At 34.0% G+C, this 64,605-nt stretch overlaps 6 protein-coding genes across 7 annotated transcripts; 5 read left to right on the plus strand and 1 right to left on the minus strand.

Annotated features, from left to right (window-relative positions):
- Positions 1-9,287: 9,287 nt before the first annotated feature.
- On the plus strand, positions 9,288-13,453 carry LOC104897391 (hypothetical protein). Its single transcript, XM_010684257.4, has 3 exons — positions 9,288-9,552; positions 10,271-10,389; positions 13,119-13,453. Exons 1-3 carry the CDS (start codon positions 9,362-9,364, stop codon positions 13,136-13,138), a joined length of 330 nt encoding a protein of 109 aa, XP_010682559.1. The 5' UTR covers positions 9,288-9,361; the 3' UTR covers positions 13,139-13,453.
- Positions 13,454-14,893: 1,440 nt separating this feature from the next.
- On the plus strand, positions 14,894-18,219 carry LOC104897392 (hypothetical protein). Its single transcript, XM_010684258.4, has 4 exons — positions 14,894-15,999; positions 16,706-16,918; positions 17,015-17,106; positions 17,192-18,219. Exons 1-4 carry the CDS (start codon positions 15,220-15,222, stop codon positions 17,883-17,885), a joined length of 1,779 nt encoding a protein of 592 aa, XP_010682560.2. The 5' UTR covers positions 14,894-15,219; the 3' UTR covers positions 17,886-18,219.
- Positions 18,220-31,244: 13,025 nt separating this feature from the next.
- On the minus strand, positions 31,245-32,908 carry LOC130591888 (uncharacterized). Its single transcript, XM_057395841.1, has 4 exons — positions 32,741-32,908; positions 32,398-32,654; positions 31,506-31,623; positions 31,245-31,406 (listed from the first exon to the last, which is right to left on the minus strand). The coding sequence occupies exons 1-4, from the start codon at positions 32,906-32,908 to the stop codon at positions 31,245-31,247; spliced, it is 705 nt and encodes a 234-aa protein (XP_057251824.1).
- Positions 32,909-42,402: 9,494 nt separating this feature from the next.
- On the plus strand, positions 42,403-48,230 carry LOC104897393 (uncharacterized). 2 transcript variants are annotated; one of them, XM_010684259.4, is made up of 2 exons: positions 42,403-44,285; positions 47,881-48,230. In XM_010684259.4, exons 1-2 carry the CDS (start codon positions 42,487-42,489, stop codon positions 47,885-47,887), a joined length of 1,806 nt encoding a protein of 601 aa, XP_010682561.2. In that variant the 5' UTR covers positions 42,403-42,486; the 3' UTR covers positions 47,888-48,230. The 2 variants fall into 2 exon arrangements, with proteins under 2 accessions (XP_010682561.2, XP_010682562.2); XM_010684260.3 differs by lacking the exon at positions 47,881-48,230 and having other exon boundaries at positions 42,403-44,289.
- Positions 48,231-50,554: 2,324 nt separating this feature from the next.
- LOC104897394 (hypothetical protein) lies at positions 50,555-56,079 on the plus strand. The gene is made up of 9 exons (XM_010684261.4): positions 50,555-50,870; positions 51,512-51,585; positions 52,472-52,574; positions 53,152-53,249; positions 53,418-53,548; positions 53,634-53,742; positions 54,913-55,104; positions 55,181-55,317; positions 55,703-56,079. Exons 1-9 carry the CDS (start codon positions 50,639-50,641, stop codon positions 55,986-55,988), a joined length of 1,362 nt encoding a protein of 453 aa, XP_010682563.2. The 5' UTR covers positions 50,555-50,638; the 3' UTR covers positions 55,989-56,079.
- Positions 56,080-59,695: 3,616 nt separating this feature from the next.
- Positions 59,696-60,655, plus strand: LOC125498480 (uncharacterized). The gene has a single exon (XM_048646696.1). The coding sequence runs from the start codon at positions 59,696-59,698 to the stop codon at positions 60,653-60,655; it is 960 nt and encodes a 319-aa protein (XP_048502653.1).
- Positions 60,656-64,605: the final 3,950 nt, after the last annotated feature.

The following is a 64,605-nucleotide window of genomic DNA, read 5'->3' on the forward strand; positions in this document are numbered from 1 at the left end:
ATGAATTCATTAAGTGATCGGTATAAGAAGACTTCTAAGGCCAAGCTTATTCCCGCAAAAGTTCTAATATACTTTCCAATCACACCGAGGTTGCAAAGGTTATTTGCAACTAAGAACATTTCGAAGGAAATGACATGGCACGCCGACAATCATCGAGTGTGGGGTGCCTTAGAACATCCGAGTGACAGTGAAGCTTGGAAGCACTTAGATAGCACATCAAAGGTTGTTTGCAACTTATGTTGTTTATTATTAATAATATTTATGTAATAATATTTGCAAGTAGATGTCTTCTCGTGGTGGATCTTGAGGTGGTTCTAGAGGTCTAGGACGTGGTGGCGGTCGGCGCTCCAGCGATGATGCACATCTGTCTCATACCCCCGATCGCTTGAAGGATGTGCACCTAGAGGAGGAGGAAGAAGTGCACACAAATGTTGTAGAGAATGAGGAGGCGGTGCAGCAGAAGCCGGAGTTGCACTCGGGCGGTCTTTGGTAAGTATTGACTATAATGTGTATTACTTTTGTCTTAGTTTAATAATGTGTTGGGCTATTTTTTTATATGTAATTGGGAATTACAAGGTTTGATAACCCAAAAGTGACTCGCAACATCACTACTGCGTTCAAGAGTTACTTCCGTGGACCATGGCAGAACATGAGTCAGGTAGATGAAGCAACACAAGAGCAGTGGTTCCTACTATTCAAGGTGATGTTATATTTGTTCAGTTTCATGGGAATTTTACATTTTGAATGTAATTATATTCACATTGTTAACATTATTTATTGGTTTAATTTGTTGTCGTTTGATTTGTTTAGGCCAACTACACATGGAGATCGGAGCTAGATGACTTGGTTAGAAAAGAATAACAAAAAAAACCAAGGTTAGGTTGAGGGATCTTCACAACCAGATCACAGCGAGGATCCAAGGCAGGTGTCCATTGTGGTTGGGCCAGGATATTCACATGCAGCTGATGAACAACTTGCAAGATGCAAAGTTCAAAGCAAAGTCCTAGCAGGCTAAGAAGAACAGGCATGGTGGTGACTTGGCAAGCTCTATACCGGGTTCACATTGTCAGGGCTCCAATTCCACCACCCAGCGGGCCAAGAGATTGATAAGTTTTGTATGTACGTACTTATTATATTAACCATTTAGAGTATTTACCCAAATAACGATCTCTACATTATTTGTCAAAGGCCGCCAAGAACAGCGAAGTGTTGCCGTCAGCTGCTGATTTGTACCTCGACACTCACTAGAGAGATGTGCCTGGAAAAGGGAAGGTACCGGTAAACGAGAAAGTGCAACAGATCAAGGTAAGTTACAAGAACCCTAAATGCTTATAATTGACATTTTTGGCCCCTAAGTGACTTGTGTTCCATGTGTTTTGCTTGATTGCACCTAAAATGATTCTTGCAAGTCTTGAAAAACTGAAATGCACAATAGATGACATGTTTAAAGCTTAGAAATAAGAATTAGGTTGAATGGTCATAGATTAGGAACGAAAGAACAAAATAAGCTAGTTTTGGCCCCCCTTTGACTTGTGTTCCGTGTGTTTTGCTTGTTTGCACCTAGAATGATTCTTGCAAGTCTTAGAAAGCTCAAATGCACCATAAATGAAATGTTGAAAGCTTAGAAACAAGATTTATGTTGAATGGTAAAAGATTAGGAACGAAAGAACCAAAACAAGCCATTTTTGCCCCCCCAAGTGACTTGTGTTCCATGTGTTTAGCTTGATTGCTCTTAGAATGATTCATGCAAGTATTAAAAAGCACAAATGAACCACAAATGACAAGTTTAAAGCTTAGGAATAAGAATTAGGTTGAATGGTAAAAAAATATGGAAACGAAATAACCAAAACAAGCCATTTTTGGCCCCCTTTGTCATGTGGGTCATGTGTTTTGCTTGTTTGCGCCTAGAATGATTCATGCAAGTCTTAAAAAGCTCAAATGCACCATAAATAACATGTTTAAAGCTTAGACACAAGAAGTAGGTTGAATGGTAAAACATCGAGAAGGAAAGAACCAATATAAGCCATTTTTATCCCCCAAGTGACTTGTGTTCCATGTGTTTTGCTTGATTGCTCTTGAAATGATTCATGCAAGTCATAAAAAGCATAAATGTACCAGAAATGACATGTTTAAAACTTAGGAATAAGAATTATGTTGAATGGTCCTAGGTTGGGAAAGAAAGAACCAAATCAAGCCTAAATCATACCCTTTTTGACTTGTGTTTGAAGTCGTTTGCTTGTATGCCCCTAAAATGAATTCATCCAAGTCTTAGAAACCTCATATGCACCAAAAATGTCATGTTTAAAATTTAGAAACAATATTTAGGTTGAATGGTAAGATATTGGGAACGAATGAACCAAAACAAGCTAAGACATGCCCCCAATGACTTGTGGTTTGATCCATCATGCTTTTTCACTTGCGTTTAATGTCGTGCTGATACGATATACAATATATTATACTAGCTGAATTTTTGCAGGCCGCATATGACAAAAATGTTTCAGAATGTCAAAAAAGCGGAACTCGGAAAGACCCGAACCAAATATTCTTTCAGACTGTTGGTGGAAGGAAAAAGGGAAGTGTTTTTGGTCTTGGTACGAGTGCAGATGAACTTTACTTTGAGAGGTCATCGAGGTGTGGACACTCCTCTTCTTCGACTTGCACTCCATCCATGATTTCTCAGTTATCTACACGCCTCGAAGAATCTGAGCGGAAAAGAGAAGTGATGGAAAGAGAGCGACTCAAGGCAGAGAGAGCGCGATTGCAAAAGGAAGAGGAAAGAGAAGCAGAATTCGCGGAGATGAAGAGGGCACTGGAGCGCTACGTTCGAATGTTTAGTCAGTGTCGCGGCTTCTTTCCTTTCACTCAGGACCCTGGCGACGACTCAGGCAGCGGCGGCGGAAACAGATGCACATTTGCTATTTAGATTTGGCTAAGACTTGTATTTTGTACCTATTGTCAATGTACTAGAATGTGGAAGATGCATATTTATATATTATGTCGGATATTAATCAATATTAATTATAATAGTATTTGATATTTCTATAAACTACAAGCAGGTTATTATATAAACTACAATGAACATGGAGCTTGGATTATATGTACGCACTATGTTTATTATATTAAATATTGTACATGTTCCAAAATAAAATCAATAGAAAATACCGACGGATTTGTCCGTCAGTAACAGTCTGCGACGGTGATGTTCGTCGGTAAAAGCAGGCGGTTATGCTGGAAAAAAGTCAATTTGCCGACGGATAAAACCGTCGGTAATAATTTCCGACGGGCCTATCCGTCGGTATCTAGCGTGGGGTTTGCCCGAGGGTAATTTACGACGAAAGAAATCCGTCGTTGATTGGTGATGGTCCAGGTTTTCCGACGGTAATTTGTGATAGACCATTTTTCCGTCGGTAACTGAAAAAAACCAACGGTACTAGTTACAGACATTTAATTCGTTGGTAAATTTTGATTTACCGACGACTATTTTTCCGAAGATCATTTACCGACGACTAATATTCCGACGGTCATTTACTGACGGCTGGCCATCGGTAACCCGCGTTTTTAGCGACGAATTTTGACCGTCGAAAAAGGGTGCTTTTCTTGTTGTATCATGGGTTCAAATCTCATATCATCTACCCTTCCTTTTCTATGTGAAATATTTAGCGACGGGTATGATAGAGGATTGTGCAGCATCCGCACTTCAAGCTCAATGGACCCTCGCGTGAGGGGGCGTGATAGAGTATACAACTATTTCTATGACTCCAACCATCAGCTTAAACTTTTGGTTGAGTTGGTCATTTGAAAAAAATATTAGGCATTGAGTGCCACATGCACCTCCCATCGAAAATATTATCCATTATTGACCCTATGATTATATTAAAGATTTACGATTATATTTAAATAAACAATTATATGGTCAATATTTTCAAAGATAAAAGTAATTATTTTATTATTATTGGTTAATCTCATTGTATATTTTCAAAAAAAATCTTTTCTATAATTTCGTAATATATATATATATATATATATATATATATATATATATATATATATATATATATATAAGTAAAAATATTGATGATCAAAGTTGTATATCAGCAAATATACCCTATTAATATATTGCATTTATTAGAAAAAAAAAGTAAGGATAGGAGTTAGCTCAAGTGGGTAGAGCGCTCCCCCTTAACCCTTGAGATTAGGGGTTCGATCCTTACCCCCAGCATAATGCTGAGGTAACCCCTTGGGCTGACTTAATTTCCTTCTAAAAAAAATAGAAAAAAAAAGTATAATAAAGTAACAATATATTATTATATGTTATGGCCATTGGCCGGCAATGTAAAATGTACCATATCTTAGAATTATGAGGCTCCAATATTCCAGGACATTGGTCTTTGTGTGATGATCACACACTTTGAACATACCATTATTAGTTGGTCATGAATATCTTCTATCCTCATCTCATTTACCACTGGCCTTAATTCTAGCTTGTACCACGTATCAGTAGAAATGAATGACATTTTAATAGTACTACAAGAAACTCGTAGGGCAGAAGATTCATGAATTGTCTATCTCATGTAAAGAGTACGATCAATGTTTCCAATGTTATTATGAGAACTTTCAAGTTTCATCTTCAGTAAGAAGAAATTGGCAAGAAGACAAGAAGTTGTCATGTTCTCTTGTACCTAATTAATTAATATCAGCTCAGCGTACGTTCATTTGATATGAAAAGGATTGATGATGTTTGCTATGTCATTTGTCATTTTCATACAAAATTGCTAATCATGTTAATGCAAAGAAACTTCTCCAGGTCCTTTTTTAAACACTTAAATGGCTAAATATTAATGGGTTGAATATCTATGGTCGTCCTATGTACTGTAGTAAATTACTCCCTCCGTCTTTTTTTATTTGCCACAAGCACTTTTTCACAAAGACCAAGGAGGAAGTGGGGACCATTGACATAAATGGAATTAACAAAAAAGCAAATAGGTAAATTATTGTGGGACCTATGTATTATATATGAAAACATTTACAAAATCAAGAAGGGAGTGATGGAAATTTGTAAATAAAGTGTGGGACCTATGTACTATATATGGAAATATTTGCAAATGTAGCAAATAAATTGAAACACCCCTAAATGGCAAAATGTAGCAAATAAAAAAAGACGGAGGGAGTAGTTTGCATGCATTGTTGACAATTTTTGCATGTTATTTGTTGGGTGGACAACATTGGGAACGAGCAAAGTATATCTAGGAGGTGCCAATTTTACTATAGGTGATATTTTATGAGAATGATATTCCCATATCGAGTATGGACCAATACCATGACATTTAAGTAATTTTTATGACAAAAGTAATATTAAAAAATTATAAATTTTTTGTTTTTACATATTTTTTTTGGGGGCTTGTTAGTTGAAATCTTATATCATATCCTAAAAATATCTTATTATATCAGTCATCTATTAAATCATATCTGGACTACATCTAATCATATCAAGTAAATGGTATGGGAAAAGTTTCCCCATACCGGATATGGGAGTATACTTTCTCGATATTTTATAAGATAAAAGGTTATCTCTTGTCTCAAAGTGACCTTTTAATCTATAAAACTATCGACCTATTTAATTGAATAGGTGATCCCTTTAAGTCAAAAGTGAAATCTTCTTATAATGAAATTAAGTGTAGATAGTCTTACATATGACTAACTACAAAACAACAATCTATCTATTTTTTAATCTATAAAACTATCGACCTATTTAATTGAATAGGTGATTTCTTTAGTGCGAAAATGAAATATTCTTATAATGAAAGTTAGTATAGATAGTCTTACATATGACTAACTACAAAACAACAATGTATCTATCTCATATTGCCAGAAATCTCGATCGATCAATATTTACAAATACTATTGCACATACAACAAACTGTGAGATTCAGGACCAAGATGTGTGTAAACTTTTAACCGCTAATATATACTTCATGTAGTAACACATATTATTATGTTTATTTAAGAATTATCAGTAATACTCCACTCCATCACAAAAAAGAAAAAAAAATTATTGGTGACACCCCACCATTACAAAGATTATTACAGACTGCTCCAATAACGACCATTGTTAATTTAGTAAAGGTAAAAATGTCAAAAACTACCTTATAAAGACACTTTTTTAAAAAAAAAAAATTTAACTTATATCAAGTTTATTTTACAAAACTTCCTTACAAGCGGAAAAACTTTAAAAAACACTACCAAATTTTGAATTTCTTAACCATGATTAACTATTCCCTCCGAATCCCTCCAATTTTTGATTTTGGGGTAAATTGCGTACAATTGACTTAGGATTACGTGATTAGCTAGCATAATTGCACCAAATGTGCCTTTTTTATGCTTGAAAATATAATCTTTTTGGACGCAAAATTAAATCTAATGCTTTTCCCATTGTTTATGAGTTTGAACATAGACAAGCTACTTCTATAAATCCGCCCATGAGGAACCTTGCGTAGTTGCATGTGCCATTCGTGGACCATAATTACACTTAAGAAAATGAGAAGACAAAGGACAAAGGGGAGAGGAGTAGTGGCAGTGAAAATTCATTGAGTTTCCATGACAGAGGGGAGACGAGTAAATGCAAGCGAATAATGAATTCGTTGGATGAGGTCAAAGAGAAGAGAGAGGGTGGTTGGGATAATTTAAGGGGGTTACTTTCGTAATCTCACAGTGGAGGGAATAGTTAATCATAGTTAGGAAATTCTAAATCTGGTAGTGCTTTTTAAAATTTTTCATTTAAAACGTAGTTTTATAAAATAAACGTGATATAATGTAATTTATTTTTTAAAAAAATGCCTTTAAAAAATGGTTTCTAACAATTTTTTCCTTAATAAATTATATATATAATGCTTAATTAGTAATATACTCCCTCCGTCTTTTTTTATTTGCTACATTTTGCCATTTAGGGGTGTTTCAATTTATTTGCTACATTTGCAAATATTTCCATATATAGTACATAGGTCCTACACTTTATTTACAAATTTGCCATCACCCCTTCTTGATTTTGTAAATGTTTCCATATATAATACATAGGTCCCACAATTTACCTATTTTGTTTTTTTGTTAATTCCATTTATGTCAATGGTCCCCACTCCCTCCTTGTCTTTGTGAAAAAGTGCTTGTAGCAAATAAAAAAAGACGGAGGGAGTAGATTCCAACGCGTTTCCACTTTGCTGAAAAAATGCATCACCAAATGAAAATTTTCAACTTATGAATTGGAAATTGGTCTATTTGACTTCAGTCACAACTTTTTCAACCAAATTGGCAATGAGTTCTTCACCAATGCAAGTGGGTTAATTCCACTTTCAACATGTAATCAAGATTGTGAGGAGGGAATAAGTTTGATAGAGATAGGGAAAGAAAGATAGAGATGGGTTTACACAAATGGCGAGGAGAAATAGCCAATAGGATATGCATTCTATGATCATACGTTGAGCAATAACATCATATTGCTGCTAGTTGCAAACTGAGAAATGGACTGACTTAGAAATGGTATTTTAGCAGAAAGTCCCTTTCATACAAGTGTTAAGTGTAAAATGTTCCAACATTGAATGACACTAATGACTAATGGTTTTTGTAGAGAGGGAAGGATAGCTTGGTTGGTTAGAGCTTCCTTCTCGATTTCAGGTGATCTTAGGGTCGATTCTTATCCTTACCCTTATGGCTCATTGCACCAAAAACTAATGGTTTTTGTACAATATTATATTTAAGTGATTTTTGTACGATATTATATTTAAGTGATAAAATGAGCATCTGTTTTATCCAATTTAGTTTACTTACTTTTAGAAAATTTAAGAAAAGTTATAAGTTCTGAAAAATTTAGAATAGTTGGGAAGAAGTTATGAAAAAATAAGTTCAGTTTATTGATAAAAAGTTAAGGAAAAAGTTAGATTATCAAGTTCCAGATTATATTTTTCTCGAGGGTTTTTTTTTTTGCTTTCTCTTGTATAATGACTATTTAATGATCATAAAGTATACTTTATCCGCTTTTTGACTTGCAACGTTTTTCATTTTAGAAATTTGTATATTACTTACAACTTAGATAGTTTTGGCAATGTGTTATTGTTGGGTATATGTTGAAGACGTATATCACGAAGCGAGTGAGACGAAGCGAAGTCGACAATGTGTATTGAGCATGTGTGGAGATGTTTGAGTGATGTGAGATTGTGGAGTATATCACACCCAAAGTCATAATCGTAGCAACAAATTAGGGGCCTGCATGGAATGGCGAGCAAGCCAACAACCTCAATCCCGCGCCCGCAACATGTGGTGGACACAAATCGCAGCATTGTTGCCAGCCCGCAGGCCACATTATGTGCCCACGAGATTTAGCTCCTAACAAGCTATTTAGTGGGACTCGTCGTGTGCAGCCCAATTGTGGGTTGTAAGTCTACTTGGATTAGGTTTATTATTGCTCCATTAGTATAAATATGTTGAGGCCGTTATATTTTATTTTGCCATGCCAAGCATAAGAGAAAGCTTATTCTTCAATCTAGATAAACTAGAGAACCTAAAGAAAGGTTAGAGAGTCTAGAGCGATTAAAGAATTATCCTTGTATAATCATCTTATATTTAAAGTCTTAGTGCAGTGTTCGTGGTTTTCTCCCTATTCAAGGGTTTCTACGTTGAATCTTCTTGTTTCCTTTATTGCTTTATTTCATAATTCCTCGAAATATTATACTTCGATTGCTTGATTTATTAGGGCTACCGATACATATTCCTAACATTTATCTCTTTATCTCTCTTAAAACATAGGATCCTTTTTTATCTCTCTCCTCTATTAATTCTTATGTCAAATTTTATTGTTACAAATAGAAAAAGTAAACGGAGGGAGCATAACAATCATAGATGCTAAGACCATGTTCTTTTGAGCATAATATTTTTTGGTGCATAGAGAGCCACAAGGACAATTGACATAGACGAAATTTGATCTCAGGTCGTAGGCACAACCTCCCAAGACTTTAACCAATTAAGCTAGTTGACATTCACTCTTTTAAATACAAATTCAGGTCGGGTCAATTTAGTTCGATTCAAATCCTTTTCTCTTACCATTCAAGTTCAGTTCAGCCTAAAGAACATGACTCGAGTAACACTTCTAACTCCCTGAAAATTTTAGCTCAATAATATTTCCATTAGATTACTTTGATGGACCTCTTGACAGGCCAACCCAACATATAGATACAAATCCATCATATAATGGATCTCATCTAAGCTTAATTTACATAAAACCCAAGTTTAAGCCCACCAAACATTCTGAATTTTGAAAGCCTAAAAAAAACCAGCTTTGTAACTTGTAAGGGGGAGAGAGACAGCATTTCTAGCAATGGCGAGTGTTTGTGGAAAAGCAAGACAAGTACTACAAAAATGTTCCATTACAAGAAACGCAGTTTCGAATCTCTGCACCAACAAAGCTTCTTCTTCTTCTTCTTCTTTATTTGGAGCTTCCAAGTTGCCTGGATTTGCACCATCTCCTAACCCTCGTTTCTCTTTTCAGAAGCTATTTACTTCCTCTAGGTAACAATTTTGACCCAAAAAGTTTTTACATTTATAGCATTTTTTTATCTCTATACTGTAATTTTAAGCATTTTCAGTGATACCCATTTGAGTTCAATTGTGATTTCATTTGTTTTGTTGATTGCTCATTTCAATTTGATAGCTTTATTATGCCTATAAAGTATGTGGGTTTGTAGATTTTGCATTTTTTTTTTTGAAGATTTTAGATTCTAGGTAACAATTTTTACCCAAAAAGTTTTTAATTTATAGCATTTTAAGTGATACCCATTTGAGTTCAATTGTGATTTCATTTGTTTTGTTGATTGCCCATTTCAATTTGATAGCTTTATTATGCCTATAAATTATGTGCGTTTGAAGATTCAGCATTTTTCTTTTGAAGATTTTAGATTAGAAATCTGGGAAAGAATGCTGAATTGTTTATCAGAATTATGATCAATTTAGCAGGGTCAGTAAATCAAACTAACAACAATTTGTTGGGGTTTTTTTGCTCATAGCAAGATACCGATTTTATGGCAGTTAAAGTTGCTGCTGCTATCTTCAGTTAATGCCCAATTGCATATTTCGACCTATTAGCATACTTTTCTTTCTTTTTTAGTTTTGTTGTTTCGTTCTTTTTCCCTCCTGTGCTGTTGAATTAAGCATATTTGTTGCTTGATTGATTATTTGAGTTGCCGTTGAGGTTAATATATGTTCTAATGAGATGACGATGCTGATGTAGGATTCCTGTGGAGTTGGGATGTGCGGATTCATTAATGCCTTTGCACAGTGTAACTGCGTCTGCCTTGTTAACTTCTTTGCTGTCACTTCATTCACAGAGCTGGGGATGTCTTTCTGAAGGTAAGTTATGAGCATATTGTGCTTATCTTGTCATATTTGCTTGTTGATGCATTTAGTCTTTGACTTTTGAATTCTTGTTAATGTCTTTTGCATGAGATGTGGATTACTGCCATCTTTGGTTGTTGTTCGAACAATGAATAGTACTAGTATGCCTTGATGATCTGAGCTTTGTTACATCATAATAGTTTTTGAAGAACTGTATAAGCAACTTTAATTTGGTTTGACATATATTGGTGTTACGTTGGACTGTATTCCTTCTTTCCACTGGAATCTTCATATGATTTCCTCTAGGTTGGTCAGCATGTCCAGTGATTGCTCTTCTTTTAGAGCTGGAACCAAGTTTTTCCATGAAATACAGCTTAGCCTGCAAATTTTAATCCACAAAGACAGATATAGGTTAAATATTATTGCTTTTCGCACTTATGAGTTTTTTTCCCCCATTTTTTGGGTGTGTGGGTGGTAAGAGGGGCAAGATGGTTTGCCTGCTAGTGATATTGAAACGGAGCTCTTTGTGGTAGGTTTACACTGTTACAGTATTTCGTTTGTTTTCCACCTTTAGCTAGCTACCTTGCTTTCAACTTCAACTTAAAGGACTCCCATAGAGGGACGTGCAAGTAGTGGTTATATTCTTGTTATGGATTGAGGTATGGACTCTAGGTATTTAGGGAATGAGTTTGTATTTTTGGTCTCACTTTAGGATTTTCCCACAAGCTTTGGTAACTTTCTGTTGTCAAAGAGCTTCTTTCTTTCGTAACTATTTGGCTTGTGCTGTGAATCGTGATCCAGTAGGAGTTGAAACTCTAATGGCCCAATTGGAAAGTGAGTCAAATGGTGGTGATAGTGATGAATTACATGTAATTTTGTAGAGAAAAATCCTATGCAATGCCCATGGTAATGAACTTCTTCCCCGAACATGTTTTTTTCCTTCATACATTACCACGACACTCAATACCACCTTTAAATGGTAATGGATGGTATATGCAAATTACGGAGAAAATATGACATTTGGGGATGAATAAGCATTAACATGGACATCGGTATAAGACTTTCTTAACAAAAATACCTGTAATTCAACCTATATTAAACACCGCCTTACCAAGCAGGCTGATAATGTAAGATATTGTGCTATTTGTCCTGAATTCAAGAAGACAGAGTTCTAACAGGAGGAAAATCTATGATAATGAAATGTCTTTTCTCCTAACCCTCTCCTTTGGACGGAAGCATGCAGTGTTTGTTTATGTTGTAATTCACTGCCCAACTGAAGTGAATTGGGAATGGAAGAATTTTTTTTTTTAACAAAAGTTTGACTTCCCAGTTTTTAATTAACTAAAGCCTGTGACTCCAAATCCTAAAATATTTGATACCCTATGTCCCTATCATGTAATACTAGATGTTGCCATTGGCAATACTTGCAATCAATACCTTTGCTTTGCCTTTCACCTTTTGCATGTGTGGCATACTCATTCTGCACATCCTGATGCCGGGCTTTTCTTTTGAATGAATACTTCTTGTTTGCACGCATAAAACTAACTAGCGTTTGGATGGCTTTTGGCTTTTTCATGTGGTTAAACCGCCACAAAAAGTGTTTGGTAAGTGGATTTTTGGATAGTCAAAAGCCAAAAGCTGGTTTTAGCAGCTTTTTTTGGTTGGCTTTTGCATTCATCTGCACTGTACAGCCAACAATAAGAGCTGATTTTTCCAAACACTTTCATAAACTGCCAGTAGATAAACAACCTACATAAAGAGCTGGTCAAACAAGCCAAATAAAACTGTTGACATCCAATTGGAAAGTAGAGTTGAAACATTAACTTGAGCAATGTAGACTTTGAATCAAAGTCAAGAATGGTTAATGAAGCTAAATGGAAAATGAAGTGGCAGTTTTATTGGAGCTCATATGCTGAGTCTCTTGGGACATTGTCTTTAAAATAGAGGATGTTCCAGTAAGACTTTTGCTTGATAGTATGTACAAAAATATAGGAAGAAGAAAATAAAGGCATGATTTAAAGCTTTATGATCATATTGAACTGTTCTTATTTCTTTAACGACTTTTCTGATAAGTTTAAGGTTGGGAGAAACCAACCTTTTCTGGTTTGTATTAATCCACAAACATGTAAAAGAAGGCCTGCGTAATAGAAACAAATTTGAAAGTGTATGATAAGGAAACAAGCTATCTTACAAGACAAAAATGGTTACTGTAATGATATATAGTACTTCATAGATACACTTGTAGAGCATGTTGCCAATTTTTAACTGTAATCTTTAGATCTCATAGAAATGACTGTAATGGACTGCCAAAGCAAATTTGTAGCAGAAGTGATCTATGTTGTGTTTTGGTTTGTCTTTTTCATGAAAGAGACTGTTGATTAGTAATTTATGGGACTTGAAAAATGGTTTAATATGGATAGCATATCTTTCTTACCATTCATTCAAATTGTGCTGACATTCAGGTATAAAGGGAGGGTTTCTGTATCTAGTTTTTATACATTGAGCATCCAATTGTTTATAACAGTGGTAATTGCCAATGCAAGTACCATTTATTCCCTTGCTCCCCCCCTCCCCCCCGCCCCGCCCTGCACCTAAAAGAAGAATAGAGGGTGTAAACTGAAGAATCTTAATGACATATCTTGAACTCAAAGGGCATTTGTATTTCATTTGGTTTTCGGTTATTAATTTTAGGGTGTACATATCTATATATACATAAACTCATTTCCATCTCGTGTTGTTGACAGGATTTGCTACCCCACTATAACAAGACCTACTTGGTGCAATAGTGGACATTGTGGGCGCATCATTTGGTGCCTTGTAGTTAGACAACACCGTCTGGATGACATATGGAATGGTTAATTATCGATCTTCAAGATTTTGAACTTTCAATACAATCTGAACCTGAAGTGTTAGCACAAAATTTTGTAGGAATTTCTTCAAGTATTTCAGCCATGTAAAGATATGGTTAATGGTTTTCAGTCCAGGTCTTGTTCTCAACATTTTGTCTCTCCGCTTCGCGCTAATAATGTAAAACAGTGAACGGAAAACATCTTTTATTCACATTACTGCTTACTGTTAACTTGGATGTTCTTCTCAGCTTTGCCTTCCATCAGTTTCTTTATGTGCATTACGTGCTTTGATGCTAGTGTTGAGCGTCGCCTCCAGTGACCGAGAGGGGCTAGAGTATTGATTTATAGTACAAGTTGCAATGTGTTTGTATATCAGATTCTCAAAGGAGTGATTGTAGAGCGTAGGGTTGTCCACAGTTGGGTGCTTGACCTGAAACCGATTTTGGTTGAGGTACCCAAGACTTCAAATTGGCAAAGACGAATATAGTGTTTATATGATATGCAAAGTACGTTTCCTGTTTGATCTCCACCATATGCTGAACCAAGAACACCAAGCCTGTTTACAATTTTCAGGTTTATGAATGAACCTAATTTATGGGGTTGATTGAATGAACTGCAAATTGTTATGCTGTTAATTGGTAGTATGTTTTCAAACCAAAAATGAATTGTTGATTGCTGAAAAATCTTCAAAATGAACTTCAAATAGATGCTCTTGATATGTGATAATTACAACCACAAGATGATAACAGACATAATTAAGGCTCCCTAATAAACCTTTAATTGATTAGTATTATTAATATTTGTTATTCTACAATCATTTGTGAAACTAAAACATTAGTTTAGATACACTAATGATCCTTATAATAAGAACGAGATATAAGTTGCAGTTCATCAATAAAATCTAAACGCTCGAAGAATATTAGGGTATAAAAGATGTATCTAAGAGTGATTCATGCTATTAACAATGACTTTAGTTCATTCGGTGTTTAAGGTTTAACATTGATTCTTTCTATATATAAAAAACAAGGTTCATCAAGGATTCTACATCTAACTAAGCGGTCTTGACATAATGGTTGCTCACTTTATCCCTTAACCAATTAGTCGGGGGTTCGATCTTCAACCTTTGGGAATGGAAAGAGATTCTTGTTCAACCTTTTACCCTTAAGTGGAACACCCGAGGGAGGGGATTAGTCACTGTTATCGACGGTGAATACCTTGATTGTTCACCCAAAAAAAGGATTCTACATCTGAATAACTATCCTACCTGCAGGATATACCATGTCAGTGTCGTCTTGAGTGTGGTACTCTTTTAATTGTATACCAACATATAAAAATTGAAATCATTATAAACTACCATTACCATGCAATTTTTAACATACATATACACTTTAGGCATGAAAGTACTTGCAAGTCCTACATATCAAAAATTTGAAATAGTGACATCATTTTTCAAAAAAGGTAGAATTTGTTACTATTATTTTGAAGTGTTCCAATGCTCATCCTAAATAGACTTACTTTTCCCTAATTAGACCCTAATCAAAGACAAAGTAAAGCCAACCCAACAAACTCAAATTAGAGGGTCCATTCTAATATTTCAAACTCAATTATGACCCAAAGCTCCTCCCACCATAAAACATGTGACCGTTGCCGCAACGTTATAAAACTTTTTTAAAAAAAACTCACACTTTCTCCTTCTCTCTCATCTGCCCTCTTTACCGTTACTCACCGGCTAATTCATCATATTTTCTTCTTTCTTTAACCTTCATCCGCCATTAACAACACTCTAATTTACCCTCCATTAAAAATCACAAGAACTCTTAAAAAGTTTCAAGCTTTTTATAAAACTGTCATCTTTAAATTCCCCTGTTTCTTTCTAGTTGAATTTTTCTGAATTTAGCACTCTAAATTCAGAAAAAAAAAACCCATTAAGGATTTATCTTAATTTGATCAAATCTTTGATTTTCTTGATTGTTAGTTATAATAAATAAAATAAAAAATGGCAAGTTTAGCACCTGGGGTATTGTTGAAACTACTTGATGGATTAAAAAGAGGGGTGAAACCCACCGGAGAACACCGGAGTTCACTTCTTCAGGTAACTGATATTGTACCAGCCGAGCTTGATGAGAAGGATCTATGGCCTAAGCATGGATTTTACATAAAAGTTTCTGATTCTTCTCACTCTATCTATGTGAGTCTCCCTTTTGAGCAAGATGATCTTGTTTTAAGCAATAAAATGCAACTGGGTCAGTTCATTTATGTTGATAAATTGGAGGCTGGATCGCCTGTTCCGATAGCGAAAGGCGCTAAACCACTCCCTGGGAGACACCCTTTCATGGGTACTCCAGAACCCTTGATGGGTCTTAGAGTGAAGAAAGATAAGAAAGTTGAGGAAAAACAACTAATTAATGGAACTCCAAGAAGAGGGTCTTGGGAGTTGAATAATAATAATAATGACAATATTGTTACTTCCCCTACTATGAAATTAGATTTTGATCAGTGTACTCCATTGAAAGAGAAGGGTAGTGGAGTCAAGTTTCATCCTCCACCTCCAATGTCTCCAATGGTGAGATCAGTTAAATTTGGGAAAGAGCATGTAAATTCAGCAATTAGAGCTTCTTTTGGTGGGTCTTTGTTGTCATCTAAGATGGAATCAAAGGGTGAAACTACTTGTTTGGTTAGGAGAAGTTGTGTTACACCTACAAGTTTGAAGTTTCCAAGGAGTAGAAGTGTTATTGAAAGAGGTCCCAAGATTACTTCCACTCCTATAAATTCATCTGTAGGTACATTGCTCTTTCAAGTTTTGTGTATAAATTTGTTTAATTGAGTCAGTTTTCTTAAGTTTGATGCTATAGTTTTTGGGAAGCCTAACATACAGTTTTATGCTTCTATTGAATTGATTTTCAATTGTGTCAATAATACTCTTGATTTTGTTGCTATGTTAATCTCTGGGAGGGTATGCAAGAATGTGTTGTGTGTAAGGCAGATAGGCTATTAGGTCTGTGTAGTAGTTGTGACTTGTGAATATATTGTATAGCACCGAGGCTCGAGTTTCGAGCTATGTTAATATCTGGGAAGGTGAATTCAAGAATGTGTTTGTGTAAGGCAGATAGGCTATTAGGTCTGTGTAGTAGTTGTGAATATATTGTATAGCACCGAGGCTCGAGTTTCGAGCTATGTTAATCACTGGGAGGGTGATTCAAGAATGTGTTTGTGTAAGGCAGATAGGTTGTTAGGTCTGTGTAGTTGTGAATATATTGTACAGCACCGAGGCTCGAGTTTCGAGCTATGTTAATATCTGGGAGGGTGAATTCAAGACTGTGTTTGTGTAAGGCAGATAGGTTATTAGGTCTGTGTAGTTGTTATGAATATATTGTATAGCACCGAGGCTCGAGTTTTGAGCCAGTTGCTTCTTGTCATATGCTTGCACAGATTATGCATCAATGTGTAGTTTCTGATAAAGGTTGTTGTTACTTGTTATGCAGGAAAAGAAAAGTTGTACGCCTCCACCAAGTTTAAAGAGAGATCGAGGTTGTGTCAATTTAACAGCAAATGTGCAGAATTCTGCCAATTCAAAGGCAACTCCACAACATCAGGCACAATCACAGTCTAGTAATCCAACCTTCAATTGTGGTAGTAGTAGTAGTAGCACAAGTATGTCACTGAACTTACCAGGAAAGCTTGCTATGCTTGGCAAAGTAAGTGTGTTTATCACCTGTTGCTGGTTTTCCTGATTTTGTTGAGGTCAAAATTTTGTTCATATTGGCAATTTTTTTGTTGTCTTTCCATATTAGGAAGCTGTTCAACAAAGAGAAAGAGCTCAAAAGATTGCCTATCAAGCATTGAGACAATCTACTGCCACGGACAACGTTGTTCGGTGCCTCAAGTAAGAAATGACACTGAATAGTAGTAGTTTCTTCTGAATATGGACTGTGTATCAAAGAGGCTAAATGTTAGAGGTTGTTTTGCAGGATGTTTGCAAACTTGAGCAAATCAGGAAAGGCAGATGCACCAGCAGCTTGTTTTGATCAGTTCCTAGAGTTTCAGAACCAGATTACACAAGCAGTGAATGACATGGTGTCTATTCAAGCTGCTACCTCGGCTATTGAAAGTAAAGCAGAAACGAAAACGGATGCTCCAATCTTACACGAAATAGCGCATAATTCAATGGAACGATTCCACGACAGTGAACCAAACAGCACATCTAAGAGAAGATTAGCCTTGTACAAGTCCATTGCATCATTTCCTGAGAGAACGAATGATATACAAAAGTCAAGCAATAACAATAATGGGAGGGTCTTAAGATCACATTCGAAAGTATATCCTGATAAGAAAGGAGAATCTACTAATGTCGAAAATGATGAAAACAAGCAGCCTGGTTCTGGTGGTGATTCTGGTTGCTTAAGCAGCATGATCAAGTTGTGTAAGCAGATAGAAGGAGAAGCTGGGGGTTGGTTCATGGAGTTTATAGAGAAGGCACTCGAGATGGGGCTAAAAAAATCGAAAGGCAAAGCAGATGCTGATGTTCGAAAAGTGCCTCAAGCACTTATACTTAAGGTTATAAACTGGGTTGAAGTTGAGCAAAGTGATGCTAGTAAACGACCAATTCATCCAAAAGCTTCTCAGATTACTAGGAAATTGAGAATCAAGGTGAAAAACCCTTGATCTGTTGGTCTGTGTGGGACTTATTTCATGCCTTTACTTATGTAGTTCAATTCATTTATTAAATTTATAGTAATTCATAGAAGTTCTGAGATCATTCATGAATGTTTAGTGTTTAGGTTGCTTGTATAATATGATTAAGAATTGACTAGTTCTTAGTGTATAAGATCAAGAGTTGGTTAGAGTTTGTAGGGAATCTGTATGTTTAATCTATCATGCCTAAGTTTTAGGTAGGACTGAGGGCTGAGGTATTCTTTGTATACTAACTTGTTGATGAGGATACGGTTCTTCTGATACAAGGAGATTGACAATAATAAATCATGGTCACACGTTATAAGCCTTCCCTTATAACAAAATTTCTTGGTGATGTTCAAGTTAAAGAACTATTTCCTGTGTTTTGTTTTTACTTGTGACACTTTTTTTTCCATCAATTCCAGTGCAAAATTTGGGTAGGAGAAATAGAGAGGAAAGAAAGAGAGGGCCCCATGTGATTGGAGAGAGATAGAGAGAAAGGAAAAGCAAAAGTAGAAGTGTTGCAAGTAATTAATTATTTCCCTTTTGAAAAAAGTGTTGCAAGTAAAAAAAAAAACGGAGGAAGTATTAGAATTTTGGAGCGGATGAAGTAATTACCCTGGCGGTGTATTCTCTGGATTGAGAAACAATGACTAGGGTTGTGGCTAACCACTTGCCACTATTTTCGGAATTGCCTAACCACATACCACATTGGCAATCCGTGCCTACATCTTCTAAAACCAACCACTTAGGTCAAGTGGTTGTGCAAAATAATGTTATTGTTGTTAAGGGGTGAAAGTTCGATGTACGGTTTAGACTTAGGCCCAGTCTAATTTGATCGGAACAAATTTTCGATTTTAATATTTCAAATCGAATATTCAAATCCAATCTAATTAGTGTTTGAGTTCCAATTCGAATTTTCAGACGATAGATTGGATCCGATCTGAAATATCCGATTTTTTAAAACTCCATTTTTTCGATGAAATAAATTAGGCATGAGCATCAAAATAAAGTTTTCGATAAACATGAGCATCGAAATAAAGTTTTCGCTAGTGATTAGAAAGTTCGCCCATTAGAGTTTTAGGGGAAGGAAAGGCCTCATGACCATTGGTTTTTTTTTTTAAAAGAATATGTTAAGCCCAATTCTAATTATACAATTCAAGGCCTATCTACTATTTAGTTATAAGGATGAGGAGCGAGCTCATGTGGTAGAGCACTCCCCTCTGATCCTTGAGGTCAGGGGTTCGATCCTTACCCCCAGCATTATGTTGGGGTATTTCCTTAGCATGCTTTCCTTAGCATGCTTTACCAGCCAATGTGCTGTTAGTTCCTACACGGCTAGTAGCCTTAGTAGGGGTTAGCCCTTGGGCTGACTTAATTTCCCAATCAAAAAAAAAAAATCTACTATTTAGTTATTTTGCATTTTCGGAGCCAATCACCCTCAATCCGATCCGATCCGATCTGATACGAAAATTCAATTTTTCAAAAAATTCGAATAGTTTGAGTCCAACCCAATTTACTAATTTGATTTGAATTGGATTGGATTTTGGTTTTTATCCAAATAAATTTCACTCCTAATTGTTGTCAATGGTTGATTGCCATGTATAGATGAATTATCACCCCATAACAACCATGAGTAATGTCATATCTCATATTGATGAGATTGATATCATTCGCTCATTGTGCATGAATTTGGTAATATAAGCAATAATAGTTAAAAGAAAAAGTATTTGAATTTATTTCGTGCATGTCCTCTCTTTTAGACCTGTTTTTGTCATTATACATGATTTACAATATCCAAATACTGTTATAATCCAGGATCACTTCTTCGTGTTAACAGTGATATCCGACTTTATATTGATTATTACTTAGTTAGTTGTAGACCGGATCAATAGGTCGGGTCCTCAAAACCAGCCCTTGACCCGACCCTATATTATAGGGTCATAGCCCGATCCAATTAAAATAGGATCGGATCGTCCGACCCTAATAATGCGTTAGCTGGTCGGGTCAAAAAAAGTCAATTGTGTTTTGTTTATACAATTGGACAAAATACTTTTAATTTGGATCATTGAACATAATACAATTATACAGAACTTTATAGATCTACTATAATGTTCATCTACAATGTTAAGCTCTCCTTCTATCTTGTCTGTTAAGTCTTTTTATTGGCTGGTTTGCAACTTGCAAGTGCACTAGTGTTAAAACAGCTTATCAGAGTATATTATTTGTTTGAAGAACTATTGCTTTGTTTTTCTTTTTTTCCGACAAGGGGTACATTTTATTCAGTTGGACTTCAATGTCATTGTTAAGCTCATATGCTGGTCGTAAACTGGGTTGAGATTGCATTATGTTTATTTAATATACTGCTCATATTTTGCGTTTGATTTGGTAATGTATTTCAATTTTCAAGCTCAATATCATGATGCAAATAGGTTCTTACTTTAAGTTTTGTTATTAGATTTTGGGAAGCTGATTCTAATTTTACTCTAAATAATAGGGTTAAGGGTCAGGTTAGTGTAGTCCTTGACCCCCGACTTGTTAACAATGACTTTAGATCGGTATTTAGCATGGTATGACCCGCCGGCCGCCGTTGAACAGGTCTAGTTAATTGTAATTTAGTTGTTCGTTGTCTCATCATTTTGTTAGTCGTTACATCGTTGATAAATTTTTCTATATTTTTCGTTTGATATGTTAAAGACTTTCCTAACTTTTCGTATTTTTGAAAAAATTTATTGCTTATATAGTACATCGTCCGAACTCAGGACCATTACGAACTATACGTAAGCCTTAGGCTATCATCAAAATTAGGTCCTTGAACCGAAAATTGAAAATCTGACAAAAAATTAATTATATTATATGGTTACCAATATGTACTTTGTGAACCAAACCAACAAATGAAGTGCTACATTTTTATTTCCTAAAAAAAAAGTCCCACATTTTCTTTTTCTAAATCTTACAATTCTACTTTTAAAGTTGCATACTAGAATTATTCATGAAAATTTACTTATTATTACCGATTGACGCGTGATTTTCATATATCTTCCAGGATTTATACCATTGAAGAAATATATTTAGTTCTTATCCAATACCTCGAGACGTCCTTAGTAAGGTTGTATTTCCGAACTCTGATCATATCCAGACTCCTAACTCTAAAGATACTACTTCCTTCGTTTCAAAATATAAGGCATTCACGCATTTCGAAAATTTGCTTTGACCACAAATATCTCTTATAATATGATAAGCAAAAATTATACTCTTGAATTCGTCTTGAAAAAATACTATGATAACATTATTTTTTTAACGGTTAAAGTTCGACCTCGAACACTGAGTATGCCTTATCTCTATTATATAAGCCAAGGGGTGAGCTATGTTGTCCCCCTTGAAAAGACTTATATACCCTTAATCACAAAAAATAATAAATTAAAGATTTTCTTAATTCTTTCCTCATTTACAAATATGGTTAATAAAGAAAGTTCTACATTACCAAAAAAAAAATAGATAAAAACGTGTAAATAGAGGAAACTCACAATTGAAAATAAACTAATGACAAAATCAATTTTTAAAGGATTATAAAAGCAAAAATTTACAGATATTCTTATTATTTAAATTCTCAATTACAATAACAATTTCAAATAACATGCATTAACAAACCATAAAAGAATTAAAGAACTTAGAGAACACCATTTTTTTTATTTTTTGGGGCTCATAATTCGTTGGAATAATAAACATAAAGCATCAGATAATATCAATCTCTAATTTTTTTTTGATTGGATCACTACTCACCATAGTATGCCTAAATTAGCCAATGGAATTAAATCGAACTACTCCTCATAAAATACGCCTATAAATATATACTTCCTCTGTTTTTTTTTTTTAGATGTTACACTTTCTATTTTAGGAAATTTTAAATTAGATGTTACACTTTTGTTTTAGGTAATAACTTCTTTCTATCTCTCCTATCACATGTTCACATGGGACCTTTTTGTTTTCTTTCTATCTATCTCTCTCCTCTCCAAAAATTACCTAGGAGTCCATGATTTGAAAAGTGTAACATCTAAAAAAACCGGAGGAAATATGTATTTTTAAATAAATAAACATAACCTAGATCATTTGAAAAGGAGAGTTGTTGAATTATCTATCAAATAACATGAAATATCATACCTCGACATAATTCTATTTGGAAAACGTTACTCTTTTACACTAGAACTAGTTTTAGGACCCGTGCATGATGCACGGGAGTATTAATTGCTTGATAGCATAACTAATGATCAATAAAAAGAATCAAAATAACGAAACATATTTAACTAATCATATATGAAGGCATCAAATCGTTATTTACAGAAATGATTTTTTAACGCAATCTATATGTTTGAAAACACTTCCTTGTAAACTACGTTTATTGTACTTGTACGCACTCCGTGTTCTTTGTCAAAAGGAAGTATCTTTAGACCTTTTTTGCTCGTAACTCTGGAAACAGCAACATAAAATTGGTTGTGGCTAAAAACAGGTCTCGGGAGATACAGGCCTACATGAGACAAAGATTGTCCTTGACTTTTATTTATAGTCATAGCAAAACAAACCATTAAAGGAAATTGACGTCTCTGAAATCTGATAGGAAACTTGGTGGAGTCTGACGGCGTCAATGTCATTCTTGGGATAAAAACTTTTGCACCCACATTACTTCCGGAAATAATAGTAGCTTCAATAACACGATTACCTAAATGATTGACGACTAACCTCGTGCCATTACATAATCCAGATGTTTTATCAATATTGCGTAGAAGCATAACGGGCGCACCAACCTTTAATCGTATACTATGATTTGGGAGACCAGAGCATTTTATTGTATTGAGGAATTCAGTGGAGTATATTTCGTGGACTCCAAAGTTTCCTTCCTCTTTGCTTATAGCATCCGAACTCAAATAGACTTTCTCTTCTCCTGGAATAGTAGATAGAACATTATCATTTACGATCTCCACTATCTCATTTGTTGGAGCCAAAATAGCTCTTTCTTGGAAATATTTAGCTTCCCAAATATGTTCCTGTAGGTCTGGATACGTGCTTTCAACAATTGCTAAAATCGGATCGGTCCCGGGATCTATAAGGATATCTTTTGCAATCTCGATGACGGCTTCACCATCATTAGGACCGCCAGCATTTCCATCTCCAACGCTTAGTATCCACTCTGAGAATTTCACCAACTGGTCTAGTTTCATCTTAAAAACTCGACATATGATGTCTGGCCTATCCTCTGGCCTTAGGCCTCTTTTTTTTACAAATCTAGTAATCTCAGGCCACTTAGGATTACACGTAAATGTTATGAATAAATCTGGATAACCATACCATCTGCAAATAGCCATCGCATCTTGATAGTTTTCTCTCATATAACTATGTCCTCCTGTGAAGGAAGATGGCAATACTATACGACTTCCAGTCGAAGATCCCTCTGTTTCACCTCTCTCGACAGCACCTCTTAAATTCTTGACATTCGCAGCTCTCAAGCTTTGTTGGTTGTGTCTAAGAAAAGACAACCTTTCAGCTTCAATCATTGTGTAAGCATCTACTATGAATTGTTGTAACAACCTCCGAGATAATAGTATTGTTGCCGCCTCCAGAGCTCGGTCTTGTATTCTGTATGCAAAAAACTCACGCATTGTGAGTTTAAACCTCTTTCCTGTTGAACCGTCTGATGGAGTCTTATCCCTGTGCATAATATCTGTTCTAAATCCATCTTCTCCGTATGGAAATAATAGTGGATATTGCATAGCGAGGTAAGAAGGATGAAGTTCGGAAATTTGTTGTAGCTTTCCACCCTTCGTTTCGATAATTATATCTCTTTTGTCGGCACTATCAATATCTCCTACGATAAGTGCAGCTACTTCTGATTGTTGGCAAATTGTAGTTCTTCCATCAGACTCTCTTTTGCCGATAAGTTTTAATTTCAAATTCTCACACGTGTTAGATGCAAACCTATCCCTAGCCATTCTAAAATTATGAGCTAAAGGGTTATTATGATCTAACATATCTTGTAATTCTGCGACTAAGCGATCTTCAAACTTGTCTGGGTTTGATGTACTGGTAAGACATAATGAATAATAAGTTAGGATTTGAAAAGGAAATATAAATTAAACAATTAAAGTTACAATGATACTTAAATCCATTTACTATGTTGTACCTTGCAGCTGTTTTCCTGTTCTTTATTTCATCCTCAGTATCATATATGTAAAGCTGAGAAAACTTTGGTCGTGCACCATCAGCAGGCAATAAAGTACCTATTAAGTGATGATTTTGACCACCAATTTTATAATTATATGGACCTCGACCTTTAATTGTAGGTGCAATAATCCTTCCACCCATTGATGTAAACGAATACATCATATTATATCCTCTTATATTTTCAAGAAAATGGTTGCTTCTATTATGTTTCTTCTTCAATAGATCATAAATAATTTGAGGTGGATGTTTTAGCAGAGGTAGCTGAACCTTCCCTTGCATGCAACACAACGAAAACTTTGGCTTGATGTTTTTGGTTTTCTTGTTAGCTCTCTCATTGAACCACATTTCCGCGCCACAAAACTCACATACATGTGTTGGGTCTCCTAAATCTGAGTAGCTCTCTGTGAAAAAACAAAATCAGTAATAAATATGCGATATAAACATAATTAAGAAGACAACACAATAAATCATAATAATAAGTACGACATTTCGCATGATATGCAATAGTTATTACAAATTATATGCCAACCTGTAACGATATCCATATAATTGACGTCGTTGTCACTATCGTCTTCTGTAACACAGTCATCTTGAACGGTAGTATTTGATTGGTCATGAGAACTTGATTCAATATTTTCATCTTTATATAACAGTCATAAAAAACAATACTTTTAGATACGATGTTGAAAAGTACTTCAAATATTAAATACTTGTATTTAATAAGTAAATAATAAATTAATACCATTTATAATTCTCCGTGTAACTGATTTAAGGATATTTGAACTTCGAACCACATGTCTCTTAGATCTAACATTACTATGAGATTGTGCCAATTCCAACATGTCTCCAGAAATCATAGAGCTGCCTATTAATTATTGCGTTTTAGTTAATATAAAAAAAAATCGATGTAATTATCGAATACAATCAGTTCATTGAATAGTACAGAATGCATACCTCGAGCTCTTTTTCTAACATAATCGCTTTCTGTACTTCTGGCAATATCAGAAGGAGATTGTGTGGCTAAAGTAAATGTCAAATAAATATCTTCATGAGATTTTGCATTTTAATTTTATTTAATCGTTTAATATAAATAATAATAATTACATATCGCAATGTATGTAAAGCGTATACCGTTGATAACAATGCTGGTAGGATTATTGTTAGCAATAACTGCGTTTAGCGGTGCTTCAAAAGACAAATTAGAAGATGATGATTGCAAATCTAGAAAAATATAAATTTTACCCAATGGAGTAGTACAAATAATACTTGAATCATTAAATATTGTGCTTATTAACGGTGAATTAACAACGGATCCATCTGAATATAATACGAAAAGATCAAATAAGTTTATATTTAACATACGATAATATTTCGTATAATAATAGCCTCTATAGTACACATCTATACCGTTCAATGAACGACAAAAAATATTGGAATTAAATACGGATTGCTGCGTCCCTAAATTGGCCGAAACTTTTTCACGTCTTTGTGATAATATTAGTTTTCGTTTTTGCCTTGCACATCGTTGTTCAATTTGTTTTGATACAACTTGATTTAGAGATCTTGAGGATACTGCAAACAAACAAAACAATACAATACAAAAAGTGAAGTTATTAACGCAATATAATTGTCAAATGCAAACCAAAACAAACAATAATTTGTGAATATACTAATTAATTAAATTTAGAATAATAATATTTTATTATGACTATATCTTAAGTAATCATAGTATCACAAATAAATTAATATTGAGAGGGTTAAAGATAATATGTTTACATATAAAGTCTTCTTAAAATTCATGTTTTTTGACATTAAAATAGACTGCTTTCATAAATTAACCTATATATTATTTGTTTTCTTTTAAAAACATGAATAACATTAGATAACATACCATTTGACTATGTACAAAATATCAAATTATAAGCCAACAGATGTAGAGATTATATTTCGGTCAAGACAACATTTATAAGCAACCTTTGTTATTATATTTGTGATGATTCACATGCATTCCTTATTTACTTCATTTCATTTCTCAAATCATGACACAACTTTTTTATTCTCATCTCTCTAACTTCTCTCTAGAATTCTTCACAAATTCTTCATCTACTCCTCAAAAATTTCCAAAAAATTATTCATTTTTCACGATTTTGTCCTACAAATTTTTATTCTCAAAATCAAATACACAAATTAACATCAAACATGAAAAAAAAAAATCAGATTTTTTGGTTCAAATGTTCTCGGTAGAAAATAATATGGAACAGTACATATTTCCATTTTTTCAAAGTTTTAATTGGGAATTTCTCAAATGTTGATTAGTTATGGCGAATTACTTGCAAAATATAGTTGCATGTCATCATCTCAACATATTCAAGATGGAAATTAAAGATTTTTGGTAAGTTTTAATACTTTTTTTTTCGTTTTTGTTTATATGGTATATGTATGTGGATATGTAGTTTTATATTTTTTTTTGCTTTTCTTATAAAAATATGAATAAATACAATAATAATATTCGAAATTTATTTGCATGTAAAATTATGATGAATAATGGGTGAATTTAAGTTAAAAAGTTTAATAGTAAGTGACAAAATATTTCTTTATAATTTTTTTTCTTCCGATAATAGTATACATGATCAATCTATAATTTAAATTTTTCTTTAATTATAATAATTCATATTACTGGTTATTAATAAAAATATGATTGAGTAGTTAGATTGCATGTTAATGTTTATTGAAAATTAAGGTAAGAAACAACTATTTTTGTTAATTTAACATGTTTTTTTTTCGTTTATGTATATACAGTTTGTATTATATTTATATGCATTTTTTACTTTTTATTTAGAGATCTTAAAAAGATATGAATAACTACAATAAATTATATTGTTATATTATTTGCATGTAAAAATTTGGTGAATTATGGGTCAATTCAAGATACATAAGTTTAATAGAAAGTGAACAAAAATTTGCATATACAATTTTTTTCGTACGAAATATAATTATACATGATAAATTTATAATTATAAGATATATTATTGGTTATTATTATAAATGTGATTGAGTATTTAGATTGCATGCTAATGTTTCTTTAAAATAACTACATTCATGAGCTTTTAACTATTTTAACATTATAATGGGAATATTATAGAATAGAAATACCATTAGATATGTCGCATAAAGGAGTTCTTTGTGTAATACAACTTATGTGACTTCTTTGGGAATGAAAATGTAGTTCTTGTTCTTGACTAACATTATCTGCAAAATACCAAAAAAATGTTATATTTCACATAACCACGAATATTAAATGGTATATTAGAAGCAAATATGTATAGACAAAAAATGAACAATACATACCATGTAACATGTTATAGAATTTAGTTGAAGGAATACTTGTATAATTAATAAACGTACATATTGCCATGGAATAAAATACATATACATTAGATAGTGTTTGATATTTCTGAAAGTTTAAAACTTCATCAATTGTAATTAATAGTCTTAAATATAATAGTGTATTGAAATAATAATATTTTATTTGTTTTGTTGTTTTCATGTGGATATACATTCGAATAACATTAGTATAATGAGCCAACTTATAACACATCGCACAAATATATGAAGAATTTAGGTGAGAATCCTAATACTTATATATTATACTATTTATATATTATTTTTCTTTGATTTAAAAAATGATTACTAAACCGTTTATAATTAGTTTTATAAGAAATATTTGATATTCCATTAATATTGTGAAATGTTAAATGTAATAATTAGTTATTGTAATTTGTTTATAGTTTAATTGTAATGTAATAATTAGTTATATTGTATTTATTGGAAAGAAGATGGAATATCATATATTCATATATAAAACCTAACTATAAACGGTTTGATGAATACATACATGTATGATATGCATGTCGTTTCGAACCCCTTCCCTTCTTAACATGACGATATTGATTTGATGCACTTGGATCATCATTTTCATTATTCATTTCGAATTGGTGAATGAATTGAAATATTAAAAATAAATAATCATAGTATATCTTAATATATTATTTGAATGAATATTATAAACTATGAGAATTGATATACATACATAATATATATTATGTAATAGGAATACATATCTACGTATAGTTGGCAAATATTTCAATCCTGATTTTAGCCTTAATTTTAGTTATCAAATATTACCTAGCTACGGTTAGGTTAAATTATCATGTAATATATATGGAAGGTTTACAACCTTAATAATTTTTTTTTTATCAACATTAGAATCATAACGGATATTATAAGATAACATTACCTTAAATTAGACATACTTCCTGTTAATACTCACCATTTAAAATTTTAAACTTTATTAAATATACAATACTACAAACGTATTTATATATTAACGTTGAAATAATTGAATTTAGTCCGCAATATATTATATTAGTCGACTCTAATCATTATTTTATGATTAGTTCAAAGTTATATTGAAATTAGGGGTGAGAGTAAACAATCACTAGTGGAAAAATGAAGAAGGGCTGCGCTAAAAAAGGCATGTAGGGCTGCGCTTTTTGACAGCAGCCCTTTCAGTAGCAGCCCTTCACTTTTTAAGTAGGGTTGCGCTAGAAAGCGAAGCAAGCGCAGCCCTTAAGCTAGAAGGGCTGCGCTAGTTAGGAAAAAGCGCAGCCCTTCTAGCCCAGAAGGGCTGCGCTAGTCTGGGCTAGAAGGGCTGCGCTTTTTCCTAACTAGCGCAGCCCTTCCTACCAAAAAAAAAAAAAAAAAAAAAAATTTTTTTGTCATTTTTTTACTCATAATCTCACATTTTCTGAAATTAAACAGAAGAGAAACGAAACGAAAATACTAAACCCAAAACAATAAAAAGAATGAAACGAAAATGAAAAAAAGGAACAAAAACTAATATACAAAGAGAAGTATACAATAAGTATACAAGAACATTAATCAATAACAAAGAGAAGTATACAAGAAACATTAATCAAAATAAACAAAGAGAAGTATACAAGAATAACATTAATCAAAATAAACAAAGAGAAGTATACAAGAATAACATTCAAAAACAAAGAGAAGTATACAAGACATTAATCAAAACAAAGAGAAGTATCACAAGAACATTAATCAAAACAAAGAGAAGTATACAAGCAAGAACATTAATCAAAACAAAGAGAAGTATACAAGAACATTAATCAAAATATATAAACAAAGAGAAGTATACAAGAACATTATAGATCTGAAAAATACAAGAACTACAACCTAATAATGTTTAAATACATAAAACAAAACCCAAATACATAATTTAAGGAAAAAAAAATTTCGGAAAAACTTAAAATGGCTATTTGGAGGCTTAAACGAACTCGGATGGCTTAAAAAGCCTAAACGTCACGCATAGCAGTGAGTTTGACTCGTTGGCTCGTTCCGCTTCCGAAAAGGTATCACAATAGGCAATCGGACCCGCGTGCATGTTTAGTGCAAATCGAAAAACTTAAAATGGGTTTTTGAGACAAATGTTTATGGGAGTTTTTGAGAGAGAAGAGAGGATGAGAGAGAAGAGAGGTGAGAGATAAGGAGGAAAGGAATAATGAGGGACGTGAGAGAGGAGAGAGAATGAGGGATAATATATTTGACGAATCCCCGCTCAATATTTCAAAGCGCGCGATTCCGAAATTTCAAAATTTTTCAGGAAGGGCTGCGCTTTTTTAAAAAAGCGCAGCCCTACTAAGCAGAAGGGCTGCGCTTTTTAAAAAAGCGCAGCCCTTCACTTAGTAGGGCTGCGCTTTTTCAAAAAGGCGCAGCCCTTCTTACCTACAGAAGGGCTGCGCTTTTTTGAAAAAGCGCAGCCCTACTAGTGAAGGGCTGCCCTTTTTTAAAAAGCGCAGCCCTTCTTCTTAGTAGGGCTGCGCTTTTTTAAAAAAGCGCAGCCCTTCACTAGTAGGGCTGCGCTTTTACGAAAAGCGCAGCCCTTCCTGCGCAGCCCTTTATGTTTTTTCCCCTAGTGAATGTAAAAACGTTTATAATAACAAACATACTTCCGGTATAATAAATTTTGGAGACACAAATTATTAATGCATTAAATCATTATATTATAAGTACGAACATATAATTATACTTAATACATAAATGATAAAAAGAACATAAGTTCTCGATTATACTTGCAAGAATCACATAATATTCTATGATCATCTGAAACTTCGTAGTAACATTCATGATCTTCAAAAAGATTTATATCCAGCTTACATGCTTGTTCTCTATCACATAAATAAAATCCTGATTCAAGAGACATCTTATTTTTTATCCATACTCCCGAAAAATTAGAACGAATTTTCTTCCTACATTCTACAATCTCCTTCAAATCCATTTTCATCAACGTACTTGGTATCATTTTGAAACCAACTTCCTTGTAACTCGCTTCTTGACTACAAAGATATATAAGTCCCAACAAATAAGTTGCAACTAAATATCCTTCATTTGATGCTTTCTCAAAAAATAAAATACCATCTTATATCCTCAAATCAGTAAAAAAGTATGCCTATAAAAAAACATATAGATATATGAATAAACCAATATAAAATATACTTGAAAAAAAAATCAAATAACATACACTTAATATGAATGTAAAGGCCTATAAATTTATATATATTATGAATAACTTCTTGTAGAAAAAAATTACCATTCCAACTCGAACAATAGCCTCAACGTTGTTGCACTCTAAACATCGTGTAAATATGAAATCCATCTTATCTATGTAATCCCAAGATAATCTTAGCAAGCTTTCTATTGATAACTTTTGTGGAACTTTGTTATCTTCACAAATAACATTGAGTGTCTTGCAACTATATCAAAAAAATTATTATCTTAACACATTATTTATAAAGGATATTGTAAAAACGTATGAATAATTAGTTGATCATGGTTCATACCTTAATTTGCCCCTAAATAAATCTCTGATAGAATTAGCTCCAACACGTGAAATAATATCAACAACAGTTTCTGTGGGAAGGCGTTCCATTATACATATATTATTAGACTTCATACTAAGAATTAGTTTATACTATTTGGCTTTATAAAATTATAAATCATATAAGTTGTATAAATAACGTATTTTTATGTACAACACATTAGGTTTGGATTACCATATAACTACGTTGGGACGGTTGATTTGACAACATGATTGTCCTTCCTACATCGAGTTACATCTCCTTCTCTAACCAATCCACTATTACATCTTTTGCAAGCATCATTGTACCAACTATATTGAATATCAATATCTTCAATAGTTGCCAAGCTAACACATATTCCAGCCTATAATAAACAAATATAAGGATACATTTTTTATCAGCTTCATAATATTATAGTAAATAAACTTATTAAAAGATATAGACAAAGTCAACATTCAATAACCTTATTCATCTCAAGTAGATCAGATATATCCTTGATTGATTCCTCCTTTAGAAAGTCATTTGTGTCATTAGATAATTGTGTCAATTGTCCACTCTTTTGTTCACCACTTGAAGGAAAGCTACATAATTATTATAATATATATTAACATAGCAATATAAATATAACATTTAAAAACATGAATATTTTAAAAAATATCAATATAAAATCGAAATCCAACCTATTCTTGAAGTTACTAATTTCAGGAATATCGTCATTAATGAACAATCTTGAAGCATAGCGGGAAGTGCAAACACGTATCTCTCCTAAAAAAATAAATATATTTCCAAAAGTAACATAATATAATTAATTTAATACATATTAATATATAGAGAAATGAAAAATAAAATAAATAGATAAAATTTAAACAAACCATGAAAGCTAGTTATTTTCCCGAACTGCATGATGACAATAATACAACAATCACTTCCTTCGGTTTTGAGAAATTGAGTCATCTCGTCAGCATGGGTAGTCCAAAGCACACAATTCAAGCTTGTATTACTAAACATAAAATCCATACAAATAACAATATATATTAATACATATATGTACAACGTATTATTTAAAATATTATTATTTAAATAGCAATTAAATTGTTTACCATATAACTTACCATGTATCAACCAACTCAATAGTCATCATTCGGGATTTAGTAGTTTCAGTTATTTCACTGTACCCCGTCAGTTGTCCAATGATATCTATTAAATCATATATAAAGCTTTACATAAATCAAACTCTACAATGAATATGTTAATTTATTATAGACCATAATAAACTGAATCACTTATACATAAACAATAATATGTTAATTAGTAATTTTAGAATTTTTGTTTATATAAACATTACCATATAATACGTGTCCGGTAACCGTTTTGATATAATATCTTTAAATTTAGCAAATGTAAATCCAAATTTTGGAATATCAAGAACTCGACATTCCTCTATGCGTGATCCGTAATTAAGAGATAATACACAATTGTGTGTCGTTGACTTTTCCATAGCACCATTTTCACGAACTAAGAAATTGGAGAATTGTCTAAATTCACCCTCCTTAATTTTTGGCATAAATTGCAATATTAGGCCTTTTCGATAGCTAGCTTGAATCTTACTTCCCTATTAATAAAATAAAATAATATTAAGTATACCATATCATTTATAAAATATATGAAATTAAAAAAAATCTCATGTAGTGACATTACCTCTGAATCCATCAAGACCATTTCAATACTTTCAGTTTCAAGTTGATTTTTGAAATTAGGCCTCTCCCAAACCCTAATAATTCGAACCTCAATAGTGCATAATTTCATCCCCTTCACTATTTCACTAATAGACACAATTTTCTTTTCATTTTGTATTCCAGAAGCCATTATAAATTAGTTCTAAGGGGGGATAAAACACTCAAATATATTGAACGTGTATTAATTGTACACGTTAGTAGGTGTGTAGGACGTGTTTTTATAAGCAAGCTATCACATTGAGATATAACATATATATGGAATAAAAAATAAAATTATATTCGTTATTAACTAATATAATTATATTGTCAAATATATGTTCAATTGAAATAGGGATTGATATATTCAAAGATTTTAAAATCGAATTAGAATATATGATCACGATTATTTAGGAATGATTTGTTTATGTATGTTAGGATATATATAGATATAAAGGGCTATTATGTTAAATAAAACAACTAATTGAAATTACCATATTTATTGATTGACATAATTTCGGTTGATGAGTTTAATTAAAGGAGTACATTATTTAGATGATAAACATTTTACAATTTCCATATAAATAAAATAAACGTGACTCTCATATCATTTTCGGAAATTATCAATTGGTATACATGTATATCACACAATTAAAGATATCAAAATGTGGAAACAATATGTTTAATTATAGAAACAATATGGAGAAGATATAAAGATCGCGTCTGGTCCAATAAATATAATAATTTATATATTTATATAAAATGTAACAATATTTTTTTAATAACCAAATCTATACAATATGGAATTACATACTATTTATATATGCTATAAGATGTAATAGATGTATTTTTTTTCAAATATATTATATAATCGTATTTTTTTTGTTTTATTATGATTTTTTAAAAAACAAACAACCTAAAGTATTGGTCTTAATGTCTTTTTTGTTAATTTTGCATTTATTCACAATTTAATTTGAACAAATACGAAAATGCAATTATATAGCTAATGTTTATTAATCAAAGTCCAACACATGATAAAATATACTTTATTAATTAAAAAACAGAAAAACATACATAGCCGAACATAATTCCATTTTTTTACAATTCTAAAAATAGGATATATTAAAAGACAAAATGTTAATAATATATAATAATATATAGATAATCTTCCTAATCATTCAAAGATGCTTCTATACCACTAATCACTTCATCTGAAACTTCACGTGCAAGAACAAATTGGTTACGTGCATGCATGATTTGAGCCATATAACCATAGTTTCATGACCTTTGCAATGTAAATCATCTAACTTTGTTGCTATATCTATAATCTTCTCTTCATAACTTGAAAACGTTTCTAAAAATAATTTTGTTGCTTCAACATAATTCTTCAATTCTGTTTGAACTCTTGAATCCATGGAGAGTAAATAAAAAAAACAAGAAAACTAATAACAATAAGATAGAATTTATATAGAGATATTAATACAAAAGTATTGAAGGTAAGTAAAAGAAATATGTTAATGGGGTTATTTATAGACGAAAATTTCGGCCAACTCATTCAAATCCTAATATGTTAGTTGTTCACATTGAATACATTGTTGCATCATAAAGTATATGGTTGAGAGAAAATGACACACTTTATTATTTTATTTTATACAATTATTTTATGTAAGATTTGGTGGTTGAAATAATAATAACAATGCAAATAAAAAGTTTATTGTTTTTTCACCCAACATCCAATTGCTTAAATAATAACGTATGAACATTAATTTAATAAAATAACTCGAAATAATGTAGAAATGTAACAATAAATTAATAGCTACAAAAGTAGTATTATTCATATAATTTATTCCATCGAAAAGTAGTCATGATAATACATAAGAATAATCCATAAATTACGATATTCTATTTCATAACACTGTAGAAAAATCGAACTTCTCGATCACACTTGCAATCATAACAGTCCAATGTATCATAACCATTAGGAACATAATAGACATCTTTTATATCCCACATCTTGCCCTTCATATGCTGATTTTCATTGGTCTTACAAACCAAGGGTGGCTTGTCTGACATATTCGATCTATTTCTTATCCAAATAGTGTTTAACATTCTCCTAAATATCTCTTACACTTTATAATTGACTCCATCGTTAGTTGTTTAAGTAGTGTTGTCAAAATATAGTGGCCATTCTCTATATCATCTCCGGATTTAGAAGATAGCCAAATTAACCGACAAATATGATGACATAGCATGTCCAACTTTTGTAGCTTCAATCAAACTACACAATCCATTTTGTAATTATTATGGGTATAAATTTGTACCTGCAAAATAAATATAAGGAACATATAAACAACATTAAGTTTTATACGTTTTAATTTAATATATACGTTTTAATTTAATAAATAGCAATAAACACATGTGAAACATTATATGGTTTTAATATGAAATTTACATGGTGTTAAATTTGTGCACACTCATTTAACATAATTAATATAAACATTTTATCCCCTAAAAAAAACAAATTGAAACATTTTATAATCTGTATTAAATTAATATTTTTAGATTTCATATATTATTTTCTATTTATAATCCATAACTTTATTATAAATTAACTTACCAAGCCATATCGAGTTAGGGCATCAGGATTTTTGCACTCAAGGCATCTTCCAAAGAAAATCTTAGCATTACTATTAACCATCCAAATACGATCAATTATTGTTTCGATAGCAACCTTTTTCATGACAGAGTCATCATCTGAAAGGGTCTTTAGAATCTTGCAACTATTGAAAAGGTAAAACAAAAAAATATAATTAGAATATATAATAATAATATAGTTTATAAACAATCAAATTTACAATACCTTAATTTGCAACAGAACAAATCAAATGGTGTTGAGAAGCAACGCGTCCAAGAATGTTGATTGTTATTTCATTAGGCAAACGATTAAAAAAAATAAGTTTTAAACTCGACATTTTTCTTTTGAACGAATTGGATCCTTTAACAGAGGATTTTATCTACATATATATATAGATTAATACTTAACTCAAACAACTTTCCATTGTCATGAATTCAATAAAATTCAAAAAAACTTCCATATATAAAGAAATACGGATTATATATTAAGGTAAGCATATACATGTCAATATTGTTAAAGAATCTCGATCAATACTATATCAATAAATTTGAAGGAAACGTTTCCAAATGCTCATATTTATTAAATATTATTACAATTTATATTGGAAATAATAAAATTTCAAATATTCATAATACATCTATTTCGACTTTTATTTTTCGACTTTTAATTATGACTATTTGAATAGTAGTGCTCTGACAATTAATATTTGTATAGAGACCTACAAAAAAGAAATATAAATGTAGTCAATAATAATAGTCAATAAATTTAATAATAATAATTATTATTATAATTAAAAAGAATATAACATTATAACATAATAAAATTTTTACTTGAACAAATAAGCACATTCCGCTGACCATTGCACGTAGGTAATGTCTCTAACAACATGCACCTTCAACCTCATGTTCATGTAAGCAATATTTGATTGAATAATAAATACGTACTTCATTGTTACACGGGATAGTAAATTTGAACGAAGTAATATTATATCATAACCCTGTATATAATATAATATTACGTTAATTACATAATTAAAATAAAACGAACATGTAAAATGAACAATTAACTAATGAAGGTAGACATACCTCTATTAAATACCGGATTATGATAGATAAACTTGTCTTAAATATGAACTTGATTTGGTTATCGCTTAATTCAATGCATATCGTTCAAGTTGCATCATAAATTGTGACGATAAATGATAAGTTACATTTATTCAACAACTTGAAACTTCCCATGTTGATATCAACTATATTCCCAATAACCCTAATTGGTTTGTCCTACATATTACATTAAAATACAATTAAGAGACATAATAAATTATAAAATGAAATAAATAAATAAGTAAGCACTAAAGAAAAAACTTACATGGATAATATTTATAAAATTAAATATCGATGAACGTGTTGCATTTGCTATAAGTAGAGTACGTATAATAGGTAACGGACAATGACGTATGAACTTATATTTTTCTTGCGCATAACGGTTGTTTTTAAACCTGTACGTTGGAATTAATTAAATTTCAAATTTCCGAAACACAATTAGCTTTATTTGAAATAAGTTTTTTGCAATTATTATGAATTAATAAGTAAGATGTTACCATTTTATCAACATAGATGCATCTGTTATATCTTACTTATTATTTATAAAATTGTAAAAGCTACGAACCTCACAGCTAGAATAGTTAAATATGTTTCGTTACAAAAAAATGGCTATAATAATCTTATTGTAAACTCCTATTAGTAACAAACATATACACCTACGAACCTCACAGCTAGATTATATTCCATAATAAGATTTGGATTGGCGAATTGAGAGGAAAAGTGGGTAGCTAGAAATGTGGAATGCACCCTATCAACGTCCCATGGTTGGTATTTTAGCAATATCTTTGAGATAAGTGGTAGTTTTAGTATTATTAGGCAGCTACTGAAGCAAAACAATATAGGATGACGGCTGTGTACATGGATGATCGATGGATATATATCCCTTCTTCAAGGTATATTGTCTAGCTAGGATTGATTTATTGTTTAAAATCTTTATGTATAAAGTATGGAGCCAAATACTATCCAAAAAAAGTTTATACACCTATATATATATACTAAACGTATCAAGTTAATAGGAAAACATTCCTTATTTTAAAAACCGACATATATCTTTTATTATACTATACATATAATCAGGTAACTTTATAAATAATATTGATGATTCAATAAATACCAAAAATAAACCGTATTTTTTAAACATTCCTTAGTTAATAACATTGACGATTCAAAAAACCGACATATATCTTTTAAACATATTTTTTATGAAATTCGAATTAGTTATGGTTAAATAAAACACAATTTGTTTAGTGGCATAATTAAATAGGACATATAAAACTTCGGATAAATATGACAAATTAATACTAGGGGAAAAAACATAAAGGGCTGCGCAGGAAGGGCTGCGCTTTTCGTAAAAGCGCAGCCCTTTCCTGCGCTTTTCGTAAAAGCGCAGCCCTACTAGTGAAGGGCTGCGCTTTTTTAAAAAAGCGCAGCCCTACTAAGAAGAAGGGCTGCGCTTTTTAAAAAAGGCGCAGCCCTTCACTAGTAGGGCTGCGCTTTTTCAAAAAAGCGCAGCCCTACTAAGAAGAAGGGCTGCGCTTTTTAAAAAAGGCGCAGCCCTTCACTAGTAGGGCTGCGCTTTTTCAAAAAAGCGCAGCCCTTCTGTAGGTAAGAAGGGCTGCGCCTTTTTGAAAAGCGCAGCCCTACTTAGTGAAGGGCTGCGCTTTTTTAAAAAGCGCAGCCCTTCTGCTTAGTAGGGCTGCGCTTTTTTAAAAAGGCGCAGCCCTTCCTGAAAAATTTTGAAATTTCGGAATCGCGCGCTTTGAAATATTGAGCGGGGATTCGTCAAATATATTATCCCTCATTCTCTCTCCTCTCTCACGTCCCTCATTATTCCTTTCCTCCTTATCTCTCACCCTCTCTTCTCTCTCATCTTCTCTTCTCTCTCAAAAACTCCCATAAACATTTGTCTCAAAAACCCATTTTAAGTTTTTTCGATTTGCACTAAACATGACGACGGAGTCCGATTGCCTATTGTGATACCTTTTCGGAAGCGGAACGAGCCAACAAGTCAAACTCACTGCTTTGCGGTGATGTTTAGGCTTTTTAAGCCATCCGAGTTCGTTTAAGCCTCCAAATAGCCATTTTAAGTTTTTCCGAAATTTTTTTTTCCTTTAAATTATGTATTTGGGTTTTGTTTTATGTATTTAAACATTATTAGGTTGTAGTTCTTGTATTTTTTCAGATCTATAATGTTCTTGTATACTTCTCTTTGTTTATATATTTTGATTAATGTTCTTGCTTGTATACTTCTCTTTGTTTTGATTAATGTTCTTGTATACTTCTCTTTGTTTTGAATGTTATTCTTGTATACTTCTCTTTGTTTATTTTGATTAATGTTATTCTTGTATACTTCTCTTTGTTTATTTTGATTAATGTTCTTGTATACTTCTTGTATACTTATTGTATACTTCTCTTTGTATATTAGTTTTTGTTCCTTTTTTTCGTTTTCGTTTCATTCTTTTTATTGTTTTGGATTTAGTATTTTCGTTTCGTTTCTCTTCTCTTCTGTTTAATTTCAGAAAATGTGAGATTATGAGTAAAAAAATGACAAAAAAAAAAATTTTTTTTTTATTTTTTTTTTTGGTAGGAAGGGCTGCGCTAGTTAGGAAAAAGCGCAGCCCTTCTAGCCCAGAAGGGCTGCGCTTTTTCCTAACTAGCGCAGCCCTTCTGGGCTAGAAGGGCTGCGCTTTTTCCTAACTAGCGCAACCCTTCTAGCTTAAGGGTTGCGCTTTTCTAGCGCAGCCCTACTTAAAAAGTGAAGGGCTGCTACTGAAAGGGCTGCTGTCAAAAAGCGCAGCCCTACATGCCTTTTTTAGCGCAGCCCTTCTTCATTTTTCCACTAGTGCAAGTTGCAATCAAATTAAGATCCTAAAAAGTTATATTCCATTGTAAGATTTTGTAATCACGAACCATCTCCTGCATTTGTGTGCTTGCTGGTAGAAAAAAGGATCTTTATTTTATTCTCTATTTTCAGTGGATTGTGTTGAAGTTGACAAATTAATACATTGGACAAAGTAGTTAATAAATTGATAATGACATGAGAAAAAGATAAATAAGTACATACATAAAGGGCATAAAGATGTAAATTAATCTTATTACAACTACATACTAAAAAATAAATATAAAACAAAATAAATTATAAAGGTTATAGATAATAAAAGTGGTAATGACAACTACATAGTGACTTTAATTACTACGTTTTAATCAATTGATAGATAATCAACCAATACTTTGTTGTTAATGCTATAACATTCCGTATTGTTTAAATCAATATCTTCAAAATACTCATCATCAATCTTGTAAGCTCTTGATTGGAATGCATTGTAGATCATATAACATCATGCTCGAAAAATAAAAATATGGGCAATATCCATGTATTGTTGTCTTAACGTCTTCAACATAAGCCCAAACTTCATTGCTTTTATTAAAATGATATGTGAACATATTGGACACATTGTGGAAATAAAGATGCTCTCCACGAAAAAGTGTTAAAACCATAGATTCAACATATAAGAAATTCGAATATTCAACTTTAGCGGGCCATTTTTTGGATGAATTTTGTGTTTCTATTATGTTTCGAGGAGAACATAATATTGACTTAGAGATAGGGGAATAAGTTGACATCAATATGCAAATGGAAAAGACGAAAATGAGTTGGGATGTTTGAAGAGAAAACGACACTATTTATACTAAAAAATGTTATGTTTATTTTGCAAATTTACGTTATTTAGGTAATTAGTATCCAAAATTATGGTTGATTGACAATCAAAATAACTATTGATTGATTGATTGGTAGTATCAATTTAAATTAACTGATTGATTGACAATTACCATTAAGGGAGGCACTAATTAAGATTGATTGATAATTTAAATTACTTCCCGTATTTAGTTGGTTAGTAAAATTTTCGTAAATACCCAATATGGCAATTAAAATTTTCGGCCAACCTAATATTAATTTGAATTTTGAATTACGTAATTGTACCAATAATTAACATCAATCACATTAATATATAAATGGAATATACTTGATTTCTGGAAATCTCATATGATATCATGAAATTACTTGCCTAACTTAAAAAACCAATCAAATTAAATTTCGATTTCCTTTGCATTTTTCATTAAATTTCGGCCATTATATTCCGAAATGCCACGTGGACACTCTCATTGAGCGTTTAATTGTGAGGAGCTCTAAAATTGCTCGGTTAATGTGAGCTTGACACGTCAGCTTTTGTCTTCTGCTTTAGATAATAGTATAGATAATGCAAATAAAAAAAAATTCAAAGAACTCATCGATATTCACGACAAATATTATATTCTTAAGTTAGTTTTTTTAACACTCTTTATATTACTATACTGTCGCAGCCTCGCAGGCATCGCGACGTTCATATATGGCTAGTGAGAGTGTTGTATACTTGTATTAGGGTGCGTTCTGTTCAACTTAAAAAATTAAGTTTCAGGTCCAATAAGTTCAGATAAGTTGCAATAAGGTCTAATAAGTGCAATAAGTTCCAATAAGGTCTAATAAGGTCCAATAAGTTTCAATCAGGTGCAATAAGTTCCAATCAGGTGCAATAAGTTCCAATCAGGTCTAATAAGGTCCAATAAATTCCAATCAGGTCTAGTAAGGTCCAATAAGGTCCAAATAGTCAATGTTTAATAAACATTTGCACTTCCTCCGTTTCTTTTTACTCGCTACACTTTCCATTATGGGAAGTTTCACATTACTTGCTACACTTCTTTTTTGGGCAATAAACTCTCTCTATCTCTCTCCTCCCACATGGGTCCCTTTTCTTTCTACTCTCTACCTCTCTCTTCTCCAAAAATTGTCTAGGAGTCCGTGAAATGAGAAGTATAGCGAGTAAAAAGAAACGGAGGAAGTATTACCCTTCAAAAAAAATAAAATAAACATTTGTATTATTGTCCACTATTTTGTTATTCATAATTTAATATCACTATTAGCGGATTATGTTATTATTAGAATTTTAATTAAAGTACCACAATGATTATAGAGTATTATACTTGTATTAGTGTATTATTTTATTATTTATTTGTATTATGTCTATTATTTTATTATTTATTTGTATTATGTCTATTATTTTATTATTCATATTACTATTAGCTGATTATGTTATTATTAGAATTTTTATTAAAGTACCACAATGTATAGTATTATACTTGTATTATTTTTTTTCGATAAGTTGGTTTTATTTTCATTGATTAGGAAAAGGAGAATCAGGCCCCATAATCAAGCCCTTTACAATGAAAGTTTACTGCCTTTTGCTCAGCTTAAATTAGTAACTACTAGTATTTTATAAAATTAATTTTTTGATTTTCTACTAGTGTTTTATAAAATTAAAACAACACTATTATTAGATATATTAGTGATGAAAGTTATGTATAGGCAAATATAAATAGTAATTTTTTTGTAAAATTAATTATCATAAGAGATAATTAATAATGATTATTTTTTAAAGGACGAATTATAATAATTATTATTCCATAAAAAATTTTGAGGGGTAGTATTTACGTTAGTGGTAATATTTATATTATTCATGGTCAATGTTTTTGTCTAATAAGGTCAAATAAGTTTCAATCAGGTTCAATAAGGTCTAATAAGTTTCAATCAGGTCCAATAAGGTTTAATAAGTTTCAATCAGGGTCAATAAGTTCCAATAAGGTCAATCAGGTTCAATCAGGTCCAATAAGTTCCAATCAGATTCAATCAAGTCCAATAAGTTGAATCAGGTCCAATCAGGTTTAATAAGTTCCAATAAGTTCAGTTCAGGTTCAATAAGTTCAGTTCAGATAAGTTTCAATAAGTTCAGGTCCAATAAGTTGAATAGAACGCACCCTAGTGTTAGATCCGATCGTTCTTTATAAATTTCTATACAAGAGTATTTCGTCGTCCAAAACAATTCATCTTCTTTTATTTATCTTTCTCTCTCCTCTTCATTAACACAGTCACAGTAGAACATCCTTCATTCATTCTTCCACATGGATCTGCTTCGAAGTTATTCAACAAACCCAGAAGAGGAAGACGAAGAAGAACAACAGCAACAACAACCTCAATCTCACCCCACAAAAAACGAAAATGAAGAAGACGAAGATGAAATTCCAATTATACCCCTCCCTACAAAATCCGCCGCCCCAAAAGTCGACGATACTGCTCTCTCTCTCCTCAATTCCTCCTCCACTTCCACCTTCACAAAACCCTTAGACCCAACTCAGCACCTCGTCTCCTACAACCCTACATACGACCAACTTTGGGCCCCCATTTTAGGCCCAGCCCATCCTTACGCCAAAGACGGCCTGGCCCAAGGTCTCCGCAATCACAAACTAGGGTTTGTCGAAAACGCCGCCATTGATTCGTTTGTCTTTGATGAACAATACAACACTTTCCACAAATATGGTTACGCTGCTGATCCTTCTGCTTCTGCGATCAACAATTTCGTCGGTGATTTTGATACATTGGAGAAAAACAATGGTGTTTCAGTGTATAACATCCCACAGAGCGAGCAGAAACGTCGTCGTCTCGAGAATAAGAAACAGATTGACATTGATAATGGTGAAGGTGGAGAAGTTTGTAGAGAGGAAGGAGAAGAAGTAATGAACCCGGCTTCGGATTCGTGGTTATTGAAGAATAAGACGAGTCCATGGTCGGGGAAGAAAGAAGGGTTACAATTAGCATCTGAGTTAACTGATGAACAAAAGAAGTATGCTGAAGAGTATGCTAAAAAGAAGGCAGAAGAAAGAGGGGAGAAAATTGAGAAAGGTGAAGTTGTTATTGATAAGACTACATTTCATGGTAAAGAAGAGAGGGATTATCAAGGACGTCCATGGATTTCGCCTCCGAAAGATAAGAAAGCAAGCAATGATCATTGTTATATTCCGAAAAGATGTGTGCATACATGGAGTGGACATACTAAAGGGGTTTCTGCAATTAGGTTTTTCCCAAAGTATGGACATTTGATTCTGTCAGCTGGGATGGATACCAAGGTTAAGATATGGGATGTTTATGGGTCTGGAAAATGTATGAGGACTTATATGGGGCATTCGAAGGCGGTTCGAGATATATGTTTTTCCAATGATGGGACAAAGTTTTTGAGTGCAGGGTATGATAAGAATATCAAGTATTGGGATACTGAGACTGGTCAGGTAATATCTACATTCTCTACTGGAAAAGTTCCTTATGTTGTTAAGCTTAATCCTGATGATGATAAACAGAATGTGCTTTTAGCTGGTATGAGTGATAAGAAGATTGTGCAATGGGATATGAATACTGGAGAGATTACACAGGAGTATGATCAGCATTTAGGGGCAGTAAATACGATTACTTTTGTTGATAATAATAGGAGGTTTGTTACTTCTAGTGATGATAAGTCTCTTAGGGTGTGGGAGTTTGGTATTCCTGTTGTGATTAAGTATATTAGTGAGCCTCATATGCATTCGATGCCGTCTATTGCTGTGCACCCCAATACTAATTGGTTGGCTGCTCAGAGTTTGGATAACCAGATTTTGATTTATAGCACTAGGGAGAGGTTTCAGCTTAATAAGAAGAAGAGGTTTGCTGGGCATATTGCTGCTGGGTATGCTTGTCAGGTTAATTTCTCGCCGGATGGTCGGTTTGTTATGTCGGGAGATGGTGAGGGTAGAATGTGGTTTTGGGATTGGAAGACTTGTAAGGTTTTCAGAACATTGAGATGTCATGAGGGGGTTTGTATTGGATGTGAGTGGCATCCTTTGGAGCAAAGCAAAGTGGCAACTTGTGGCTGGGATGGACTGATTAAATACTGGTGAGTTATACACTTCTTACATTTGCAACTATTTATAATCGCTTGAGAATTTGTTACAGACTTGATTTTAATTGTTGATTTCATTTAGTGAGTCATTCGACATAGCTAACTTGCTGCTTGTTGATAATATAATGTGATTTATAGCTGTTGCTTGATTCTACTTTTCTGATTGTTCCTGCTGCACTGATAAGTCCGAACTAAGTAATCGGTTGTGTATTCATACATGCGTTGTTATTGATCGAAATAAATAATTTCTTGTTGGAAGAGTTAAGTGCCACTGCCTGCTTCTAATTTTGCTGATTGTTTTTGATGGATCTGTAAACCCCAGCACATATATCATTTCCATATTAAAATACTGTCCAGAATAATGGTTTATTGAAACCAGTGTAATGTTCATTTAACCGACTATATACTAGTTGGTGAGAGGATGCAAATCTTCTGCAGTAGTCCAACCATTCTTGAAGGTTTAGGTCCAATAAGATAAAGAACCTTAAAAGCATGGCACTGCTCTTTCAAGTGCTTTTAGCATCTTTTTTTTCTTATAAATTTGGCTATTATGGAAACCATCATGGTATGTGCTGCTGTATAACAGTACAAGTCTTAATCTCTATTTGAGATTGTTTTTCCTGCAACAATCTTTTATGCAACTGTATGTGGTAAGGATTAATTGAAATGCGAAATTTTTATGCAACAAGTAATGTGAATTTCTTGTGTAAGTGATGAAAAAAGTACTCTTGGGGCGTGTTCGGCAACAATAGCTGTGGTGGTAGCTTTTAGCTATGAGAGTAGCTGTTAGTTGTGCTGGTAGCTGTTAGTGGTTGGTGTGTAGCTGTTAGCTATTAGATGTCCAAGTAGCGGTGTAAAATATTGATGTTCGGTAAAAGAGGCTGTCAAAGTAGCTGTTTAAGAATAACTAGTTAAAAACTCAACTAAAACTATAACATATTATTTATACACCACTAAAAGCTACCCAAAAGCTACAAATTGTAGCTTTTGACAAACACTACTAAAACACTACTTCAGTCACTAAAAGCTACTTACACCACTACCTTGCCAAACACTCTTATTTTTTCTAATTAGTGTTTTGACCAAGTCAAGACACTAAAAGCTACTTGAAAAGCTTGTGCCGAACACGCCCTTGGTGATGGCCTTTGTTTGGAACCCATGGTATTGCTATTCTGTGAAGGACTAGAAGTATGTTGGGACTTGGGAATTAAGTTGAAGTTAAAGGTTCGGTTCTCCATTTCACTGACCATTATCTAGATGCATACGGTCCTACAAAGTTGAGAGAGTTAAGGGGAGGGGAGAGTAGGGATTGGCATCCGATTTATGTGTTCTATGAGGTGTGTGGGAGCTGCTATGCTATTATTGGTTGGGCTTGTGGATGTAGTTTTTTGAAGATGAGAATTCCAAACCAATGTTAGGCTGCTAGTTTTTCTTTTTGATGGGTGGATGAATGTATGAAACCATCAATAACAGCTTACCTATAGATTTAAAATTTGGAGCAAGGAGATGTCTTATGTTGGTGAGGAGATAAAATTGTCCTGTAGCAGGGAAGGGAGATGCCTTTTGAAGTTTAGAGATCTATTGTAGAGGTGCATATATATAACATGGAGGAGGTGATATATCGTCCCTGAAGTTAGGTATGGAAACTTTTGGATAATGTCCTTTGGTTGGATCATGGATGCCTTCTCATTTTAAATTTTGGGGTGAATGTCTTCATGGGGTTAATGTTAATGCTGAACCCCATAGCTTTTTAACTAAATTTGATTTTCCAGTCTCTATATGGAGGTCATTTCAAGCTGAATTACGTAGACTCCAGCGCAACTTGTTTGCCACAGTGAGGCACTTGATCTGATCATATTCAATCTAGTAGCTCACTAGAGATCAAACATGATTTGAGAGTGCGTTTTTGACTTTTCGGTGGTCAATTTTAATAGATTCGGGCCGCTTTGCCTTCAGAGTTATGCTGACCTTGTGAGGTGCACTTATCTCTTTCACTAGCTAGTTTGTCTTGGATGTGGAAGTCTGTGTTAACATCGATGCTGCTGGGAAATACTTATTGTGTGAAATTGTTGGTTCTTTCATGTTAAGGTATGGTTGTTAGCATGTGGTTGAAGACTTTGTTGTCTTCCTTAAAATTCTAATTTGGAGCTATAGCCTATAGGCTATGTAATTTAACTTCTTGATTTGGAATGATTTTCAGTTTGTTGGAATTCTATGATAATTCTGTCTTCTATTTGTTATAATATGTTTGCTTCTGATGACATATATGGTTATCTTAATTCAGTTTATGACACCTTGTGAAGTTTCATTTTTGTACAGTGTACATGCTTTTAAATTCTCGAATTTGAGTACCTTATATGATCTATTGAGTTTTAAGTAGATGATGTTTCTATTGAATAAGACTCTTTCTTTAATGATTGATTACAACTAGAGTTTTAGGCGGACTTCTTTATAAGAAGCATTCCTTCACCTAAAATTAAAGAAGAAGTTTCAGTTCTATTAAGTTCAACTAAGTTTAGATAAGTTTTAATACCTTATAAATGAACTTCAATAAGTTCCAAAAAGTTCAGAATAGTTTAGTTAAGTTATTAGTTCAGGAGAATTCAGGTGAAGAGAACGTACCCCATAAATTTCCATGGGAAGGATGTGGGTGCCGAGGCTACCAGCCCATAAGGATTGTGATTTGTGGGTTGGTAACGAGTGGACCAATAGGAGAGAAAGGAGAGAGAGATGAGTGAGCACACTAAATTGTATGTGATTTTTTTTTTCTTACTCTCTCTTTTACCTTTTTTTTTGGAATACTACCATTTTGGCTCTGTATTGACCTTGTTTAATAATATACGGATCCTGTCCAATAAATTGTTTTTGTCCTAACTCCATCGTATGCCTATTGGGTTACCTTGTCCATTAACCAGGCCTAGGCACAGTTTATAGGGATCAAACCTGGGTGCATAGCATGATTAGTTAGCATAAAATGCATCTTATAGTCTAAATATCATAAATGCATCTTATAGTCTAAAATATCATTGTAGCTAATAGCTACTATGTAGTTATTAGCAAACTCTGGAACTGTTGTAGACTTCTGCTTTTCAATTTTGAGGCATATCTCATATTGTAGAGTGTGGCTTCCTTTTTGAGAGGGTATAAATTTCTGCAGAAATTTAACAATATTTAAACACCGATTTAGATGGAAACCATTTTTTGGCTGGCAAACATATGAAGCTCTCCAACTTTTTTCCCCATTTGGAACTTGTGTAGCCAATAAATTCTTTTTTGGTTTTATACTTTATAGGCACTTGGGAACCGCAGATAATTGAATCCATCATCTTGCTGGTATTTAGATTTGGATGTGTGTTTGTTTTTGCAGATGGAGAACACGATAATTTGGTCAAATTACTAGTCCATATGTTTGTGTGATTTAATTTCCTTTGTGTGGTTCAATTTTTCTAATAGCTGGAAATTCTCGCACATATCGTTTCGTGTGGATTTGAAAGGCCAGTAGGCCACTAATATGTGTTTGGTGTCAATAAGTTGAATAGGTTTTTTCATATGAATCTCCTAACAAACATGCTGGTGCCTTTTGTTGCAGGGACTAGAGACTTTCAAGAAATTTAGAGCAAATTTTGGCTATGCTGGTTGTTGAGCCTCAGGTCTGTGCAAGGAGCTGATATGTTTGATTGTCTGCAATTATGCACCATAGGTGCATTTAACAGAAAGTACATGTTCTGAAAGATCAGCATATCGGTTTCTGAAGTACTGTGATATAAACTAACTAGAGTAAGAATAGTGCAGTGAATGTTGTATACCTCGGGATTTTGACATTCTTTTCCCTCTTTACTTCGATAGAAACACAGTTCATGTACAATTATCGTGGCTGCTTTCCTTGAAGAGAATTTTACAGTAGCTGTTAGAAATCAGAAAAGTGTGTTCCTTTTTACTGCTGCTGCTTATATTGCTGTTTTTACTTCTGGAATCGAGGCGTATGCAAGTTCTTATTATAATGTAGGCTCCGTTTGGTAGGGCGTAAAACGTTTTCCTGGAAAACTGTTTTCCTCTATTTTCAGTTTTACATTGTTTGGTTGGCAAAAGAGTGTAAAACCATTTTCCCTTGGGGTAAAATTACTCTCCCAATGATGGAAAACCATTTTCCTTTCAAAATGAAGGGAAAACTATTTTTCTTCTCTCTCTTGTACATTCCTCTCACTACCTCATTACTTTCCCTTTCATTTTCCTTTCATTTCATTATATTTTTTACATCGAACCAAACAACGGAAAACTAATTTTGGAATTGTGTTTTCCATTGTAAATTGTTTTCCATGAAAATCATTTTACACTGAAAATATTTTACGCCCTACCAAACGGAGCCGTAGTGAAAAGTAAACATTGTGATTTGTCATCATGCTATTATTACTTCTTCCGTAATATAATAACTGCAACAAATGAATATTTTATATCTCACAAATATTACTAATTTGTCGCACCTGTTATGTTACGGAGGAAGTGTAAAAGTTTGAAATAGGTGAATGGTGCGCTGCTCGTACCCCTTAAAAAGCCTAATAAGTTCACTACACTACATGCATGATGCATCTCATATCATAATATGCTTTGACCTGACAAAAGTTCCAATAATGCTTGGGAGTAGTTTGTCAAACTAGTCTTCCAATCTTATATCAAGCGGACTTCACCATTGAAATTTTCTGATCTTCTTTGACTTACAAATATTAAAATAGGATACATTTCTTTCACGATTAATCCAAACTTTTGGGAGTAATACAGTTTCAATCAATGACTCTTTCTCCATGGTCTAAATTCTATTTTCTCAAGCAATTTAAAGATTTTTAATCAAATTAAAACTCTACGAAAGATGATATACTTTATAATGTTTGAAAAGCTTAAGAATAAAATGAAATAAAGGACGTACAATTTATTAATACAACCATTTCGTCTTATCGAATAGTTTAAAACACGCATTCAACAACTATTACGAGTTACAACAACTAATACTAGTTCTAAAACTAATTACTGTAATATTGCTTTTGCAAAATATACGTTGATTAGCTACTTTTCTTGAATTTTTCTATTTAAAGAACTATATTCTATTATAAAAACTCTAAATACGGAATTGTTTGGTAGTAATCAAGATAGCAAAAACTCTATTTTGCTCTTACTAAAAGAAGAAATGTCTAATTTTGTGTATTTCTCTCTCAAACTCTATATTCTTTCAAAACCTTCCCCTTTTCCCCTAAAATTCTATAAAAATCTCATACTATAAGTTACTACTTTATAACCATATAGTTATTGATAAGAGCTCACCCGAACTCTTTATTTCGGTTAGGATTTAGTTCTCTCAAATCCACTCCTACTCTTGACATAAGGGAGTGTCAATTCATCTCGGAGATGTATAAATTTTGAAAATCAAGTACATTTTCATAAATATATTATTATTAATATTAAGTTTTACTTATTAGATTCCTAAATTTAATATCAGTAACATTTTATTTACGAAAAAAATCACTTAAATGTATTTAAATTTGAACATCTCCGAGATGAATTAGTATGTTCTCTTTGGCATCCTAGCCTCCCCTCTCTTTTTCTCTCTCTCAAATCCTAGCCTCCCCTCTCTTTTTCTCTCTCTCAAACCCTAGCCTCCCCTCTCTTTTTCTCTCTCTCAAACCCTAGCCTCCCCTACCCTTTCTTCATCAATTAGGGGCCGCCATGGATGTTTTCATCCATTGTAAGCCCTTTTCCCCCTTTTAATTCCAGTTTTTAATTCATTTTTTTGTTTTGTTCAATAAATTAGTCTCTCTTTATGAGAGTTTCTCAAACCCTGTTATGTGGTTTTTAGTTTCTGTTTGGAAATCTCTTTCTCCCATATGGGAGTTGTGAGTATGGTTTTTTTGATTTTAAGTATGAGAAATTATTCTCATTGGTTGAAGTTCGAGACTCAACATGAAGGTATTAGAATCTCGGATGCGGTCAACCTGACTCGATCAAGAATGTTCTTCCCAAACTATATTAGAATGATAGACTTCCTCATCAATAGCGGCTTGATTCAGCAAATACAAGAGGGTTGTGCTGTATTGTTCGATCTGGTTCATTGTAGTTTCTTCGAAGACGAATTTGATTTAGTCTTGTCTACTTGTATCTTGTTTTACTTTAATACCTATTATAGATGCAGTTTGACTTTCAATTTAATGAAATTTCTCTTTCAAAAAAAAAAATGCTCCCTTTGACAAAAGATCTAACACGACGTCGTGTGCTTGTTCTTCATCCATTTCAGCTTTTAGTTACAGTTGGAATAATAAACCCTACTCTACTCTGCAACCTTTCTTGTTCCCACAACAAAAATGGAGAAAAGTTGCATTTGGATAAGGCGTATTGTGGTGGGAATTAATCCTCTGCATCTCACCAAAATACCCTCTTCAATCTCCATCGTTCATTCATCATCTTCATCATCTTCATCATCATCAACTCTAATCTCTCTCTTCTCTCTCCCTCAACGCCGACGCTCTCTTTCTATCACTGCTTCTTCTCAATCACTTTCTTTCTCTTCCATTGATAATGACACCTTCACTTCAAGTAAGAAACTTTTTTTTTAATGTTTTTCTGATAAAAATTGGATTTTGTTGGGTTTATTTAATTATTTATTTGTTATTATTATTAATACTTCCTCTATTTCGAATTACTCGCGACATTTTGAAAATTACACTATTCATCAATGAGGTTTGTCCATGCATTATTTACTACTCCCTCCGTCCCATAATATAAGTCCCCTTTCTATTTTGGGAGTCAATCTTTAAAAAGTTTGACCAAATATTCTTATTAATATATACAAGAAAACATATCCGTGTGAGATCTTGTTGGATTCGCCATAATATGTAGTTTCATATTATCAACTTTTTATATTTTTTACTAATACGAAATTGAAGATAGAGAAGGTCAAAGGTGCGCCTTGAAGACTGTGCAAAAGAAAACAGGACTTATATTTTGGGACGGAGGGAGTATTAGATAAAATCAAATATTATAATGCAGTATGTTGTTGGATTCGTGTCGATGTATTTTTTTAGAAAATCAAATTTTTATACTTAATAATTAAAGATATTAATAGTCAATATAGTACATCGGTAAGCGTGAACGTCAAAAAGTTTAGCGAGTAGTTTGAAATGGGGAAGTATTATATTTTTAATTTTTATGTTGAGATATCTGAATTTGTTTTGTAGGAGTTGATGAGATAAAACCCAATGAAGGGAATTCAAAGACTTTGTTGAAAGGAATGAGATATGATGAGCTTGAAGTATGTTGGGTTCATTGCTTGAATTTTTTCTTTCTAAAGTTTAGGAAAATTGGGTTTTTATGCATTATTTCAATTTTGTATCAATTGTTTGTTTTGCTTTGTTAGAGAGATTTCTTTGTGCTAAGATTAGCTAGTAATGAGGTGGGTGTAGGAGTATATGGTTAAAATTTTGGTGTTTTGTTGGCAATTTTACATTTGTATGTTGTTTGACACTAGGACATTTCAATTTATTCTGAGATTGGGAGTTTGTTAATAGTTTGATTTGCTCCTTGATTCGAGGCGTGTATCTTATGTTGTTGTTTGGTTCATGAATAGCGCGGTTTGGTGTTGTATAACACTAGGACATTAGAAATTAGACTGGATTTCGTAGAATTCGTATAGTTCCTCTGACCCTTAATTCCATGCTTGTATGTGAGTTGTCTTTTGGCTTTGGTAAGAGAGTAGAGCATCTTTATTTTGATGGCATGTGACAATGTCAATTACATGTGCTAAATGAATAGTACTCGGATGCACCAACAATTCTCAAAAAAGTATGTAGATGATATCATATAAGAAGGTGTATGTTTTGTGTTCAATCATGAATTACGTAAATTATAGAAAACCAAACTACATGGGATAGTTTAATACTTTATTTTGGATGAAGAAGTGAACTTTATGATGGTGTAATCTGGATTGATTGGAATCACTTCATCAAGTGACTATTATCTGTTGTCTGAAACCTGAAGCATTCTTATACAATCATTGTGCCAATGTATGTACTCCTAAGTTTAAATGCTCAATGTATGTTGAGCTTTGAGCCACGATGTGATCAAAACATGCAACTTGTTACCTTTTGGTGTAAACTTATGATTGATTAATCTCTTACTATGATGTTTGCTTTTGACAGAAATGGGTTCAGTTACATGGTTTTAGGCCGGGTCAGGCTATGATGTTATGGAAACGTCTCTATGGTGACAATATCTGGGCACATTGTTCTGATGAACTGGAAGGTGGTTCGCATAAAATTTATAAATGTCCTGCTTTTAGCCTTCTTATTTTTTTCTCAAGCTATAAAACAACTATTCCTTTCTTTTGAAGATAAGGCCATAGCCGACTTTTGTATCCAGATCTTGTTAGTTTTGACCATTATTTCTTTTATCAATGTAGTTAAAGTAGCATAATGATTAATTTCGAAAGAGGATTTTTTATACTTCTTCCGTTTCAATTTAGTTGTGACACTTTCTATTTTAGGAAGTTTCAATTTAGTTGTGACACTTTTATTTTGGGTAATAACTTCTCTCTATCTCTCTCCTATTACATGGGACCTTTTTATTAGCTTTCTCTGTCTCTCTCCTCTCCAAAAATTGTCTAGGAGTCCGTGATTTTAAAAGTGTCACAACTAAATTGAAATGGAGGAAGTATACAAATATAGCAATCACATCTTCGACGCTATATATTTTTTGAGAAACTAATTGCTAAAGTTAGTAAACTCAAAACCAAAAGTAACTTAATATTTTGAAAAATAGAGTATTAGTTTGGTTCTTTCCATTAAGCTCTCTGTTGACCAGTTGATTTGTCATCCTATAGGTTTAAACAAAGATTTCAGAAAAATGTTAAGTGTCCATGCAGATTTTAGGGCGTTGTCTCTGAAAGATATCCGCACTGCATCTGATGGAACAAAAAAGGTGAAAAAGGAACTTTCTTGTTTGTGCAATTGCGATGTTAGCTTAGCTATGCATTGGAGTGCCTGTTGACTGTTGAGCCAATAAAACGTTCTCTGATATTTCCCATCGTCTGTTTTTGCTTTACATAAAAATCTTCTCATTGACCCTGAAACTCACAGGAGCTTGCAGATTTTATTCACATTGGAAGATGGACTGGTGATTGAAACAGTTATAATCCCTTGTGATAGGGGACGAAATACAGTGTGTGTTTCAAGTCAAGTGGGTTGTGCCATGAATTGTCAGTTTTGTTACACTGGAAGGCAAGCTTCAATATAGTTTAATTCAAATGAATTTTTTAAGTCAGTTATTGTCCTCTCAGCTCCTTTTATGAATTTTTCTTTGCAGGATGGGTTTAACAAGGCACCTTACTGCCGCTGAGATTGTAGAACAGGCTGTGTTTGCTCGGCGATTGTGCACAAATGAAGTTGGGTCAATTACAAATGTCGTCTTCATGGTAAGTGCTGGAAGTAAGATGGATAAATAATTGCTTGTATTCGTTTCGTGGGTTAATGTTAACTTGGTATGCTTAATTCTAGGTATGATTCTATCAGTGAAGTCCTACCTGGGGTGATATATCATATATGGATTGCATACTGAATATTATAGTCTGTTTAGGTTTGCAGAGTGACTAAAAATTGTCTACACCATCAACACCATAATTACCCCAATGCCTGTAAAAATGCTCCCATTTTAGGCAAGATAATAGTCAACAACATCAATTCCAACATTAGCTTAATGCTCTAAAATGCTCCACCTTAGGTTGGGTGACTGTGGTTCTTATATGTATGCAGCTTTACTGCTGCCAACAGAGAGGTTGTTTTGAAATAGGAAAAATTGACGATAGAAGTCTCAACTTTGGGTGATAATTTTTAAAAGGCCTAAACTATTGATTAACCTGTGTAGGTCCCAACTTTAGGGGGTATTAACTTTTAGTGGGTCTTAGTGACTTGAAATTGGCTTAATAGGTCATAACTTGTAAAACTTGCGTTACACCAGAAGGGTTAATTGAGGGAGGGAAGTAGGAACTAGGTGAGATATAAAAAAAATCGTCAGTTTTAAGTCACCGAGGCCCGCTAAAAGTTAAGACCCCCTAAAGTTGGGACCTACACAGGTTAATCAATAGTTCAAACCTTTTAAAAATTATCGCCCAAAGTTCAGACCTCTATTGTCAATTTTTCCTTTGAAATACAATAACAACAAAAGCATACTACTTCAAGACCTGGTTCAAAAGTTGAGTTAATATAGCTTTTCGTTATGTTCAGTAACTAACATGTACCTGTCCTAAGTCTAATGCACTGTGACCTAAAAATTTGTTTGAATACCTGTCCTAAGTCTAATGCTCTGTGACCTAAAAATCTTGTTTGAACATTTTTCAATGAATTATTGATATGGTTGGTTTATCTTGCTTGCCTTTTCAGTTATAATGATAATATGATTCTCATTTATGTAAACATAAATGGTCAAAAATAGGTCTGTGCAAAGCAAGCAACATCTTTTGCTCTAAGTACTTGATTTTAGAAAATGTATGGAACATATTGCTTTCACTGATTGGTTTTATAATTACCTTTTTCTGCCTTGTAAGTAGTCCATCTTTTCAAGACTTTTCTAATCTGTATTTGCTTAGGGTATGGGGGAACCACTTCAAAATATAGACAATGTAGTTAAAGCATCAGACATAATGGTAGATGATCAAGGGCTCCAATTCAGTCCTCGGAAGGTTACTATTTCAACCAGTGGACTGGTCCCACAACTGAAACGTTTTCTTCATGAAAGCACTTGTGCTCTTGCTGTTAGTTTGAATGCTACAACTGATGAGGTAATGTACTAGAATCCCAGTCATTCTTTTCATACATGGTCTTAGATAGTTAACATCTTGAGGAAAAAGCTTTCAGGTGAGAAACTGGATCATGCCAATAAATCGGAAGTATAACTTGGAACTACTTCTTGGAACGCTTAGGGAGGAGTTGCGACATAGACATAATTATAAAGTTCTATTCGAATATGTGATGCTTGCAGGAATCAATGACAGGTTAGTTCCTTTGTGCTTCACAATGTCAAATAGTGTGCCGGATCTGCGGTGCTCCATATTTATTTTGTCTTTTCTCTCCCCCTCGGCCCTCGCCATCAGCAAATGTGTACCAGATGGACGATAGTCAGACCATGTATTAGTAAAACATTAAAAACAGTTACAAGTCTGAACAATAAGATTAAATGGTTCTATGAAAGAGATAAAAAGAAAAATGTTTAAAGAAAAGATGCACATATATACTCAAAAGTTTAGCAAAATGTAAAAAGCTAAGTGGTTTGGTCAGACTGTCTAAGAGAACACTAGTTGCTGGTTCTGGGGGGTTTTTGATCATACATCTGCTATTTGGCTGGTACTTCATGAATAACTTCATGTTTATTCTCTGCAGCATGGAGGACGCAAAGAGGCTTATTAATCTTGTTCAAGACATTCCGTGCAAGATCAATCTCATCCAATTCAATCCTCATAGTGGGTCTCTCTTCAAGCCAACCAAGGAAGAGAAGATGATTGAATTTCGGAATGCCCTGGCAGCTGGAGGTTGCACGGTCTTCCTGCGCCTCAGTAGGGGTGATGATCAGATGGCTGCGTGTGGCCAACTTGGAAAGCCCGGGGACTTTCAGGCTCCCTTGCTCCGAGTTCCTCCTCAGTTTGAGAAAATATTGAACACCGTCTGACTGTAGACAGTTTACACCTTCGAATAATAGTCATTTCCTTGTATATTCGACAGCAAACCTTTTGATATTTAAAATTATTATTTTCTTTTTATCACGGTACTATAGTATATGAAGTATTAATGGCATGAAAATTTGCTAATTATATTGAAATGCTAATAAAATTACAATTCTAATTTCATTTTTCCCAAATGATCATTATTGTATCATTGTAACGTATGTAGGTGCCAGGGGACCAGGATTCACAACTCTATATGAGGTGCATCTATTGTACAAGTATGTCAACAAATAATAGTAATAGGGAGTGAAGCTGTGAAGGCAGTATTATTAGCATGTTTATGACTTGTGAGCTTGCATAGTATCCTTGAGTAATCCTTGGCCAATATTCGCTGTATTGCCTTCTTTTTAGCTTCTTACATTTAGATAGAGATAAGTAACATGTGCTGATTTGCTTAAGCTTTGTAGAATTCAAAAGGTAAAAAATGGCAACACTCTCAGAATTAGGACTTCCTTTTGGATGCCTTTTCCCTTTTATTGTCATCCACAAAAGTTTACTTTAAGATTTCTGACCTTTCTGTTACGAAAATTTAAGGATTTTTTTGGTAATGACCATTTTATTAAGAGATTATAGACTAACCATTTTATATGACTACATTTATTTTAAACAATGTTAAGTTTCATAAAAAAAATTTGCCAAAGACTTTCCCTTTGTTTTCTTCCTCAATTTCCAACATTCTTCCTCGTCAAAGATAAAATACGTGCTTTTGGATGATCCCGAGGCACGAGCATCGAAGACCATGGAATGCCTCCTAAGGATATGGGAGGTCAATTTAAGAACTCTCATGGCTTAGAGCAGCCATATAACGGCTATCACGACCATTTCGAGGACGCATCGGAAAAGTATAAATGGGGTATTTCAAGGCATTCTAATGCAATGCAAAGGGTCTCAAACACCCGAGAGATATTACAAGTGATCCCAGAGCTCCCACAAAGGTTTCAGGAAAAAATTAAGAACGCACCTAGAATTCAGAAGAGGCCCTAAAACCGCCGATATAGAAAGTCGTAGTACACGATTTAAAACGTTCCCAAGGCCCGAGCATGTAATGTCTCCTGGGGGTACAAGGTGTCATTCCAAAGGACTTCCATGGCTTGTAACAGATATATGACGACATTCACAACCATTTTGAAGCTATTTCAGGGTTGCATCGGAAATGTATAAAGTCTAGGGGTATGTCATTGGAAAGAAGTCATGTGGCTTGGAACGAATATGTGGATGCCTTTAGATTCATTGCGAGGCAATTATGGGTTTCACGAGAAATGAACAAATGGGGTGCTCAGAGGATTTTCGAGTCAATGAAAATGATGCCACGTACCCGCGCAACGTTACAAGTCACGTTGGCACTCCTAGGAATGTTTCGGGAGGAAATATGATTAGGCCCGAGAAGGTCCAAAAATGACCCAAAAACAGTCAAAATTGAAGGTTATAATACACGTTTTGGGACTTTCTCGGGGTCCGAGCTCCGAACGCCACGGGATGCATACTAGGGACATGGGAGGTCATTGGAAAGAAGTCATGTGGCTTGGAACGAATATGTGGATGCCTTTAGATTCATTGCGAGGCAATTTTGGGTTTCACGAGAAATGAACAAATGGGGTGCTCAGAGGATTTTCGAGGTAATGCAAATGGTGTCGAGCACCCGCGCAAAGTTACAAGTCATGTCGACACTCCTATGAATGTTTCGGAAGAAAATATGACCAGGCCCGGGAAAGTCCAAAAATGTCCCAAAAACAGTCAAAATTGAAGGTTAATACACGCTTTCGGACATTTTTGGGGCCCGAGCTCCGAAACACTACGAAATGCCTCCTAAGGACATGGGAGGTCATTGGAAAGTAGTCATGCGGCTTGGAACGAATATGTGGATGCCTTTAGGTTCATTACGAGGCAATATTGGGTTTCACGAGAAATGAACAAATAGGGTGTTCAAAGGCTTTTCGAGGTAATGCAAATGGTGTTGAGCACCCGCGCAAAGTTACAAGTCATGTCGACACTCCTATGAATGTTTCGGGAGAAAATATGACCAGGCCCGGGAAAGTCCAAAAATGTCCCAAAAACAGCCAAAATTGAAGGTTAATACACGCTTTCGGACTTTTTTGGGGCCCGAGCTCCGAAACACTACGAAATGCCTCCTAAGGACATGGGAGGTCATTGGAAAGTAGTCATGCGGCTTGGAACGAATATGTGGATGCCTTTAGGTTCATTTCGATGCAATTTTGGGTTTCACGAGAAATGAACAAATGGGGTGCTCAGAGGCTTTTTGAGGCAATGCAAATGGTGCCGAGCACCGGCCCAAAGATACAAGTCTTGTCGGCACTCCTATGAATGTTTCGGTAGAAAATACGACCAGGTCCGGGAAAGTCCAAAAATGTCCCAAAAACAGCCAAAATTGATGGTTATAATACACGCTTTCGGACTTTTCCTGGGCCCGAGCTCCGAACACTTCAAGATGCCTCCGAGGGACATGGGAGGTCAGTGGAAAGGAGTCATGTGGTTTGTAATGAATATGTGGATGCCTTTAGGTTCATTTCGAGACAATTTTGGGTTTCCCGAGATATAAAAAATCGGGTGTTTAGAGACTTTTCGAGGCAATGCAAATGGTGCCGAGCAACCGCGCAAAGTTGCAAGTCATGTCGGCACTCCTATGAATGTTTTGGGAGAAAATACGACCAGGCCCTAAAAAGTCCAAAAATGTCCGAAATCAGCTAAAATTGAAAGTTATAAAACACACTTTTGGACTTTCCCGAGGCCTGAGCTCCGAACACTATGAGATTTGTCCTAGGGACATGGGAGGTCATTGGAAAGAAGTCATGTGGCTTGGAACGAATATTTGAATGCATTTAGGTTCATTTCGAGGCAATTTTGGGGTTTCACGAGAATTGAACAAATGGGGTGTTCAGAGGCTTTTTGAGGCAATGCAAATGGTGCCGACCACCCGCTCAACTTTACTAGCCACGTCGGCACTCCTAGGAATTTTTCGGGAGAAAATATGACAAGGCCCAGAAAAGTCCAAAAATGTCCTAAAAACAACAAAAATTGAAGGATAGAGCCTTCAATCCGATCATATTATTTGCCAAAAACGTTCCTGAGGGTCAAACACGACTTATAACGTATCCCGAGTGCTTCGCACCCTCTGCATTGCCCTAAAATGCAACCGAACCACCCATTTATGATTTTCTAGTGCACCACGAAATTTCCCCGTAATAGTCGTAAAAGTCGCAAAAGTTGTTCCTATGTCCGTTCTTAGTCGTGGGAGTCCTTTATATACCCTTCCATTTCCCCCACGTGGCACCACACGACCTTCGGTAGACTGGCTCCAGGAACGTCCAAAACCTTTTTGAGATAACCGAAAACGATGCAGTATAACTAGCACTTGGAACAAAGAAAATCGTAAATTTATCGTCGAGACTCGAGTAAACTGATGTATACTTTAGCATAATGTCAAATACATCGGTAAAATAAACTTCAAAATATACACAGTATTACATTTAATTAGTAAGATGCATAATGCAAAACCTCAATTTATTTACGGTTTTTTCTCTCTCTTGATTTAGAGCGTCTCTCTCTAAAATTTTGATCACTAGAGAGTATCCTTAGGTCTCTGACCTGGGGACTCTGGGAGTCAAATTTTAGAGTTCATCTTTTGTATTAGTCCATGCATTCCAGAAGTATCCAGGATCCAAATTGGTTAGAGGATGAGCAGATCATATCAAATGATCAGGGTATGGAAGGTGTTAAATCTCAAGCGATAACTACTAATATTAGCTCAGACAGGGTATCATTTAAAGAAATTGTTACTAACTCCTCTCAATGGTTCTCTGAAGCCAAAGCAGTTTATCTCAATTCCATGGAATGGGATGAACCTGAGATTGAATCCCCTGCTGGGGAGAATGTTGTTCAATTTTCTAAAGAAAAGCTAGCCCAACTCCGTAAGCCATGGGGCCTCGCGCTTATGGGGAAATGTTTTGGAATTGCAGTTAGGCCTTCTTTTATGACTCAAAAGGTAAGGTCTATTTGGAAACCCCGAGGTTCATTGGAGGTGATTGATCTAGGCAAAGAAACTTACTTGTTTAGATTTGGTCTGCAAGATAATTATGAGAAGGCCTTATTTGGAGGTCCATGGTATATACTTGATCATTATCTCATGTTAACTCAATGGCAACCGAACTTCAGACCTACTTATAATCCATTCAATAAGCTGGCGCTTTGGATTCATCTACCAGAATTGCCTGTTGAATACTATGACAAAGAAGCCTTATTTACTATAGCAAGTAAGCTTGGTAAACCAATTCGTGAGGATTATGCTACAAATCACATCACGAGAGCACGATATGCTAGAGTCTGTGTTGAAATCAATCTAACAAAACCTATCTTATCAAAAGTATGGATAGGTAACCAATGGCAGGTAATCCTTTACGAAAATCTTCATTCCTTATGTTTCCATTGTGGTCGCATAGGACATCAGAAAAATCAGTGCATTGAGTTCAAAGGAAAAGCTCCTATGGAACATTCGGATCAACAAGAGGCAAGGAAAAAGAATGAAACATATGGCATGCAGAGAAAGTATTCCATGAAAATACTCCAAGTGCCTCAAATGAAAATCTGCATGGAATGACACATGGCCCAAATAACCAGACGTTGCAAAATAGACCCAAAATTCTTCCTAGCCCACAGAATAGTTCAGTTCAAGATAGGTTAGGTGAGGAATATGGGCCATGGACTATGGTATCTCACCGTAAGAAGCCACCCGCTAATTTTTCTCAAGCCCAAAAACAGCGCAATAATCTAAAAGATAAATTACCTACCATTGTCATTCCTCCCGTATCTCCCGAAACCCGAAAAAAATTTAATAACTCTTCTTCTTCCAAAGGTGTTGTCACAAATAATTTTTGGAGAGTTTTGGAAGGAAAAAATAATGGGCAGCTGAAGGATTTTGATAGAATCGATGCTGATTGTGCGAATATCGAAGTGGTTCATTCCACTTCTGAGCCTGTTCGTATTTCGCCTCCTCTCCCTTCTTCCACTTCTTCTTGTTTGCCGCCTACCAACTTGAAACACATGGCGGACAAGTGTTAAAATAAATCTCCCAATGCAAGATACCAACATGCAAAAACCCTCTCTTCCCACAGAAAAATCCTCCTTATTGTCTTCTACCTCTCTTGAAAATGAAACCTCCCATGGAAGATCACTAGCCGTCTCCACCTGTATCAACAACTCCGTGAACAACTTCCCCCATCCCTCTTCTTCTCCCTCCTCCTCTCCCATCATCCTTGATTCCATCAATTACCCCAACTCGTCCACTGACCCTTCGCCATCCATTCTCCCCATCTTTACCCCCAAATCCAAAATTTCAGAATCTTCCTCGTCCATCACCTCCGAAATTGCTAAACCTATTTCCATCCCAACCTCAACCACTTCTATGGACATCTCTGGAATCTCCAATCACTTCAACCAAGATGGACCTAATGATGAACTCTCTAAAAACTATTTGCCCGACAAATCCCTCATTTCTCTCTCTTGCCGGTTCTCAAGGACCTCCAGATAGGGGTGTTCATTGTCGGATATCGGATCCGATCCGATCCGAAAATTCGGATATCCGAAAATTTCGGATCGGGGAAATTCCGATCCGAATCCGATCCGAAATTTTGGATCGGATCACCGGGTTTTCGGATCGGATCACCGTATTTTCGGATCGGGTCCGTTGAAATTTTTGAAAAATCCCGATCCGTATCCGATCCGAAAACCCGAAATTTTTTCCAGATACCCGATCTGAAATATCCGAAATCTTTAAATCGGATCGGATATCCGAAATTTCGGATCGGCGGATTTTCGGATCGGATATTTTTGCACACCCCTACCTCCAGAGATGGTGATAAGAGGCATGCAACCTCCTCCCTCAAACATTCCAACCTTTCCCTTGCTATTAAAAAGTCACGAACTCAATCTAGAGTCGACCAAGTTCAGCATTATAATGTTTCACATCCAAAGGGAGGTGGTCGACATCCAACTAGAAACTCGTCACTCACTATTTGTGAAGGAGAAACTAGAGATAAATGCCATGGTCAGTCCGATCAGTCTAATGGACACTTGGAGTCTGGGTATATCACAAATATGGAAGGATTGGGAAACCGAAGCCTCTTCCTAATTTAAAGATGAAGATTATTATATGGAATGTCTGAGGTGCATCGAATAATGCATTTGTTCCTCATGCATGGGATGTTGTTAGGCTTAACAAGCCTTCTATTTTTATCATCTTTGAGGCGAAGGCGGAGGAGTGTCGTGCTCGACAAGTGATAAGTCATATTTATATATAGTTTTTAGGTGCATTTAGGTTGCATTTTAGAGCATTTAGTTTCATATTTAGGTTCATTGTTGCATTATATTCTTAAGTTATGATTTTCTACTCCTATTCGGTATATTTTCTTGTTTTTGATGAATTTCAGGTATTGATAACGTATTTGGAGTATGATTAGCTAAGCTTGAGGATTAGGAGCACTTGGAAAGAAGCTACAATGCATAAGGATCATATGGATATGTCATAGTACGAGTTTGAGCAAAAACGAAGCGGAAAATCATTAGAAGAAATGTGAAAAAAGAGTCATGTCTACTCCTCTGATCATAACTTTTGATGTGCTGCTTAAAATCGAGTAATTCCAGCATATTTGGAAATTAGACTTGAAGATCTTTCCAACGATAGGTGGCACGCCCCGAGGAGACTTCTAGTCAAGGAGTTATGCCTTTCGGAAGATTGCACTGTTTCTGCTGGAATCTGCCACGCGTACGCGCGGATACTAATCCGCCTATTAATGATTTAATTAAGACTTTCCTTATCTTGTAAATTACTTTCCTAGTCATATTAGGTAACAGAATATTATTTAGAGAGGTTTTCATTTTTTTTCTCTCCCCTCCTCTCCCTTTCACGTTATTTTCTTATTTTCTAGGTTTTAGTTTTCTCTTCTCTTTTTCTCTCTAGTTTTTGGTTGTAAACCCTAGTTTTTATTCTTCTTCATTAATTCATGATTGCCTTTTAGTTTCTTTCATTGATTTCTTTGATTATGTTTTTCTTTGTAGATTTAGATTTCATTATTTATTTCATGTAGAGTAGTTTTTATTTCTAGGGTTTTGGGAATCCATGTTTATATGTATGATTATTGATTGATATTTATTCATGGTTTGATTATTATTGATTTCTCTAATTGATTAGTGTTTTATTGTTAATCTTGCAACTGATCAATTGTCTGATTAAATATTGCTAATACGAGTCATAGATCGAGAGATAGTACTCTTTAGAGGCTTACCTACAATTAGCAAATCTTATTATGGTGGCGACCGTACTAGCATATGTTGATTTGAGAGCGTTAAGTGCCTGACCAAGGATTAACCTGTGCTCTAGATATATGATTAATTGAACTGTGATATATTTTGATAGTTATAAGTATAAACATGGTGAACCATTGCCCTAGATCTTTTTAGTTTGATTTTCGTAGTTTGATTAGTTTAGAACATTAATTCACTATTCCTGATCTTGTTTAGTTTCTCTATATATTAGAAGCTAGATTAAAACGACCATCTCTCTGTGGATTCGACCCTACTTACCCTACTACATTGTTAGAAGGTTTTGCAGGAATTATTTTTGACGGGTGTACGACAACCTATCAACAAGTCACAAGATTACTAGGGTTTGATGATTTTAAAGCTATTCCTCCACATGGTTTGAAAGGTGGTATTTGGCTTATGTGGAAAAAATCCATAGAATTAGTAAGCTGGAGTGAGGTTTCCCCCTACTACTTTCATTCGCTTTTCAAATTTAGCCCTAATCAACCTGAGGTTCTCCTCACCGGAGTGCATGCACCATGCACGGCGAGGGAACGACATGAGATATGGAAGAATATGGAGCAAAATCTTCCCCCTGATCAAACTCCATGGATGGTAGTTGGTGATCTTAATGAGGTTCGGAGTCAAGCTGAAAAATCTGGGGGTAGGGCTTTCCGTAGCTCTCAATGTCAAGCTTTAAACTCTTTTATGGATGGTGCTTGTCTTGTAGATCTTGGATTTGATGGGAACCCGTTCACGTGGACTAATTCAAGAGAAGGGGCTGCTCTTATCAGAGAGAGATTAGATAGAGCTTTAGCTAACCACACATGGATCTCGGAATTTCCGGGGACCCAGGTAAGTCACCTTCCTCGGACTCATTCAGACCATTGTCCTCTTTGTGTTAATCTTAACTTTTCCTCCTACTCTCACCAAAAACTTTTTCTTTTTCGCTGTAAAGAAGTTTGGTTGGCACATTCTGAGTTCAAAAAGTTCTTTGTTAATAATTGGATCAATCCTGTTGTAGACTTTTTAGAGGGCCGTGATAAATTTCTCACAAATATAAAACATTGGGATCTTCATGTTTTTGGCAATCTTCTTCTGCAGAAAAAACGGATCTATGCTAGGTTAAATGGCATTCAAAATGCTTTAGCTTTCCGTACATCACCTTTTCTTTTAAATCTTGAAAAACAGTTGTTAAATGAACTTAATCACATTCACCTTGTTGGAAAAAGAATTTGGGCTCAAAAAGCC

The sequence above is a fragment of the Beta vulgaris genome, chromosome 6 (genome assembly GCF_026745355.1).
Source record: "Beta vulgaris subsp. vulgaris cultivar EL10 chromosome 6, EL10.2, whole genome shotgun sequence".
NCBI lineage: Eukaryota > Viridiplantae > Streptophyta > Magnoliopsida > Caryophyllales > Amaranthaceae > Beta > Beta vulgaris.

What these genes read in the sequence shown, in the direction of transcription:
- LOC104897391 (XM_010684257.4), top strand. Translation starts at nt 9,362, where the DNA reads ATGGCGAGTGTTTGTGGAAAAGCAAGACAAGTACTACAAAAATGTTCC. An exon ending in AAGCTATTTACTTCCTCTAG is followed by an intron (nt 9,553 to 10,270) that starts GTAACAATTTTG and finishes ATGCTGATGTAG; the next exon opens with GATTCCTGTGGAGTTGGGAT. An exon ending in CTGGGGATGTCTTTCTGAAG is followed by an intron (nt 10,390 to 13,118) that starts GTAAGTTATGAG and finishes TGTTGTTGACAG; the next exon opens with GATTTGCTACCCCACTATAA.
- LOC104897394 (XM_010684261.4), top strand. Translation starts at nt 50,639, where the DNA reads ATGGAGAAAAGTTGCATTTGGATAAGGCGTATTGTGGTGGGAATTAAT. An exon ending in TTGTTCTGATGAACTGGAAG is followed by an intron (nt 52,575 to 53,151) that starts GTGGTTCGCATA and finishes GTCATCCTATAG; the next exon opens with GTTTAAACAAAGATTTCAGA. An exon ending in TGAATGCTACAACTGATGAG is followed by an intron (nt 55,105 to 55,180) that starts GTAATGTACTAG and finishes AAAAGCTTTCAG; the next exon opens with GTGAGAAACTGGATCATGCC.
- LOC130591888 (XM_057395841.1), bottom strand. Translation starts at nt 32,908, where the DNA reads ATGGCTTCTGGAATACAAAATGAAAAGAAAATTGTGTCTATTAGTGAA. An exon ending in TCAAAACGGTTACCGGACAC is followed by an intron (nt 31,624 to 32,397) that starts GTATTATATGGT and finishes ATAATTATGTAG; the next exon opens with CTTTCCTTCAAGTGGTGAAC. An exon ending in ATCTACTTGAGATGAATAAG is followed by an intron (nt 31,407 to 31,505) that starts GTTATTGAATGT and finishes TGTTTATTATAG; the next exon opens with GCTGGAATATGTGTTAGCTT.
- LOC125498480 (XM_048646696.1), top strand. Translation starts at nt 59,696, where the DNA reads ATGCATTCCAGAAGTATCCAGGATCCAAATTGGTTAGAGGATGAGCAG.
- LOC104897392 (XM_010684258.4), top strand. Translation starts at nt 15,220, where the DNA reads ATGGCAAGTTTAGCACCTGGGGTATTGTTGAAACTACTTGATGGATTA. An exon ending in CCACTCCTATAAATTCATCT is followed by an intron (nt 16,000 to 16,705) that starts GTAGGTACATTG and finishes CTTGTTATGCAG; the next exon opens with GAAAAGAAAAGTTGTACGCC. An exon ending in AACGTTGTTCGGTGCCTCAA is followed by an intron (nt 17,107 to 17,191) that starts GTAAGAAATGAC and finishes GTTGTTTTGCAG; the next exon opens with GATGTTTGCAAACTTGAGCA.
- LOC104897393 (XM_010684259.4), top strand. Translation starts at nt 42,487, where the DNA reads ATGGATCTGCTTCGAAGTTATTCAACAAACCCAGAAGAGGAAGACGAA.